This window comes from Parasteatoda tepidariorum, chromosome 2 (genome assembly GCF_043381705.1).
Source record: "Parasteatoda tepidariorum isolate YZ-2023 chromosome 2, CAS_Ptep_4.0, whole genome shotgun sequence".
Taxonomy (NCBI): domain Eukaryota; kingdom Metazoa; phylum Arthropoda; class Arachnida; order Araneae; family Theridiidae; genus Parasteatoda; species Parasteatoda tepidariorum.
In genome coordinates this window covers 14,180,024-14,252,112 of record NC_092205.1, presented here as the reverse complement: position 1 = coordinate 14,252,112, position 72,089 = coordinate 14,180,024, and the positions used below count along the sequence as shown (strand labels likewise).

The 72,089-nt window shown below is 28.1% G+C and overlaps 2 protein-coding genes and 1 long non-coding RNA gene across 13 annotated transcripts in view; 1 reads left to right on the top strand and 2 right to left on the bottom strand.

Moving 5' to 3' along the window:
- Positions 1-8,030: 8,030 nt before the first annotated feature.
- On the top strand, positions 8,031-12,958 carry LOC122271143 (uncharacterized). Its single transcript, XR_006226198.2, has 2 exons — positions 8,031-8,964; positions 12,500-12,958. It is a non-coding gene; the product is annotated as an uncharacterized lncRNA (long non-coding RNA).
- A 3,632-nt stretch (positions 12,959-16,590) lies between these two features.
- On the bottom strand, positions 16,591-45,140 carry LOC107448828 (protein tyrosine phosphatase type IVA 2). Of its 11 annotated transcripts, none has more exons than XM_043051343.2 (6): positions 44,809-45,140; positions 25,337-25,703; positions 22,789-22,881; positions 21,641-21,771; positions 19,311-19,385; positions 16,591-17,516 (listed from the first exon to the last, which is right to left on the bottom strand). In XM_043051343.2, exons 2-6 carry the CDS (start codon positions 25,448-25,450, stop codon positions 17,408-17,410), a joined length of 522 nt encoding a protein of 173 aa, XP_042907277.1. In that variant the 5' UTR covers positions 25,451-25,703; positions 44,809-45,140; the 3' UTR covers positions 16,591-17,407. The 11 variants fall into 11 exon arrangements, with proteins under 11 accessions (XP_042907277.1, XP_071033291.1, XP_042907311.1 ...); XM_071177190.1 differs by lacking the exon at positions 44,809-45,140 and adding an exon at positions 44,335-44,797; XM_043051377.2 differs by lacking the exon at positions 44,809-45,140 and adding an exon at positions 37,859-38,027.
- Positions 45,141-51,100: 5,960 nt separating this feature from the next.
- The window catches only part of LOC107448826 (ubiquilin-1), a 29,076-nt gene continuing 8,087 nt past the window's right edge, over positions 51,101-72,089 (bottom strand). The window contains exons 5-13 of the mRNA XM_016064176.3: positions 69,004-69,129; positions 66,419-66,526; positions 62,188-62,239; positions 61,168-61,385; positions 59,097-59,180; positions 58,726-58,841; positions 56,785-56,944; positions 56,122-56,209; positions 51,101-52,080 (exon numbers count right to left, since the gene is read on the bottom strand). Coding sequence (XP_015919662.1) covers positions 52,016-52,080; positions 56,122-56,209; positions 56,785-56,944; positions 58,726-58,841; positions 59,097-59,180; positions 61,168-61,385; positions 62,188-62,239; positions 66,419-66,526; positions 69,004-69,129 — 1,017 coding nt within the window. The 3' untranslated portion in view covers positions 51,101-52,015. The remainder of the gene's footprint in view (positions 52,081-56,121; positions 56,210-56,784; positions 56,945-58,725; positions 58,842-59,096; positions 59,181-61,167; positions 61,386-62,187; positions 62,240-66,418; positions 66,527-69,003; positions 69,130-72,089) is intronic.

The following is a 72,089-nucleotide window of genomic DNA, read 5'->3' as shown; positions in this document are numbered from 1 at the left end:
GATCTCATATAAAATTAACAATTTAATTTTTACCTTCTATAAAAATAAAACATATGTTGCAGTGTAACTAATTCATATCCTTATCTAAATATAAACACTTAAAATGCCAAATACTTGTTGATCACAATAAATTAAATCAAGGATTTACAAAACACAATAATTCATAAAAAATAGAATTTAAAAAAATAAATAAATAAAATACTTTAATCACACATTCATTGAAAAGCCACAGAAAAGCTAACAAACCGTTACAACCAAATATAACTTTCACGAAGAACTTTAATGTTCAGCTCTTCTTAATAAACACGTAATATGTATTAAGGAAATCAATAAATAATTAATTACGTCAAATAAGAATTTACTTCCGGAAAATAGCCGTAGCCATATTAATAAAAATGACATCCTTCAATCAAATATAAACACAGATTGCAAAGTCACAGTTACATGATGTAACGAGAAAATTAAAACAATTTTAAAGGCTTCGCCTAAGGAAGTGTTTTACTAATACGACTAAGTAACCTAAAAGAAGGATTCTTCCACATTTGGGCAGCCGAATTTGCACCACGCAATCCCATCTTCTCTTGACGTGCGATTGCATGTGTAAAAATATACAGTGAGAATGCTCCATAACTTAGGCTAAACTCATGAAAACAACTATGTCAATAGTAAATAAATTAAGTGCCATTCATGGAACAGAAGCAAAACTTTATTAAAAGCTAGAAATGTATGTCATCATTGAAATGCCTTAAATGGAATTATGCTTACAATAAATTTTAAGTTTAATGCTTGCATTGCATAGATAGGCTAAGGGAAGGTAGGGCAGGACGTATTCTATGAACGTATAATACTTTCGTTTTCTCAAAAATATATTTTAAAACAAGAGATTAATTATTGTTTTATTATTTAAGAAAAGAAAATTGTATGAAGTACCTGATCCTGCCCTTGGAATTGCGAAGAGCAGGATGATATAGACTTAAAAAAATATAAACTCAGCTAGCAAAGATAATACTTAGTAGATAAGATATTATCAACGCGTAGAAAGTAGTAGTACAGTGCGCAAAATGAAAAACGGACTACCCTGAATATCTTTTTATCTAATGATCGGATCTTCACGTTCTAGAACTCAATCTTAAAGGTTCAAGGGGGTGACCTCAAATATGCTAATTAATTAGTGCAGACGATATTTTAAGTTACGATCTCAGACAGAAAAACATACTTTATCTAAATTAATGTAATTTTTTTTCAACTTATTGGAATTTTTGAACCTGTAAAATAAAAGGAGTACCTGCAGTCTGGGAAATAAGATCCCAATATTTTAGTCAGAAAAGCGGTCTTCTGAATTTCGATGGTCTTATAAATTTCGAGACGTCACAGATTGAAATATTAATTGTAACAATAAATCGTTTCTAACGTATGAACGAAAATTTGTGGCTGACCTAATAAACTAATAAAACTGAATAAATTTCTATTCCATTGTCCTATATTATAAAACTTCAATGAAACGGTTTGGGGTTTTTTTTTTAACATTAATTTACATTTAGTTTTTATTTCACATCGTATTATGTAGTTTATAAAACTATTAAATCTGACAATAAATTTGGTTGCCTTTTCATGACCTCGTTGGTGAGTGGTAAATAAAATGTAATGCATTAATAGTTCAACTATGTATAGTTAGCAGGAACTGAAAGCAGTTATATTATGCCAAATACAAACGCTGTTTTGTTATTTGAGAGATTTAGCACATTAACGAAGCGTCCCACTCGTTTCACGTACTTATGTTCTGACAAGAGAAGTTGCTAAAAAAAATTTGTTCAGAGTTTGCTCAATGCATACGTATGTGAAGGTGTGGGAGGCTACTTTAATGTGTTAAATGTTCTGTAACTAAACCAAGTGGCTTTCCACCCTTCCGGCGATTTGTCTATCTCAAACGAAATTAGCATCAACAAATCAAATAAAAATGCACAACTGAAATATTTTCAAATGGTGTCAGGGCAGACGAAAGAGGCGAGCTGTCACCTGGTGCGCCAGGTAAGGGGGGTGCAAAATGATCCAGATTTGATGTTCTGTAAATTATTTATTTCCTCTTTTTGTAAAGTATTGTTTGCTTTAAAGATATATTTATAGGTTATTTTTTATTATATTCTTAGGTTAACTTTTTTATGAAGTTCTCCCAGTAAAAGCTTTACTAAAGATGGAATGCAGCAGAAAACCACTTGTTTGACATCGAATAGAATGAGTGTCGTATTTTCTAGCGAGGATCTTTTCTGTAGAGATTTATGATTCAGGAAACCATCCAACAAATACGTCAGTATTTTCAAAAAATGAATGCAAGAGAAAAACAGAGAGAGGAGTGACCTTGGAGAATGAACATCAGCTGAAATTTTATGTCAATTAAGCCTGCGTGTCAAACGTACGCCTAATATTATGTGAATTTGCTGATACAAATCTGCTGAATATTTTATGTTGAAAATACTTCTACTTCGTCTCAAAATGTAATTTAAATTTAAGTTTTTCATCCAAATCTCGGTGGATTTTCTTAAAGTATCAACGTTTATTTAGAAACAAGACCAAAAGTTTCATTTCCAAGATGATTAGATAGTTACCAAAATCTTAGTAAATTTTAAGTTAACAACAAGAAACTTATACACTTTTACAATATTTAACATATTTTGTTCTTTGTATTTAAAATAATTATTAAGAGATTTTTCTGGAACTACGAAAGTAAGACTTTTTTCCTCTAAAAATAGTTGCTGTGTAGCGGACTCGATAACTTTTTTATTTATTCGATTTAAGCGTTTATTATTGTTGTATTTAGCGTTGCACGTAGGTTTTTATTTATTTATTTATTTTTATATATAGTATTATTTACCAATATTAATTTGAGTTGAGAATATCTAATCTTTCCCAAAAGTTATTTGATAGGAATAATCATTTAATATTATTATGACGGCTGTCCGTTCTTTTAATAATGTGTTTTATACGATTACTAATAATGATTTTAATAATGATTTGTACTTTAGCGGCTATATTTAAGATATATTTCATAAACAATTTATTACGTTTGTCGCTCAGTTATGAAAACAGTCATCATGAACAATTTTAGATACAGCGAGTGAATAAAGTAAAAATGAGAAATGAAAGAATACCAATCAATGAATCAGTTAATAGGTGAATTAATACAAGCCAGCGATAAATATCAGTGAATTTCTTTGTGGACTAATCATTAAAGGACATTCTAGTGCAGTGTTTCCCAAACTTATGACTTTTGTGTACCCTTTCTAAATTTTTCGTAACGCTGTGTACCACTAATAAACAAATGTATTTTTCACAAAAAAAAAGAAAAATTGCACAAAAGTTAAAAATCACAACTGGCCGTTGACACCACTAATTATTAACTGTTAACTTTGCAAAAAATAACCAATAGAAAAATACGTAATCGTAAATTTTCATGGATAGCTCTGTTTCAGAATAAAAATTTTTTAAATTTTCGCTTATTGCAAGATATTTCACATAAGAACGCGTACCCCCGCTAAACTGATCCAGTACCACTGGGGGTACGCGTACCACACTTTGGGAAACACTGTTCTGGTGAATAGTCGGATTGAATAAATGAGTTTTTAAATGTATAAATATATTTATAATTCTATGAATTGTTTTACAGCAATCGACAACAAAATTTTTCATTTTTAAAATAAATTTTAACAAAATAACGACACATTGAATGCAAATTGCAACAATAATGTGTATCGAAAATCGCAAAAACAACTGGTTTTGAAGAGTCAGTAAAATCGTTAGCGACTGCTAAAACACAAAAAAAAAAAACACAAAAAAAAAAAAGAAAGTAGATTTTAATATTTATGCCTATAAATTGGAAGGTAATGAACGATAATGCTCATTTATAAATATTACCGATATTAAATATTAATTCTAGAATACTTGAGGTGATATTATCATTAGTTAAACTAACAGTTTTCTTTTTTAACCTTGAATACATTCATTGAAATTTATCTTGTTCGCATGTTTCCCAAATCAATAATTAAATTGATATAGATTTCATAATTCTCTGATAGAAACAATGTATATTAAAATAAAAATAAAAAAGCATTTCTCTACAGCGTTATGATTACACTAGCTAGACAATTCAAGGATTTGAAAAAAAAAAAAAAAATCCTATAGTCCGAAATTGAGCTGTTTTCAGTATCGCCCGGGGCGTGTTAACGTCTTCCGCTGGCACTGATGATGTATTCAATGATATCATACTCAATTCTTAATCTTACCTCTCATCCCCCACTGGACAATAAGAAAATCTGCAACAGACAGGCCCCTCTTCCCAACTGGGCACGTGCCCAGGGCCCCGCGATCGAATGGGGCCCCCTAGTTCCTGCCAGATTACCAAATGATAACCGATACATTATTACCGAAAAACATTAATTTTGAAAAATCTGATGATAATNTGGTATCTTGATGAGGCATATCGGAGGATCTCATAGCGCTGATTGTCATCACTTCCACAGCAGATCTGGCATCTTCGATTGCATGCAGGAATCGTTTTTACGTCGTTTTAGACTGTGCAATATCGTTAGCTTTTGTCAAAATTAAACAAATAAATCCTTTTTCTGTCAGCAAATGTGTAGTACCTTTTGCAGTTCTTTTTTTAGTGTGACATGACGTTTTTCGAACTTTTCACCTTCAACTTAACGTTCTCTGTTCATTCTCTTGACGGCTTTTATATCACTCCTCTGAATTTGTCAAAAATTTTTTAGAACATCCTGTATAATGCCAATGTTTTGAAGAAAAAGAAAACTTTGATTTTCAAAGTTTGTTGATGAAAGTAATTAGCAAAATGATGCTACTTCCATAAACTAATATTTGGATAATCCAATTACTTCGGATAATCGAGGTGTCATACGGAACTTGGAAAAATTATCTCATAAAATTCGTCCTTGAAAACATAATACTAAATTTAATCTTTCACCAAAAAGGTAATGAAATAAAATGAGTATATTGAAATATTTAAAAAAAAAAATATTTTTATGAACTCTACCAGTTTATTTAAATTCGATTCGATCGAAATCTCGATTGCCTACAATATGTTTAATTCAAGAATCAATTGTTTTACCAAGTACGGGTGAGAAGCATTTGATACGGGACTTTACAAATTCTGCAACAAATATAATTCTACGGATATATAATTCTACAAATATATAATTCTGCAACAATAAATTCAATAATAAATTCTACTTGACTTTGAAATGACAGAAAACGATTGAAATGTTAATTTTCATCAGACTATAGATATATGTCAGCAGGCCCGGCATCAGGGATACTAATATGAAATGTGATTGGGTAGAAAGTGGCTGGTAAAAAAATAAAAAATATATTGAATTATATAAAAACCTTTAACTGGAGTCAAGGATTTTATAATACAATGACATTATTTTGCTTATGGCATTTTTTGTTACTAAGTAGTTTGTTACTAAATTTAAAAAACTTTCTGAGGGGAACTAAAAGAAAGTTTAAAGATTTTTTATTGATTGCTGTTCGCAATATGAATAGAATATTTGTTTGTGGTGCTGGAAAACGAAAATTAGATCAGGAAAATAAGAAAAAATAAATAAATAAGTAAATAAAATTAACTTCCAAAAAATTTGCTTTTTCTTTTTTTGAAATGCAATCACGGAAATAACTCCGATTATTGAAATAATTGCTAGTAAAATTCCCCATAAATAATATCTCGTTATAGGTAAATTACTTTTTTAATATAAGTTATTATTACTGCAATAATTTAAAGCCGATTCAAATAGTTGTAACAAAATATATAAAAAGCAAATCATTCCCGCTACAGCCTCTGCGAGGGAATGCTTTGTCCCTGTGGGAATGCCCTATCCCACAACAATTGTTGTGGGACAGGGGAGTCATGGAGGATAAGGCTCCACAATCTCGTGATCAACGGCATGGTTGCGGCTGTGTGGTCAGCGTAACGCACAGGCCGCCTTTACTTCCCAGACATACTAGTACCAATCGATCTGTAGCTTGCTGGGATTCAAGCTGCAATTGGGGATCGAACTCCAATTCTTCAAAACAATATCTATTAATGAAAGTAATGATATAGTAAAAAAGAATTATTAAAACAAGTAAATCTGAGTCACAGTAATACGGAGACGTATCGAAAACAACGACAGTGGCTGTGAAGTAAAAGAAAACTTGTCTTTCGCATTTGGCTGAGAAAATGAAATCTTTGGCGTTCATAAGAATTTCAGAACATAAGGAATTTCAGAAATAAAAGCAGAATTTTATCCATTTTTAATAGAAAATATTAATAATCAGATAGAGGCAAATGAACCACCTCATGTTTGCCTAAAACAATGTTCGAATAACTTATACTATACTTCCGAATAACTGTATACAGTTTATGAGGAAGAAGGTATTAGATACCATAATTAATAAACTAAAGCAATTAAAACTTTTTTTTAGTTTAAAATTCTTCATCATATTTCTCTCATACAGACAAGTTATTCTATATATAGACCTAAGTTGAAACATTTAATGCAGTCGTTGAAAAACTGTATCATGTTTTATCATAAAGAGGTTGGTGGAAACGCAAAATCAGTTTGGTTCACTTTAATAATTTCATAATGCATGTTCAATTGTAGGGAAATTGGAAAATACATGTTTGAATATAACTTTGTTTATTCTAATGTATGTGTTACTATTAATGACAGAAATAGGTGGTTGTTGACTTCCTCCGGTGAATATTGACAATCACATTGTCGCTTTGGTAAATGTCCGAAATGTATACATTTACCCGGTATGCCCTACATCAATGTTTTTTTAAGGTTCAGTGCCACTGCTCAGTATACATTTGCCCGGTATGCCCAACATCGATGTTTTTTAAGATCAAGTGCTACTGCCCAGAATGTATTTAACCAGTACTCCGAACACTGATGTTTGTCTTAATATATCTTCAACAGATATTAAAATGTCGAATAAATATAATAATATCAACGAATAAATTAATATCAAATCGGATATAACAAATATATCAGACATTCACTAACGCGACTATGTGATTGTTGACATTCACCGGTGAAAGTCGACATTCTCTTGATTTCTGACATTCGCAATAACATATACAGCATTTTTCTTAAGGCATCTTGTGCTACCCATAACATACAATGAATTGGGAAAATCTTTTTTTTCAAAGTTAAATTAAGGACAATGAAAATTTCTCCACTGTTAAGGCATGATTTTTTTTTAATGAATAATTTTTCTCTGTAAAAGTTACTATTTTACTTACTTTAACAAATCGTACGCTTGTTTAAACTCCGACTATATTCATTTGATAAATCACCTTAATATTTATTTTTATTTTTTTTAAGCATTTTGTGCACGGAGGAATTAGCAAGCCCTTAACTGATTTTAAATTAAATTAATTAAATTTTGGTTAAATCTAGTAATGAATTTTTATGATAAATACAGCCCTTCATTACCCATTCCCTCCATTCCCCATGACACCTTAATCCAGCCCTGCTAGCTAGTCAAAAAGTAGTTGAAATATATATTCCAAAAGTCCAACTTAGCCTAGGTGGCTCTGGGGATAGAGCACTCGCCTCCCAATGAGGTGAACCGATTTCGAATCCCAGCAGCGCCGGAATAAGCTCAAGGCCATTAAAATTTTCGGGGCCCTTAGATTAAATTTATTTTCTCGTATATTTTTTATTTATTCAAATCTAAAGGTATTTATATATCTTTTCATTTAAGAAAGCAAATTTATAATAAAAATAAATAATAATTAATTAAATTTTGCTTTTTTTTGTTAAATTAGAACTAAAAAATTTATCGTATTTTATTAATGTATGTTTGAAATTGATTTTTTTAATCAAAGTTTTTCTTAATTTTTTTAAATTTATTTTCAAAAAAATTTTTTTAAGGGGGCTCCTAATCATTGAGGGCCCCAGGCCATGGCCTAGTCTGGCCTAATGATTAATCCCAGATCCCAGCGATGGCCTGAATCCCAGCGATGGCTGGTCGATGCGAATTCGAATTCGGTACCCGGCTTCCACCGAACACAATGTTGACGTAAATCTCTCCAGTGGTAGACGGATAACGGGTAGATATCCCTTGCCATCAAGTTAACCATGGGAAGTTTTCGTGGTTTTCCTCTCCATATAACGCAAAGTGGGTTGGTTCCATAAGAAAAGTAACGAACGTAAATTTCTCCCAATCCAGAAAATCTCTTGTCTCTGGGAAGGTTTCAAAATTACAAGATAACGGAGTTGAACATTGGCAGTAGTGGACTAGAAATTGGGTCGGTTGTTCAACAGCGGTTATAAAATAAAATAAAAAGTCCACCCTCGCGGACACGAAAATGGTAGGAACAAAAATAGAAAACGTTTAACAAGTATTCATTATTAAACGCATGGAGTAAGATCCAGATAGAAACTACTAACATCCGAAAAAGAAATATGTCAAATCTATGAGAATTTGAATAAATTTGGAATTTATATAATGATTTTACGCACGAGGGAAGAAAAGGAAGCCATTAAAGAGCAATTATCTATAAAGTCGTTGGGTAAAAAAATGGTCATAATGCTAAAAATCAACATAAAGGGCAGATCAACTGAGATAATGTCGCCAAGTTTTCAATTGAGCTCCCTTGAAGGAAAAGTGAAGAGAATGTTGACACTTTTTAAACCAAATTTAGAAGATTACAAATGATTAAGTTATGCTTCGTTGATTTGAGTGAAGGTTTAAGCGTTTTAAGAGTATAACTACAACCGGAAGAAGATCTTATGAGCTAGGTGGAGCTTTTCGAAGCTTTTGTCTTAATTTTTCGGAAATATAGTGATGGAAAGGAAGTATTTTTTCATTTCCGATGTCGTTTAGAGTATTTAATATGTGAAAGATCTTAAAATTACATCAGTTGACGTTTAGTTATTGTTGTGTTAGTTGCAAGTTCCCCAGGTATGTAACTTGAAACGAAGTTCTAGAAATATTTAATTTGCATTTTTTATAGTTATGACATATTTTGAGTTCTGTTTTTCAGAAAAAATTCTTTCTTACTTTTCATTAATTGATTTTCTCAAAAAAATTCAAAATTTTGAAAAGTAGAAAGTACGTTTAAATTTCAATAAAAATAATTGTGGCAATTAGTAATACCTTGTTAATGACATAATGGTCCTCCGATTTGATTTTCAGTCAATTTTTTTAATTCAATTTTGCTTCTGTTATTCTCTCTGATAAATATTGGGCAGATTTTTTCTAGGCGATTATATTGTTTGCCTCACCAAATATTGAAGTATTAAATTATATTAAACCCTCATACATGCATAAAAGAGGATAATATTCTTTGGTGAATATAGCCTTCATAGTTTTCCTCGAAATGATAATAGTATCTCCATGTAAAATTATCTGAAATTAAATGAAATTTTTTTAAAAAAATATAATAAAACTATTCATTATTTGAATATATGAATATTTTTTCAGTTTTCTGATGGAAGTTTGTGGAATTTAAAAATATATCAGCTGTTCCTTAACTAAATATTTTTTTCGATCGAAAACAAAATTATTCCATAGTGTCCTCATTTCATTCTATTCTATTCTAAGCAAATGAAATGTATTTCTGAATAAAATAATTTTTCTATCATTTCATAAATATATAGCATTCATAAATATATATAGCAAACCTTTAAAATAAAATAATGACTTTTCTCCGAATCCTTCTCAAAAATGACATTAGAAGGTCGCAAATTTATAATTAAGCAAGAAAATATAAAAATGTTATCGAAATCTAACGAATCATTTGTGAGAAAGGCTCGAATGAAAACAACAAAACCTGTTTTATTACAGGTGGAAACCGGAGTTTATAGGCGATTCTATACCTTCACGTTTATTTAGACAACAAATAATGTTTACAATTATTCCTTCCTCACTGATTCAAGAGATTTCTAAAGCGTTTTTTGTATTTTTTGTTTCTTCTCACTTAAAATTTTATTCGTGAATTTCAACTTTGAAAAGGATTCAAAGAACATATATCAAGGGGGGTGGTTACGAAACTCAATGAATATAAATTGTATCGCATAATACAAATAACAATTGGAATTATGTAACCACAATTGCAGGATATAAGGAGCGTAAACTATAATAAAGAAGCACGAAAAAAAGTGGGTAAAAAAATACAAACTTTCTTTACATATACGACTTTCTTAAAATTCGATTTCTCAGGAATTATTTAACCTATTTCGCTTAAATTTTGTCTTTTGCCATTGAAAATTACATACTTAATTATGTAAAAAATTATATACCTTGCAACTCATAACTTTTTCAACTAATATTAAATAAAATAATTAAAAATAATAAATATTTACTAAAATTTATTTTTTGCATTATCTTAGAATAAACGAATTTTACATTTGTGTACAAAAGTTTTTCAATTCACTTAAAAAGTGCTCAAGATATGGCGAAATACGCTAAGAGTAAAATTAACATTAAGGGGTCTAAACTGTGGATCGCACTCCTGGTCAAACTATGAAGACCATATTTCCCAGATTGCAACTACCCCCTATATATTGGGAGTCAGAAATCCGAATCATTGAAAAAAAAGGGCATGTTTATTCAGTGAAAGTATGTTTTGGGGTCTGATTTCGTAACTTGAATTATCGTCTGCTCTAATTAATTAGCATATTTGGGGTCATTATTCCAAACCATTAAGATAAGTCCCAGAACCTGAAGATCCACTCATTAGGTTAAAAATTATTCAGGGTAGTCAATTTTATTTATTTTTTTGGTGCACTGTACAATTGCGTCCTGGATACATTCTTCACAGATTGCTCGAATTTTTAGATGAAATTTAATATTTTATAACAGGAAAATAATAAGAATTTCCTGAACTCCATCAGTCTCAATTAACTGCACGACGACTTTACATAACTGTCTAATGAAGTAACTAAAGAATTGTAAAGAGAAGGGCAAATTGAAAATAGATTGTTTTAGATCCAAAAGATCTTCAGAAAGCAAAATTTACGAATCCTTCTAAGATTGAAACAGTCAAAATTTGAATATAAGCTTTCGATTAACCCCTTTATGGTCGCATTATTTTGTCATCAAAGTTCTTATTTTGTTTTCTTTTATTCAAGACAATTAAGTATTCATTTTTAATTTTCGGTAAAATTTTCAACTTACATTACTTATAATGGTAAATTTTGACTATTATGAACTGGCCGCGAGTAATAACATCATACCAAATTATGATCAATATGTTAATCTCTATTCTGATAGGATGAATTAAAAGAAACGTGTTTTGCTTAATTTAATAACGCAAAGCCACCGGGAAGGGCAACAAATAATAATAATAATTGCCATTAATTGAAAAAGCTATTTTAAAAAAATGTATTTTCGATAGGTAAATTTAAAGGGAAGCTAGAAGCCTAATTTCAATAAGATTGCTTAGACAGAAAAATGAGTTTAAAATTTAAATCTGACATGCATGTAGCCCCTGATCTAAGTGACGTTTTCAAAAATAATGCGGCATTTAATGCGTATATAATGCCATGGAAAATTCCATTTCAACTACATTAGTAATTTAAAATATAGAAAAATTGGTTCAAATTATTAAGTTTCAAATGCTGACAATTTTTTTCTCTTTAAAATATCAAATTGCATACAAATTATGGTGGCTGCTATGGAGAGGGGAAGTGATTTTACCATAATTTGCTTAATCTTTAGGGAAAAAATTGTCACCATGTGAAGCTTCGTAAATTACTCTCGGTTTTTCTAAATTCATTTTTTTTTTTCGTTTACTTCTTTTAACTTTTACTCTTTATGATCCCTATTTTATAACTAATTTAGCTGATAGAGAATTCGCTATGAATAGCTTCTCAACGGTGTAGTCTTCTCTTAGCCTCTAGAAAACTTAAGCGTAGGTAATACTGAGCATTTTTTGCCCATACATCCCGAATCCCCTTTAATCCGGTTATTATTAATATTTTGTTTTCAATCAAAATTTTTTTTTTTTCATTTGTAAAGATAAAATATCCTTACTTATCAAAATTGAATATTATTGTACTTTTAAAAAGGTTTCCTTTTCATCAAAATTCTCTTTTCTAAACATCGAATTTAATTCAATGATACGAAAATTCAAAAAGTTAGTTTCAAAACACATTTTCACGTTAATTCTTAATGTACTTTATGTATTATTTTAGATTATTTAAAATGCAATAAAAAACAACTTAAGATTAAAAGCGCATTTAACCTAAAAATGTTATAAATATAATTTAAATCACATAAATCTGAATGATTAAAAAACTACATAATTTTTCACTCTTTCATTTCAAATGATGACGATTTATCAAAAAGATAATTCAATGCAACAATAACGGGAAAAAAAGCCTACACAAAGTAAATAAAACGTATGATAATTTTCATTGAATATTTTTTAAAAAGTTTGTGATATTTAAAGGATAAATGATGTTTGAACTGAAATATTCTCTTTTCATTTTAGATCTACAATGAATAACTTAATGAAAATCGTTTGGTTTTCCATTTTTATAATGCTATTATCGTCTGCCATCTTCGTGGAAGGACAACATTTCTCATCTGGAATTTTCGGAGGTGGATTTGGGAGTGGCGGAGGGCATAATAATAACCATGGGTTAGAAGCTTTGCTGGCAGTGGGACTTCTAGCAAAACTGCTTTCTCATCACCATCATGGGCATCATCACCATGGGCATCATCACCATGGGCATCATCATCATGGGTATCATCATCATGGACATCATCACGGTTTAGAACTGAGTTCAGAACAGATTCCATACATACTTGGGTATGAAGGAATAAATCATGGTTTAGAATTTTACTGATAATTTCTGTAGCTCATTTAATTTAATTCATTGTAATATATACTACACTCATTGTGATATAAGCCATTTAATGTAAATAAAGTTAAATCATTTTTAGTTTCAATAGTCCTCAGTTGTGTTTGTCAATTCAGTTAAAAAGAAAAAAAGATTAAAGAAAATATTTCTATGAAACCAAATGAAGAGTCAGGTTAACATTCATTTAATTTTTGCACTTTATTTTGTATTAATTTATCAAACTGACCACTTTTAATATTACATTAAGAATTTTTCTATAAAATGTATGGAAAAAAAATGTTCATAGGGAGTTATAAAAATAAATGGTTTTTAAGCAATGATCAATAACACTGTACAATACATCTGTATGTTTATTGTACAGTGTTATTCTCTCTCCTTTAAAAGAAACTATGATTCTGCATAAACAAAAAATATGTTCGATTTGATTCATATATCAAAATCAAAATGATACATCTAGAGCCGTTTTTGTAGCAGAAAAGTCGCCAAGTTTCTCGTGAATTCTCGGATATCTCGTTTCTTAATGTATCTTCTGGAAGGTTGATAAAGCTTTTGTCACCAGTACACCAAAATGGTCGTCAAGTCAACGATAGTTCTACTGTTAATTAGAAGCATTAATCCTTAGGTATTAAGTTATTGTGCGTTGTTAAAATATATAAAGTCGCCAAGCTAAAATGTGGCAGAATTTCGTTATTTTCAACCAAAAATAAACAAGAAATAAATTTTCATCAAAAGAACATTTATCACGATTTACAGCGTAATCATTGAGGTAGATGGTGTTAAAATCTTAAAAAACCAATTTATTTGTCTACTAAGACTGGAATGCATTTGCTTTTAAGGGTTTTCATATTAGGCATTCCCAGCCAGTTGCGGAAAATAGTTCCGCTTTAATAAAGGATGGAGGTAAATAAAGGACTCGTTAAAGGCGGCGTGATTTTATATTATTCAAACATGGCTTTAAAATACATTTAAGACTTACAGGGTGCGAAGCCAAATTATTCAGCAAAAAATAAGCACTTTTCAAGCACTCAAAAAATATTTTTAAGCACTTTAAAAAAATATCATAATTAGGCAGGGTTGGAAAACTTTAGACAATTGTCGGATTATCTTGTTTTTAGTCATCTCAAAAAAAAAATTTCATTGTTTTTGACAATTGTCAAAAATCATGAAATTTTGAATCATGTAAAACGAATGGCATTCTCATACACTACGGACTGACAATACGCCGAAATAGATTGGGGTTGAATTAATTGTGAAAACGTTGAATAGAACAATGTGAACTGTGTCTTTTTGCATAATTCGTAACGAAAATCAACATGGTGAAGGAAAAACCTCATTTTGAAAAAGGGAAAATTATGCACTTTTTAAAAACATTCAATGAAAAAAGCACCGTTAAGGGCTTTTAAAAAACAAAAATCGAAAATAAGCACCTTTAAGCACTTTTTAAAAACGCTAAGCACCCTGTCTTATGTTTACTCTGTACTCTTATTTCAGAGATAAGGCTTTTGTTGCAAAAAGTCGCCTAGTTTGCGATTGTCCCAATGTCAACAAGAACGCTTTTTTTTCTTTTTGAAAAAAAGAAAGAAAAGCGTAAGTTGCTATTGCGTGCTGTTAAAATATTTTAAGTCGCCTATCTTAAGTGTGGTCTTTTGGGAAAATGGTACGTGGTATACAAAAAATAATTAAATTCTTTATTACCAGCTACGCATTTTCATCTAAAGGGTAGTTTTCATGTCCCAATGAGTGTGACCTGCAGGTAATGTAGTGTGGATATCTCGATCCTGATTGGCTGTTGAAACGTGGCATTTGTTTAAGTCAGCAACTGTTCTTTCCATTCTATTTCGAGTAAGCCAAGCCCGTCAAGTGTTAATTTTCTCAAGTGACACATTCTTTTTAAACAAAGATTCTTTCACGTGAATTTCAATTCTTTCTCTATATACTTACAAAGAGACATAACACAAAGACAGGCACGACGCCACATAGAACATAAACAAGCCAATTATGCATCGAAGTTGCCAGGTACACAAAACAAAAATATATCACGGTTACAATAAAATACATAAACAAATAATAAACCTCAGTTAAGTAAAAGAAGTAGACGAGAAAGAACTATATTTCCACTAATTCGATGTGCGATACGGCTCTGTATTAAATTTAAGTTCTAATGAACTTATGTAGAGAAACTTAGCTCAACTTTAATACGCCATGGGTTACGTATGAGTGGTCTTCTTGAAGTGCAAGTACCCGATTCGGGTGTTTTTTAAGACAGCTACTGGGTTTCAGTATTTGGGGGGAACACCATTGAATGTTCATCTACTTAAATTTAGTTCTTCAAAAAATTTGCGACAAATATAATGAACTCTTCTAAATAATATTCTTGATTAATAAAATTCTCTTTATCTATAAGCTGCTTATTTTTTTTAGAAATGGCAGTCGAAATAAATTTTAGATTAGAAGAAAAGTAGCCTAATTTGGAATCTATATAAATTTGATGAAAAAAAAAAGAAGACCACAGAATTTTTAAATGACTATTCAGTACTTGTGTCAAGTATTAGGCCTAATCGACACTTAAATATTTTTAATAAAATTTGCATAGAAGAGTTTTTTTTTCAATAAAAATTTTAACCTAGTGACACACTTATAAATAGTACATATTGCACTTTGCTTATAAGATGTTGCTTTTTCTAAAAAGAGCAGTCAGAATTATGTGATCACTTGACTCATAATGTAATTGATACAATGGAGAATTAAAAACTTAATGCTGAATTTCCAACTCTTTGCAATAAATAATTTGCATTTGTTTCATAATTTAAAATAATACTTTGCTTATGACATTTTGATATTTCTTAAAATAAAAAATCAAAAACAATGGACAGTTAAAAAATATTAAAAAAAATATGTTGCATAAATTTAAATTTTTTAAAATAAATAATTTGTACTGGTGTTTTATTATAAATTGATTTATTTCAATTTGCTTTCGAATCAACAATTTCACTAAAAATGACAATTAAAAATATGTCTCTGCTTTGGTGAGAAATAGGCCTATCAATGATGATACAATGGACAATTAAAATTTTTATTAAAAACAATTAGAATACAATTAACGATTCGGAACATTTAATTTTTTGGAATTAATATTTTGCACTTGACATACTCAAAAATACCTTCCGATTTCTAACAAGTTCTTCATTTTTTTAAAAAATGTCAGTCAGAAATATGTGATAGTTCGTATGAGAATTCGCATATTATATAATGATGCTATTGACACTTAAAAAGAAATTTAAGCCAGAAGAACTTTAATTATTTGACGTAGATAGTTTGTTTGTGTGCCATTTTTAAAATGATACATTACACTTTTCTTTTGAAATAAAATCTTGATTGAATGAAGCTTTTTCTCTTGATTTATATATATTTGAATAAAGTTTCTTGACTTTTTCTTTTCCCTCTAGAATTTTCTGCCCTATAGTTGTATGTTATTTTAGTTTTTTTAAATTTTTTTTTAAAAATTTAAGTTTAATTTAAAAATATGCTAATAAATTTTCTTTAAAAAAAAAAACGATTGTAAAGAAGTTAAAAATGTATGTTAAAACGTACTAATGACTTTAGAAGCTTAGCTAAAATAGGTGTCACAAAATGTAACATGCAGTCACTGGATTCTAAAACTACCATTGCCTTTCTTAACTTGCAATAGATTTTTCTTTCTTGTAATAAAAAACTAAACAATTTTTCATATCACATTTATTTTTCCAAATATTACAGCAGAAAAGTAGTCAATATCCTTGAAACAGAATTTCAAAGTTCACAAAAATTGCGTTAAAATCAATAGAAATAACGAAGATCTACATATCTCCATTTATTATTTGTACTTTATTCATAAAAATATATCTCACCAATTTAAAATTTTTTTAAAATATATGAAAAATATACATGGCTGATTTATAAGTCGGTGGAAAAAACTACAGTATTGAATTATAGCAATATAAAATTTAAGTTCTAGTCATATTATTGCTTGCAATAGGTAAAAATATCATTAAGATAATAAATTTTAACAGCTATACAAAATTTTATTTTTAACTAAACAAAAAACATAAATTCTGAGCATCATTATGAGCATAAACAATTCTAAGCATCTGAAAGCTTGAAATTCATTGACATATTTAAATTAAACAGGCAAGTCAAGTTACACAAACTTTTGGGGCAGAACAACCAATATTCAGAAAATTTAGCAAGATCAAAAATATTTCTAATTATCATTTTTATTCGAAAATAAAAATTTATAAAATTCATTGGAATGATAAGTAGCAAAATATTTGGTAATTTAAAAAAAAATTGATAAACAAGAGAACTTCTGCGTGTAATGTGTGAGTACATTTTAAACAATGATGAATGAGTAAATAAATGACATGAACAAAAATGTGAATTCCATCATATACAAATCTATTTTAAAGTGCTGCTAAGTAATGAAAAACTTTAAAATGAATAAGACAATAAGGCAACTTAAATTATTGCCATAGACAAAAAGGAAAAATAATTCCTGTTCACTGAATGCAGCACTGCTTCAAACCATTTTGGGATTTCAGACGGGACTTAGGACGGTATTTTTCCAGAAAAGCAAGTTGTTTAGCATTGATAGCACCCCTTCGTTTCCTGAAAATATTAAAAGCTTTATATTAAACATATTTCAATTAAGTTTTATGCATCTACATCAAAGCTTCTTTTTAATTTAAATATATGTTTAATAAAAGAAAAATATCCGCATAGTGTGCATGCATTTAATAGGCCTGATAAATAAGATTAAAATTACATTTAGTGATTTTTTCATCATATAGAAATTTGACTTCTGCCATTAGAGATGGTTCTTATATTGGTCAATTCCAAATTATAAGAACATTATTTTTCCTTTTAAATTTTATTTAATCTTTAAGAGAAGCCAAAATACTTTTGAAGGATTTCTGTTTATTTGTTTTTTATTCAATGTGATCTGTTACTTAGAAAAATGGTTTTCAGTCAAATCAAATGAAAAGTTCAAACAAAGCCTTAAAATTGCTGACTTACTTATAATGATTTTAAACTCCACAAACAGCCAAAGCACAGACATTTTAGCTCTTTATTTATTATCATTATTTTTGAAGCACTTTTGGACTATAACCATTTAACAAAAATTTTTTTAACACAAAACACTAGTTTTTTATGCAGGCACAACATCTCAAACAGGTCAAAATATTATCAAAAATGATTTGATTCATGGTGATTAATAACAACATTCATTTCATTTGGCATCTGAACTATCACACTTAATGTCAAAATCTGAATTTAAATGCTACTTTTAAGAGCTACTTTTGAATGAAAAATATTATTTAAAATAAGTAAACATCTTATAAAACATAACAAGAAAGTTGTCTTAAATTGAAAATCATAAAGGCATGCATTTGAAATAAAAAATTAATGCACACAAGAGAAAGTATTAAGCTTTAAAGCATAAATTAGTTGAAAAACAGGCATTATAAAATAAATTTGAAGTCACTAATTTTCAGACACTGATATTTTGATGCACTTGTGAAAACGTCAAATAGAACAATGTGAACTGTGTCTTTTTGCATAATTCGAAGCGAAAATCAACATAATAAAGGAAAAATCTCATTTTGAAAAAGGAAAAATAAAGCACTTTTTAAAAAAACCAATGAAAAAAGCTCCTTTAAGGGCTTTTAAAAAACGAAAATCGAAAATAAGCACTTTTCAAAAAAGCTCCGCACCCTGTTCTATATTTCTGCTTTTTAAATGAAAAATCATACTTCTTTTAAGTTACACTAATTAGTTTTAAAGAAACAATGGAAATATAAAAAGATAATTGTTTTCAATTTGTGGTTCGTTAGTCCAATGATGAGTTACAGATTAACACTAATTTTAGTTATCTAAGGTTAAAAAGAAAAAAATCTCAAACCAAAGCAATATTTTTTTTTAAATAAGAAAATTTTTACTTTTTTTATTTTTGTTTACGAGTAGAATAATTATTAGATAGTATTAGATGTTCAAAACAAATCCATCCAAAGATAATCTCTAGTTTTAACAGACATAAATGATTTAACTAAACATTGACACAAATTTTTCTTTTGAGTTTCTCACACATATTTTTTTCGATTTACTCACATACCCACAAGAGCTATGTGAATGCAATATTTCTCGAAAAAAATTAAACATCATATGGAATAACTAATTTAACCAACAATAAATTTAAAAAAAGAAAGAGTAAAACAATTAAAGATGCATTAATTTATATTTATGAAGGAAAAGCAAGGAAGAACAAAAACTTAATAGGCAAAGCATAAGAAAATATAACTTCACTAAAGCAAACTTTTAAAAAGAAGCAGCATACAAAACATAAAAATTACAATCTATAAAAATACATTTTTCTTCTCTCAAGGAAAAAAGAAAAAAACTTACTGCCTTATTAATTCAACAGCATCTTCATATTTCATTCCCAATTCAATCAAGGCAATTGCTACTAGAACAGGTGCCCTATTTATAAAAAAAAAAGGTTTCTTAACAAAATGGAACACACACTGTATGCAATAACTAGACAAGAATGCAAGATTACAACAAGGTAAAACTACAGTTGTAATTTTAACATTTTTACTTCCTTTACATATTAATTTTTTCTGAATTTAGAAGGACACATAAAAAAAAACAATGATTTTTTGCATGAATTTTTGGAAAGTTTAAAAATATGTTAATAGCTATTTTTTTTAATTTTTTAATACTGAGCTAATATTTTGATTTTATACAATAGAGGTACAATAAATTCCAAAAGTTCAAAATTATACTAATTAAAAATTGTGTATTGAATTCAAAATATATTGTATGTTTAAAATTACAACATAATACAAATTGTAAAATTCCACGAAAAAATACATTTTAATGAGATTTTACATTACTTTCCACACTCAACAATGAAAAAATTTCTTTATAAATTATACACATTTTTTATTTAGAAATACATAATGCTTGTTTTAAAACTATTAATTCTTAAATGTCAATATGCATTGCAAAAAATAATAAAAAATAAATTCTTTCACACAAATCAACTTAAAAGAAAATTTCTGACTAAAATATAACTTCAATAATTATAGTAAAAAACCTCAAAAGATGTAATGAAAATTTTAAATTGTAAAAAATTTAAATAAATGTTAAGAACTAAAGTTTAAAATATAAAAGGATCTTTAATTAAGAAAAAAAAAATGAAATCAATCCTGTAATGAAAATCTACAAGTACAAACTTAATAATTTCTTTTGGTGATAACAGCCCTACCTTTCAAAAAAATTATGAACCAAACATAATTTATAACCATTTCACAGGATGCGCAGCCAAATTATTCAACAAAAAATAAGCACTTTTCAAACACTCAAATGATATTTTTAAGACCTTTAAAAAAAATATCATAATTAGGTAAGGTTGGAAAGCTTTTGACAATTGACGGTTTTATTTGGTTTTAACCGTCATGTCAAAAAAAAAAAAGCTTTGGAATTGTTTTTGACAATTGTTAAAATTTTTGAATCATGTAAATCGAATGGCGTTTTCATACGTTACGGACTGACGATGTGCCGAAACAGATTGGGGTTAAATTAATTGTGAAAATGTTGAATAGAACAATGTGAACAGTGTCTTTCTGCATAATTCATAGCAAAAATCAACATGGTAAAGGAAAAACCTCAATTTGGAAAAGCGAAAATTAAGCACTTTTTAAAAACATCCAATGAAAAAAGCACCTTTAGGTCAACATTAATAAAACACTTGTAAAAATTCAGGAAGTATTTAGTTTCTCTTAGAAAGTAATTTTGACAGCATATGGCATAACCAAATGTTTTGCTCAAGTAAAATGATAAAAAATATTAAATGTAAGTAAATCTAAACAAATTGATAATCAAGAGTAAGAATAATGCACAATTACCGTAAAATATTTAGAGGGATACAAAAGAAAGTTAACTTTGATTGTTATTCAGAAAATGAAATTGCAAAATTGAATTCAAATTGCCAATGCTTTAAAAAAAAAAAAGATGAAAAGGCTCAGTTGTCAGTTGGTATGGGTTGTCAATTTCAGGGGTCTGTCTAGGATTTTCTGAAAGGTACCTATTTTGTGAAAAATTAGGCATAATTTGTGAAAAATTAAAAATTGTATTAAAAAATCAATACAAAAACATTGTAAAAATATAGATTTATCGTTTCTTAAGGGACACAAAAGTAAAGTTTTAAGAAAAAGTATTTTGTGAAACTACCGTTTTTCCTAAAGTTGAATTTGTGAAACTACCGCTTTACCTAAAAGTGAATTTGTGAAGGTACCGCTAAACGGTAGTAAATTCGGTCTGGACAGATCCCTGAATTTTGAAATGATATGTTAGAATGATCTATGTTTTTGTCATTTTATTTGCGTAAAATAGTAATACAGTTCACTACGAACACTGAATCCATTGCCACAATCAAAAGTTGAAACAACAAAACTGTTACCTTTTGATACTCTGAGAAAATCTGTAAACTAGATCAGTAGCTTATTGTTACAAAGCATGGCTGAAAAAAAAGGTCCTTACATTTTTTTCCCCTTCATACTTTTATTGATATTTTAGACAGTTTAAGGGCCAAATAAAAAGTTTGGTGCGCCACTTTTGTGTTATAGGTCATAGGTTGTGGATCTCTGGCTTTAATCAACATTTTGTATAAGCAAATGTGGTTTTATGTGTCCCAAAAATTATAAGTTGGATCAATAAGTGAGGCTATTTACCTGCCCAGACCAGCAACACAATGGACAGCAACACAACAGTCTGTTTTTTCTTTAAACCTTTTCCTTAGAAGATCAAACCAATCATTCATGATTTTAACTGGTGGAGGAGATCCATCGTCAAACTGCCAATCCTGCAAGAGACAGTAAAAAAAAATTTCAATATACTTAATACCATCTCGATAATAGCACACACTTTCTTATCTTATATATTTAATAACAAATGCAAATGAGACACATACTAGCTGTCCCAAATATGATTGATTATTTTAAATACATATAAAAGACAGAAAAAGATAAAATTTGTACAGTTTACTGTGTTTGTTGGAAACAAGATTTCATTATTAAAAAGTTTCAAAATTTGTTACCAAGTTTGTCAATAGATGGTGCTGCTATGAATAACTATAAAATTTTGTTTGGTGGCAAATGTTATAAAATTTTACCTATAATGCTATATTTCTCCTTTCCTTTTTCTTTAAATGATTTCTTTCATACATTGTCGTGTTTATTTACACGATACATTATCATGTTCTAAATAATAGTGGCAGAGATACACAGGTTATCCCAACAAGAGAAGAAAATTTTAATATTGTTCAAACACAATTTTTTTCCTTAAGAAAACTTTAAAAAAAAAATTTTGTTTTGTTTATTTGTATTTTTAATTAGTTGTAAAATATTGGTTGGAGGTAATTTTTTTCTAAGAAAGTAATTATTTAAATTAGAGACATGTCTTTATTTACTGATACTGTCGCTTTAGCATTTAAAAATAACTTTGTTAATAAGATTCTTTAATGAAAATAAAAATAATAAAAACTAATAATAATGCAATTATTAATTATACAATTTTATAGGTGTAAAGATTATTTTTAAAATAAAGAATAACAAAGCAATTAGCAATTTTCAACATAAACAAGTAAAAACAGATAAAAATTAATAAAATAAAACTTTACACAATTTTTAATGGTGAACAAAAGATATTACTTGCATTGAAATGCAAGTTTATCTTTGTATTGAAATAAAACTGACAGATGGTAAAAACTAGGTACAGTTGATTCTAAAATCATGAACAACAGAAAAACTTATGTTTCCATCCCTTCTTTTACATAAAATAATAAATAAAAATGAATAAATAACTGATTTTAAAAACTTACCAATACTTTTATTCCATGCATCTCCAAAGCTTCTTTTTGATAAGTGGGTTCACATACTCTTACAACTTCTGTTACATTTTTGCTTTTAAGCTCCTAATAAAAAGGAATAACTTACGTATAGTTAATCTTGTTAAAAGTTCATAAATAATAAAAGAATTTCTTTTAATACTAGTAATATGGATTTTAAATCACTTCAAATGTATGCATTATAAATTATTAGCATTTATTTTACATTTTAGTAATGATTATATATAGTAATTAAAAACATAGCTTTTTGGACCTAATTACTTTAATGTGCTTTTAGGGATATTTCAGAAATTTTGGATAAATATTGTAGCATTGTTAATAATAATGGCACCTTATTATTTTAAATAATCAAGAGCTGAGTTACTACTGATTCAGAGCTACGAAAAACAGCTAATACTAAAATTTATAAATAAAAGTAAATTTTTCATATAAGAAATTAATTAAAAAGTTACTAATACTAACAGTAGCACAAAAGGAAAGAGTTCTGTACAAACATAGATTTCTATTATGTAAATTGGAGAATTTGTTTACATATTTTTATTTTAAACACTTGGGCTAATATTAACTGCATTCCGTTGCAATTTTAAGTTTAAACATAAAAACATGTTTAGGTTTTTCCAGTTATATTATCTTTTAAAAAGCAGGTTATTTGAAGGTTGTAAAAATTCCTAGTTGGGAAAAAAAAAGATTTTGATTTTTTAACAATATGTCAAAAATATTTAAGCAATTGAAATTAACTAAACTATTTCAAAGTATTTAATTATTAATTAATATTTTCAATAACAATTAAAAAAGAACCACTTTTGTTCTTTAAGTATGCTAATATAATTATAGACTAAGAAAAATAACTGAATGTTTTAAATATGCTGTAATATTACTTTTCAACTTCACTTAAAATGCAAATAAATATGTAACATATATTCATGAATATATATATTCATATAATCATTAACATATATTATTTTCATAATCTATGTTAATGATAAATTTCTCCCCTTGCTTGTCTGTACAATAAAAATGCTGTACTTCAGTATTATCTATTTAATATCTTGTTTAGCTGTATACAATTTATAATATTAGTATAAATTAAGTTTTATAAAATATGCATTTGTTTTTAATCCATTGAATCAATACAAATTTTAATATATTCAAGGCAATATATAGTATATATTTTATATTAAAGATAATTAGTAAAAAAAAAAAAACTAACAAAATAATGGAATGATGAAAAGGAAAAATGGGTTGCAATACTAAATTTCAGTAAAAGTACAGTATGAAGTTTCAGTACTATTGTTTAAATAAGAATAATAGAGAGTAAAATATCTCCCCCCCCCCTTTATTTTAACATAATAATGCTTAAGTTTAATAATATTAGAGTTTGCAGTTCTTCTGAAACTTCTGATTTTCTGGATAAAAAATATTGTATCATTATTTGTTCTGTATTTTTAGCTTTTTATCCCAATATTTCTGATTTCTGTGCATACAGAATAACCTATTTCCTAGGATTACTAATGTAGTTTTCAAAATAATTGGTTTGAATAATCGAAAAATTTAAATTTTTGATCCAATGTTTCTTACTTGAATTAATAGTTCACCCAGAAAATTATTTTTGAACACAAATGCTAAAACATATATATATTCACTGTGAAATTTTGGTAACACCTGTAATCTTGGTGCCTTTATTTATTTATTATTATTTTTTTTTTTTTTCATTTAATNATTATTTTTTGTAGAAATGATATTTGAAGTAAAATTGATCAGACTGTTATTTAATTATAGCTGCTAACATAGATAAGGAAAAATCCTGGAGTTTTACGAAATAATATAAATTTCTTGATACTTGTTACAAAAAGTACGAAATATTTTACACATAGGGAATTTTATGGATTTTTAGTTATCAAAATAAAAAACTGAAATATTTTCCAACTATGATTAACATTAAATGAACTTGAAACGTTATGTATTATGTTTACTCTTAATTTTAATGAGTAATAGGTATTTAATTCATCAAAGATAGTTAACTGATTTTTATAAATAAGGCTCGTTTCTTTATGCATTAGTAAAACTTGTTTAAATATTAAAGCAAGCAATAATCTGCTCAAAAATTAAATTTCAATAGAGATTTTAAGGGAATTTTCTTAATTGTAGGGAATTTTATAAAATGTACAAAAACCAGGAGAATATTTATTAAACCAGTTGACCAGGAGAAACTGGCAAAATCCAGTAGGCTACTGCAAAATCCAGTACCTAGAGTTGGCAGCTATGTTTAATGAATCAAATTAAAGAGAAAATACACATGAATTTCAACTAATACCACAGATAATGTGAATTTATAATATAACAAATTTAATGATTTCAGCATAAAAGGTTTTAAAAAAATACTTCTAAAAGGAAAGGAAAATTTGAGAGAAGCACTTAAAACATTTACACAAGCTGCAAAAACTTACTGTCATCGCTTAGGAGTTGGTTAAATATTATAATAAGGTTTTAATTAAAAATGAGCCTTAAATTCATTCATTACCTCTATAAATGCATTGATGGTAGCATCCGTTGGCCTGTCCATTATCAAAAACCTCATGTTCTTGTAAACAATTTCGGATGGGCCGGGTCTCATCAACTTATGCTTCATAGTCATGCCTTGGTGGAGAATGCCCCAGTTAAATGAAAATAAGTTTTTCTTAGTGGATGATTTCAAAATAAAGATAATCTGATGTGCTTCACAAACTGAAATGATGCAGCAATATCTGCTTCTTAAGTAATCTTCGCGCAAAAAAATAAATTCTCACAAATAAATCCAACAATACACTTTATTTGTGTTGTGCTGGGCAGAATTCACCTCTGTGGATGACCAAGAACTCCATTAAGTATGAGAAGACAACAGATGAGATCTAAAAAATCAAAAACATACAATTATAAGAAACAGAAATTTATAACACAAAATTTATATTTCTGAAATATTAAAAATCTTCAACTCAATAATTTTAATTTTCCAAGGGTCTTCAACATGTTATCAGACAAGATGAAGGATTTACATTATCTATTAAAGAGCTAAATTATTTGAATATCCTATTTTGCCTTTGAGTATTATTTTAAGTAGTGTTAAATCAGGACTTTTAGAGCCTTGTGTTCATTCTGTTTTGATAATCTATTTCAGGAAAAAAAAATGAAATGTTTTTTCTTTTTCTAAGGGGATTACCCTGCAGTTGCTGTTCTTATATTTCTAATCTTGTTAAGTGAACTATAAAAAGGGAGGTAAAAATAATTCTTAATATTATGCAAACGATAGACAATGAAATAATTTGAACTTATTTATGAAGAAATTTTTTTATGGGCAAAATATCATTTTTAATAGAAAGAAAACTGGCTTAAAAATAAATTTATAACACAGTTATATATATTATCTCTTAAATTTTAATAGACGATGAAATAATTTGAACTTATTTATGAAGAAATTTTGTTGTGGGCAAAATATCATTTTTAATAGAAAGAAAACTGGGTTATAAATAATATATTATCTCTTAAATTTTAATACTAGAAGCAAAATTAATAACAACATTTAACAATTATGAGTTCTCAAACATAGCTATCTAAAGCTTTCACAAAGGAAAAAAAAAAAAAAAAACGCAGTGAAAGAAAAGGTATATGCTTTCTAAGGGATTTAAACAGGAAAATATAACATAGTATCTTTATTACAAGCAATAAATTATTGACATTTACATTTAATGTTCGAATTAATCAAAGATATCTGCAACTTTTTCATTCGCTTTGAAAAATATTTTGTACGTAGAATTATAGATAGGTATTTGCAAACATTTATATTATTATTAACATATAATCAATAAAAAAGCATAAACCCTTTAGAACTTTAAATAAAATATTCGAACATGTTTATATGGTAAAAAACTAGGAATATATCAAGGCTATAGGATCTTTATCTTCGGGTTAAGTTTTTAATTCCATTAGTCTGAGGCTGAAACGAAATAAAAAATTTTACTACGAAGATGCATCGATATTATTTTGTTACCGGAGGGGAATTTATTTTAGAAAATTGTAGAAAATATAAAGAAAAATGTTCTTTTCTAGCAATAGTTCAAAGATTCATAGAGGCATCAAAAGCATCAATAGTTAAATTTTATCATCTCGCAATAATTTCGACGATAAAAATCGCAGTAGCAATAAATTTAATAATCAAACTGCCTGGAGACATCATTTTAAAGACAGTCGAAAATTCCTCTGAATCAGCCGGAAATCAACAAGTGTATTAATTGCTTTACTATTACACCTTATTAAACGATTGTAAAAAACAATCGATTGCTGATATTTTCATCCTGCAACAATTTCGAAGATAAAAATCGCAGTAGTAATAAATTTAAAAATCCAACAGTCTGGAGACATCGTTTTGAAAACAGATGAAAATTCCTCTGAATCAGCCGGAAATCAACACGCGTAATAATTGCTTTACTATAACACCTTATTAAACGATCGTAAAAAGCANTCCAACAATAGATCGAAGATTCATAGAGGCATCAAAAACATCGATAGTTAAATTTTATCATCTCGAAACAAATTTGACGTTAAAAATCGCAGTAGAAATAAATTTAAAAATGAAACTGACTGGAGACATCGTTTTAAAGACAGTCGAAAATTCCTCTGAATCAGCCGGAAATCAACAAGTGTATTAACTGCTTTACTATTACACCTTATTAAACGATCGTAAAAAGCAATCGATTGCTGATATTTTCATCTTGTAATAATTTTGCGGGAAAAATCTTAGTAGTGATAAATTTAAAAATCCAGCAGACTGGAAGACATCGTTTTGAAAACAGACGAAAATTCTTCTGAATCAGCCGGAAATCAACAAGTGTATTAATTGCTTTACTATTACACCTTATTAAACGATTGTAAAAAACAATCGATTGCTGATATTTTCATCCTGCAACAATTTCGAAGATAAAAATCGCAGTAGTAATAAATTTAAAAATCCAACAGTCTGGAGACATCGTTTTGAAAACAGATGAAAATTCCTCTGAATCAGCCGGAAATCAACACGCGTAATAATTGCTTTACTATAACACCTTATTAAACGATCGTAAAAAGCAATCAATTGACGCACCCCCTGATATTTGTCAGTACTATTTAAGACGAAAAAATGCTGATTCTAAAAGAGTATGGGCGAATCATGTATGGGTTCAGCTAAAAATTTTCCTTCAACTGTTGAAAAAAAATTAAAATATTGAAGAGCAAGATATAAAGACAAAGTAAAATGTAGCGCACAAACCTCACCGCAACTGTAGGAATACGTATTAAATTTCCATTTTTTCAAATCGCATTCCCATGCATGGAGCTTCAAGCGATTAAAAAACTCTAGGAAAAAAGCAGCAAGACAAAAAAAAATCCAACAAATTTAGAATAATTGTTTTATAAAAAAATAAGAATAGGATGCGATAAATGCTGGATGTTGTTACTTAAGTTATATCTGTCATAATCTATTAGAGAAAAGAGCTTACACTTTCACAAAAGCAAATTAGCGTTTAATAAATGCAACAGAAGTGCGCCGTAGTGGGTTTGCATTCCCAAAATGTGGATGTTTGGCAGAGAGCCCTTGGCAATTCTGAATGCCAAGGACGGAAGCAAGCTAACACAGGAAGCCTTTCTAACCTATTCAACATTCCTAGTAAACAAGTTTCTCATATCATACCTTTATCAGTTACATAGGAAAGACGCACCAACAAGCGCAGATGCACTGATAAAAATTGTCTCAGAACAGTAAAGGGCGCCAATACCGTAACATTCGAAAACAAACATAAATAGTTTAAATACGAGAAACCAACTAACTACTTCTATTTTATATTTATAATGTTAAAAAAATACTCAAATGATGCTTCTTTGTCGATTATTAAATAAAAGTTTACTTTTATTACCTCTTCACTTTCAACATCTTGTTTTCTTTCCTTATTACTACTAAAGAATTAATATTACATAAATAGTAAAATCTAAGCTAAAAAGAAAATTTACTTCTCGCGAACCTCTTATCTTAAATTTGTGTTCAATCATCCAATACAACCATTTAAACAAGTCTCTATTATGCAAAGGTAAAGCTTCCACATTATTATCAAAAGTAAGCTGTTAAGATTACATTTGACCCTGAAGCAATTTCCAGTTGTTCTATTCAGACAAATCTAACTCCTATTTTAAATTCAAACTTCTTTGTAAACATGGCAGGATGAACACAAATAGGATCACACAAAAAAAAAAAAAAAAAANAAAAAAAAAAAAATCCCACCACACAAAATGATTTTAATTATTATTATTATTTTATTTATATATATACATAATATACTTAGCGACAATTATTTAAGTTTGATTCTGAAGCTATTCCGATAATTAACGTCTGATATTTAGAAAGAAAAAAAAAATCTTTTTATACAATACGAGCTGAACACCCGTTCTTCGTAAGAAAAGAAGAAAAAAATCAAAATCGGTATTGAACAACGATACAATATCATGCACAATACTAAAAACAAATACCGACACAATAAAAAAAAAAGTTATTTCAATGACTTCTTGATTTATTATTACTAGAGCCCGGATTTTGATGACCTAAAAAATCTCAATTAATGCCCTTAAAAAGTGCAAAAAATGCCCTTACAAACTGCAAAAAATGCCCTAAAAAATGCAAAAAATGCCCTTAAAAGTGCAAAAAATGCCCTTAAAATGCGAAAATTGCGCTAAAAATGCCTTATGACATGACTTAAATAGAAGTAAAAAAATTGAACTAAAACAATGTTTTACTCTTTAACATTATTATGAGTCGTTTCATTAAAGTTTGACAAATATGTTTTATATCCAAAAATAACAAAAAAAAGGAAAATATATTGTCTCCAAAACATTTTTATTTTGTATAGAAACTTAAATGAATATAACAACTTCCATCTCATAATATTACTAAATATCAGAATTACAGTGGATTATNTTTTAATTATTATTATTATTTTATTTATATATATACATAATATACTTAGCGACAATTATTTAAGTTTGATTCTGAAGCTATTCCGATGCTGCTCTGAAAATTAACGTCTGATATTTAGAAGGAAAAAAAAAAATCTTTTTATACAATACGAGCTGAACACACGTTCTTCGTAACAAAAGAAAAAAAAAATCAAAATAGGTATTGAACAACGATACAATATCATGCACAATACTAAAAAACAAATACCGACACAATAAAAAAAAAGTCATTTCAATGACTTCTTGATTTATTATTACTCATTGCCCTTCCTTTGAGCCCCGTGACTTTACGGTAATAGACACAGAAAAACAAGTTCAAGGCCCATCCCATCAAAAATGCCATCCCATCATCGTGGTCAACTCCTAATATTTTAAATTTACCAAAATCAAGCAATTTTTTCCTCAATTTATACCTATTACGTAAGGAACTTATTTCCACAGTATCTATAAAAAAAATTGCGCAGTATAGGTGCAGTTTAAATAGGCGCCAAATTTGCTCATAAAATACTTTGAACCAACACTATATACCAGTCAATTACTATAATACCAGTAATGTTTATATTACCAAGAATAATTAAGTATCATTGACGCCAACAATAGTTTTATACGTTTCTCCTAAACAAATAATTACCGTTTCTCTATCAAATAGCACTCACTAAAGTATTTATTTGAGCATCATAGGTGTCAAAAGTGGTATGACGGTTTTCCATTTTTCTCCTAAATTAATTAATACCATTGCTTCAATATTAATTTTATTTTAGAGTGCAAAGCTTATTTTTAATTACAATTAGTGCCTATTACCAAAATTAATTTAACATCATTGGCATCAAAAATGTTACGGCGATCTTAAACTTTTATCTTCTCTTAAACGAATTCGTACCATTTCTTATTTTTTAGTACAAAGTTTTTTTTTTTATAAATAGTTAGTAATGGGTCGGATAGCCTGGTTGGCAGGACACTGAGCTCATGTCCAAGGTAGGCTCGATCCCCGGCGACCGAAGACTCACCGTGTAGTAATTGGTGACTGGTGCACGTTAAACTTGTCGAGTCACAAAGTCCTCCATGTTCCCATAACAAAACATACCTCTGGGGGTACTGATCCAGGAGTTTCCTTATCTTCCGGATTGGTTCAAAATTACAAGGCTACGGAGCTGGATATTAGTAGTCGTAAACCCAAAATCTGGGTCGGCTGTTCAACGACGGTTATAAAATAAAATTGTTAGTAATGAGCCGTGATGGCTCAGGGGATAGAGCGCTAGCGTTTCAATGATGTGAATCGGTTTCGAATCCCAGCGAAGGCTGGTCGATACGAATTCCGCAATAGGCACGCATCGACCACAGTGTTGACGTAAAAATGTCCTTAGTGGTAGACGGATCATGGGTTGGAGTCCCCTTGTACACAGGCTAACCATGGGAGGTTTTCATAGATTTCCCCTCCGTGTAACGCAAATGCGGACTAGTTCCATCAAGACCTCCACGAAGGCACAATTTCTCCCAATACTCGATCCTAGAGTTCCCTTGTCTTCTGGATTCGGTTCAAAATTACACGGCTACGGAGTTCAGTAGTAGTCGTATATCAAAAAAATTGTGTCGGCTGTTCAACGACTGTTATAAAATAAAATAGTTAGTAATAATAGTTTAGCGATTTTCTACGCCTCTCTTAAATGGATTAGTACATTTCTACATTAAATTGGTTTTCAGAGCAATATCTTACTTTTTATTTCATCCAGTATCTATTAACAAAATTAATAATTTGAGTCAAAAATGGTTTGGCGAAATTTTACCGTGATAAACGAATTAGTGCCATTTCTCCATTAATTTTTTACCCTTTAAGACATAGCTTTTTTTTTTAATTTCAAGTATTTCGTATTTTCAATATTAATCATGCATCAATTTCGTCAGTAATTATATGGTTAATTCTTACGCTTCTCTTAAACGAATTAGTGTTCCTTCTCCATTAATTTTGCTTTTCAGTATGTATAGTAAACTCAATTATCGTTGATTTTAAATTTATAGTTTTAAAAAAACAGGTTTTAAAAGCATAAATATAAACAAAATTAGCACGTGGATAGCTTCAGAAGTACTAATTTAGTAACGTATTTTGCTTATGCTAGTATGTTTATGTAGATATCATTAAGTTTATCTGACATAATGGATAAAAAATAAATAACTAAAAAAGTACAATTAATTTCTTTTTTGCTTAATCAGAGCCATAATCTAGCAGACATCGCCGATGTTATCTTTAAAATCGTCTACAGTTTTAGTTATATCAATAGCGATAGCTCTAAGCCAATGAGTTAATTCTATTTTTCAAATGTTTCTCCTGAACGATATAATTAAAAATATTGAGTGTTTTTTTAGGATCGAGGGATGGAATTGTCCCTTGTAACCACGGTCCAAATTTCAGGACAATAGAATAGACGGTTCTGGAGTTATCTGAGGGACGAACAAACACACACTCTTCATTTTCGTCATCATCATCATAGTTGGCCAGACAGCCCAGTGTGGGCCAATGCCTTCCTCTAAAGATTTCTCCATAACGACTTTCGATTTATCTTAGATCTCCAATTTTTTTTCATTAATTGCAAGAAAATCAGATTCCACCAAATCAGCCCACCTCAACTGCGGCCCTCCCCGCTTTCTTGTTCCAGTGGGTCTAAAAAGCAATTGTCTGCATTATTGCATTGTCTTTACTCATTCGAATCATGTGGGCTATCCAATTCTTTCTATTTATTTTTATGTATTTACAGGGATGAGAGTAGTCAGAAAGTAAAAAAGAGGAAATCCAAGAATACATATATAAACAAAAATTTGACAAAAAAGAGCGATTTTTAAACTTGTAAACCATGTGATTATAAATCCCGATATGAGGCTTTTAAATCACNTTATTTTTATGTATTTAATAATATCAGGTTGTTTATAAATCTTGTACAAAGTTAAATCTCCTTCTTCAGTTAATGTTTTCATTTACACCACCAAGAATACTCCGTAAAATCTTTCTCTCAAATATTATGAAACAATTTTCTTCCTGTGTCATTGTCCAAGCTTCAGAAGCATATGTCAAGACCGGCATGAGAAGAGTTTTGTAAATTAAGAGCTTTGTTTTTCTAGAAAGAAATCTAGATTCAATAAATCTTCTCAGCCCATAGACACAGCCCTATTTGCCAGATAGAGTCTGTTTTTTTTTTTTGTTGTTTTTTTTCTTTTCTTCCAGGAGACATTCTGTAATCAATAGTAATAATTGATCCAAAGTAAGTAAAACTCCATACTGTTTCAAATCTATAAGAATCCATTTCAAGATAGGGGTCTGGGACTCGGTTTTTTGAGAACAACAAGTATTTTGTTTTCCCTACATTCATGACTAAGCTTAATTTTATTATTACAGATTTCAAGTATTATTTATAAAAAAATTTTTTTTTACAAATTTCGGAACAGTTTTCAAAATATAGAGGAAATGGAACATATCGTCTTCTTAATCTACTCAGCATTCAAACATTTTTTTTTTTTGCACCAAAAATATACATTTTATTAAATTTGGATGGAATGGCAGTTTATGATATTTTTAATTTGAGCTTCGATTTTTATTTCGAACAATATTCTTGGAACATATCATAATTTCCAGTTCATTCTAAATTATTAAGCTTCAAACAAATATTTGAAGAGAAAATGAGAAGGAAAAAAAAATGTCATTTTCCGTATAATAACCAGAGCCAAAAAAAGTATTTTATTCCAAAAATAACTGTCACTTTCAAAAAGCCCTTGAAAAAACACATGTCGAGTTAGGTTGTATCATAAACACTGTTTATTAATATTTTGTCAGCTGTTTAAACTAATTGTAACGAAATTAAACGGTTATCAGCATTATTGTGTTGTTAAATGAATACAATATGCAAAGCATAATATATAACAGAACAGGCAAAATGTGCCAAGTAAAATCGACATAATATTGCGTGCATGTATTTCATAGCTTTCTTTTACAATGATCATAATAAAATTTTTATTTTATCCCTTTTGTACTAGTGCGCCAAATCTGTAACCACTATATGTCACCATTACCATGATACCCTAAAAATAGAGACGGCATATTATTAGAAGCACTTAAAATAACGCTTATGCACTTTTATAACGGATGGAACGATAGAAAAAGCTAAAAATAAAGAAAAAGGCTTCGGTTTTAACGCTTAAGATCATTTTAAATGGTTAAAATAGACATATGGGCGGCAGTTTGGAACTTAAAGCTATTTATAATACAAACATTAGCGTTATCGATTATTATAGAATTAGCGTTATCGATTATTATAGAAGTCCCCGCTTCCTTAACATTTCATTTCGCAAAATATTTTATTCTGTAATTGTTTGAAAGGAAATCGCATGCCACTAAGAGATGAGATATAGTAAACAATAACCATTCGAATGAGTAGAAATCATACGAGAAAAATCGTTTCATTAAATATAATTGTATTAGGCATAAATGGCTAACTAAAATAAATATATATTTTTTAACTTAATACAATTGTTCAAACATTTAAATTCAATTTAACAAAATCTTCAACTCACCAAACAATAACCTCATCTTGTTAAGATGAATTATCCAATAAGAAAAACTAAAATTTTGTAACAGAAAAAATCCAAGAATATCACATAAGAAACGTACCTCACTAAGTCTTTAAAATAAAACCTTAATTTTAAAAGCCACTCATATCCACAGGTGACTTTGGAATATTAAAATTCATAAATGCAAGAAGCACTCACAAATCATCCCGTCAAAATAACCGGAGGCTTTAAACTCAGTATAAATCCACTACTGCAGTGAGAACAATTAAAAAAAATTTATGATTACATAAACACTCGGCAATATTTCCTCTTGAATAAGCAAGCGACCACAGAACGCAACAAATAACTCAAAAAAATGAAAACAAGTTAACACAAATTATGCAAGCAGGTCCAAAGACAAGATCGTAAAATGAGGCAACAACAAACAGAGGGACACTCGCAACTTAATTACGGTAAAGAGTTTGCGTCCTCAAGGTTACAAATATTGGAAAGACATAAACATTGGTGGGCGACTGCCAAGTTCGACGCGCATCTTCAAGTTTAAAGTTACGTAACAGCCAGGATGCTATCTTTAAAAAAATGCCGCCTTTTTCTTTTCCCTTTAATGTTCCGTCTTCAAACAATGTATTACGAAACGGAACGTGGTTGAAAGAACTCGATAATTGATCAAGATGTTCCACTTCCCAGAAAATGCGTGATTAGAAGACATGCCTGGGCCTCTTAATAATCAGATTAAAGTGATGCCCTTTAGCAGAGTTTTTTAGAAGATAGTTGGAAGTGATTTAGTAAAACAGGTATTGCTAAAAATATCTTACATGGTGTCAATGTCGAGTTTACGAAATAACACAGAGTATTACAATCTGAAGAAAAAAAATTTTTTTTTACAAGAATAAATATAACTACAGTATACTCTCGAAAACTCGAACTTCGATAACTCGAAAACCTTGTTATATCAACAAATTATTTTTCCACTTGGCACTATATATATCCACCTAATGTTAATTTGAATTCCTATATCGCAGGGTTTTTTCTCAAAACCTTGCTATATCAAATTTTTTTCTAAATAGAAAATTTATTTTTTCGGAAAAACCACCATGTAAGTTCATTGGCAAGCACAATTCTTTTCTATTTAATGCATAATGTTCCAGTCTTACTTTTAAAAATAAAATTATCATTCTTGTATTTAGACTTACAGTCAACTATCATTATATGCATATTTGACAGTAGTTATTCTTGTGTTTCATGGCTCTACTTTTTAAAGTAATATTTTAGAATATATTTTTTTTACTTTTTAGAACATATTTTGTTCTGAACTTGTCATCTCGAAATTTATTTAGTTCCCTTTAACTTTGAGCTATCGAAAGTATACTGTATTCAAAAATATTATTATTGCATATAATATAATTAATTAGTATTAAATTTTACAGAATACATAAATCCAATAATAACTAACACTGCCACTTTTCTTAATTCCAATTTCAGCGAACTCTGCAAATCTGGTCATATAAGAGGTCACTCAAGGAGAAATTTGGGTTTCTAAACGGATCTACAGAAAAAAAATGCAGGTAAATTGGACTCTGCACAAAATATTTTACCGCAAAAAAGGAACACGAAAATTATTTTATCTAAAAAACGAAATCTTCCCTTTAAAACAAAACCCTTCAAACCCTTAACGTTTCCTACCATAATAAGTAAACGAAAAAAAAAAAAATTATTTTTTTGCAAAAAGGTGTCGATGAAATTAATATTATTTGTCAACTAATTCATCACTGTAATTGGCAAAAAAGAAGAAAAAAAATCATGTTGGAAAATATACAGAATATAAGTATTTTTGATGCTTAGTTTAAAAATATGAATAATACTGGAATTAGTAAAGGGGTTACAAAAATACAGTGAAACTTGTAGGGAGTGACCCATCTCCGATCCACAGTAAAATGGTCGTTAATGAAGGTGGGTCGTTCTTAGATGTTACCTACAATGACTTCAAAATTGTTATCCAAGGTACAAGATTTTCAGCAAACGATTTTATTTTTAGTCAGTGTCATTTTCTTGGACTTCTGTTGGAGTCATGAAAAGATAGATCTATGAATTAAATTAAGCGTCTATAAAAATGATCCCTACTGAACTTTTTTTATTAATTTAACTTTCAGCTCTAAAAGTAAATCGTTGATAGCATCGTCTTTAGTGCACCCTAACTACAACATGAGGTTGCATCGTTAAAAAAAAATTTAAATAAGAATCTTAAACAAATATTTAAAATATATTTTAATCTACTTATTTGCTTTGTTAAAATTTTTGGTTTTGATATTTTTTGTGTTTCCTTATTTGATCTTTTCGGCATTTGGTGCAAATGTTTGCCCGGTCTCTGGGAAAGATTTTTATGGTCTCTCCTTAAAGGTTTTCTTCAATACAAGGTCTATAGAAAAAATTCCGTGCCTCCCAAAAGTGGTCCTAAATAGAGATGGTCGCTACATAAAATATCAACATAAATTACTTTTAAAAACTTAAATCGAAAATAAGCACCATTAAGTACTTTTTTAAAAACGCTACGCATCCTGGCGGTTCAAATTTTATTTAAGTACAGGGGTCTGTCCAGACATTTTGTGAAAGGTCCGGTTTTCGGGAAATTGTGAAAAAATTACTTACATTCTTTCAACCAGGGTCCGCTTTTATGAATTTGTGCAAATAGGGACCGGTTATAGCAAAAAACTTTTTCAAGCAGTTTTTAAATTGTAAATAGATACAAGATTATGCTCGGCACTGTAAAATTAATAATTAAAAAAAATTAAATTTTCAAAAATAAACAGCAAATGCTGCTTCTAAATTAGAGTTGCAACAGACAAATATTTGGTATTCAGCCTGAATGCAGAATATTTGCTGAATGCAGAATATTCATTTCTGACGAATAATGGAAGAATCGTCTGCCGAAGACATAACTTAAATCGTTTACATCCATCTTTCATATTTTCTGCCCTGGGAAGGGTTTATTCAATTAACAATAATGAAGATGAACAAATTTGTGAAGGGTCCGATTAAAAGAAAAACCATTTTGTGGAAGGTCCGTTTTTAAGTTAAAACATTTTGTCACGGGTGCGTTTTTATGAGAAGATATTTTGTGAAGGGTCCGTTAACGGACCCAAATTTCTTCTGATCAGACCCCTGGTAGGTCATTAAAATCAATTTCTCTTATTTTCGGAGTTTCTTGGAAAGCAAAATGAAAACGTAACAAAAAAATTACATATGGACAAATTTCAAATAGGCATGAAAGTTGAAATCGGGGAGAGAAAATCTTTTCTCATATGAAATGAAAACCAAACGCATATTTCTTATGATAGATAAATAGTGGAAAGGTCAATAAGATGTTGAAAAAGAAAATAAATAAATAAAAAGATAAGATAGGAAATACAAATAACGGGAGGCAATCGATTAAAAACAAACTCACCATAATATTAGTTTTGAGAAAAATAACAAGACCTACCGATATTAAAGTCATCGAAAAAGAATTTTCAATTGGTAAAATTGGGCTCTTTACAAGGTAGCTGGAACACTATCTAATCTCAAAAATGGTATATAACCTCCACCATCACTTAATAGAAAAGTGTTGATTAAAGATAAAACACATGTTGACGGAACAATTGTAACTAAGAAATTTGTCTGATAATAAAAGGACAGATTTATAAAGATCATATTTTATTAAAAGTCACGTCCTTATGATTTCACCTGCCGTAGAAAATAACAATTTTGTTAATTTCCAAGTCGACGAAAAATATCAGCCATATTTCGTAATGGTTTCTAGAACAGACTGGAAAGGATTTGTAGAAAATTTACAAAAGGTCAAAAGATACACCTGATTCTGTCCACTAACTCAACTCCGGAAATTATGAAACAGTATTTTTAAATAACGCAAACAAGCGACATCTAATTAATAAACTCAGCCCCTATCTGCACGTAAATACATTATTTTTCCACCAGTTAAATAAATACACTTTTTCTACTTAACATGAGTATAAAACTGAAAATTTAGCAAGATTTTACAGCACAGAATAATGTGCGCATAGGGATTTTTTTTTAAAGGAACAATTTAATTGCTAATTATCTAAATTATTAAGCACCAGCAATGTAAAAGTTAAAATAACTAATCTTAAATTTGTAACTAAATTTTTGCAGACGACAATTTTAGTAACGAAATCAGACACACAAAGCTTGGTTTCTAAGAATAAACCTCTTTTTCTTTTTTTCCCAACAGATTCGGACTTTTTTAAAATAATCGCCTTGTTATTTCGAACCTAATTCACAAGACAAGGAAACTCCTGGATTAAGTGTAACGAAAGACTTTTTCATGGAATTTTATTTTATTTTATAACCGTCGTTGAACAGCCGACCCAATTTCATGGGTTTACGACTACTTACGTTCAACTCCGTAGCCTTGTAATTTTGAACCAATCCAGAAGACAAGGAAACTCCTGGATCAGTACCCCCAGAGGTATTGATTTGTTGTGGGAACATGGAGGACTTTGAGACTCGACAGATTTAACGTGCATCAGTCACCATTTACTACACGGGGAGTCTTCGGCCGGCGAGGATCGAACCCACGACCTCTTGGATATGGGCCCAGCGCCCTACCGACCAGGCTATCCCGGCCCAAACAGTTTCATGGAATTTAACCGCATTTGCGTTACATGAAGAAAAAAATCACGAAAACCTTCCACGGTTAGGCTGACGGCAAGGGGACTCTAAACCATGATCCGCCTACCACTGAGGATATTTTACGTCACCACTGTGGTTGGTGCGAGCCAGGTGCAGAATTCGAATCAATCAGCCATCGAACCGGGTCAACTCATCGGAAGGAGAACGCTCTATCTCCTGAGCCACCACAGCTAGGGTGATAGAGCGTAAACAATTAGTCAGTGTTAAACAATTTAAGATATGGAGGGGAAAAAAAATTAGACCATATTTTACATTATCTCTTTCTTTTGAGTCTGGTTTTCTACTTTAAAATGTTACCAGCTCAAATTAATTAGTTTACCTAAGGCTGAACATTGAGCTCCGGTTTTTCTTTGTGTAGTGTACACTTATTTGCATATAGCGATTCCACTATGGGTATGAAATATTAGAATTTTAATTGTTCAAAAAATACAAAAAGTCAATTCGAAAGTGATTGCATTTGCTTCTTAGAAGAAAAAAAACAGCACTGAACAGAGCAGGCGAAAACACATTTGTTTAAAAGAAAAAAAAAGTCTTTTTTTTTTTACATTGATCAATCAATACCATCATAAAACGCATTGATAATGCTTAATTTTTATCTGAAAACAGTATTCAAACTAAAATGTTTAATATTTCGAACTAAAATAGTTGAAATTAATATTTTATTGCAACAAACTAATCACTGAATGAACATAGTTATTTTAATCCAAGCTCAACAGCCTCATGAATTTATAAAGACAAAGGCCCGATTTGTCAGTTGTATTTCAAATGGAGAATAAATTAATTTAGATCAGGAAATATAAAAAGAAACATGAAATCAATAATTCTAAATTACTCTCAGCAGAAAAAGTCCTTCTTTATTATTTATAAATGTATACAACCTTCCAAATACGTTTTCAAAAGTAGCTGAATTTAACATGAAACTAAATAGATATAATTAAAATATGCAGGTATAATTTTGCATCTAAAACCAATTGAAAATTTTAAAGTTTCAGTCAGTTTTGATTCTTTTTTTTCTCCGTCATTGTTTTGATTTACCATCACTATTTTGGACATTTGGTCTTTTGGTCAATGTAAGACAAAAGCCATGCAAAATCTCTATATAAAATCTTTAATATTTCAAAAAATAAAAAAAAAACAAAAAAAAACTAATATTTCAAAATTTTTAAAGAACTTTTCTAATACGCGCATAAGCAGATTGTTTTACTAATTAACCAGGAAAGAGATTTAATTCAACAATGAATTTTTCAACAATAGTCAGTTAACTTTTTAAATCAGTCAAAAAGTCAATAGTAAGTTATGTCTTTAATTGGATTAAATAGCAAAGCATTTGTTTGACTGTGATTGATTATAAAAGTTAACGCAATTTCTTTAGTAGACATTGAAGGAATTAAAAGCTAAAACTGTCAAATTGAGTTGATTTTTATTTACAAAAATTATAAAATGCACTTATTCCAACTTCTTTAAAATAGACAGAAGTAAAAATAAAAGCGTAATAATTAATAAATTTTAAATTTACAGAGTTTATGGAGCAGCATAAAAAAGTTTTATGAAATTTAAAACAAGCGAAATATTGATTCAGTAGTTAACCTTGTCTTGGAGGTACATTAATGAGTTATTATCGACAGGAATTAATAATGAGAATTAAATATAAATCCCAGGCCACTGAAGAAATTAGAAAATGCATTTTTTATTAAATTAAAATTATAAAATACATTAAAAAAAACTTCGTGCAGCTCTATTTTTAAAAAAAAATTGAATATTAAAAAACTATATAAAACACTTAAATTTTAATAAAAACACCGGAACATTACAAACCTTACTTTTATTCAAATAAGGAAATGATTAAATAAATAATTATTAGAATGTTTATAAAATCCATTTTCTATTATAAAAAATGTCGTTTTTAAAGCAACTTTACAACTATAGAGTCTGCATCAGATCTTTCGTTCTTCTAGTATTTTACATTTGAAGTATCTTTAAATAACGATAAGTTTTTCCCCTAATACATTTTCTTCTCAAAATAAGTTAAATTATATAAGCAAGCAATATTTCAGATTGATCTTAAAACAGTATATACAATATGCTACTTAAAATGTGATAAGTCATGGGTTTAAATTAATGTGAATAATTGGATTCAATCTCATAGGTTTTCAACAATATTAATTTATCTCCGATTAAAATCGTCAAAAACTTGTCAACTGCACATAATGTATGCATGCTGATAAGGGAAGAAAGTTCGGAGTCAAACACATAAAGAGAGAGAGAGAAAAAAAAGAAAACAACTTTAAGTACTAAAAAAAAAACAACTTAAGTGGGTGATGGTTTCGTCCTCTATTTCTCGCTCCTTTGATATTTCTGATATTTCCCGACTGGAGTGTTCAGTACATGGAGCTAGAAGTACTCCTAGCTCCATGGTTCAGTAGTAACGCGCCAATAAGAATAAAACTAATTTATTTATTTTGCCCGGAAAATATTTTATTTCTCATTTTACACACCAGATGGCAGTACCAGGATATTTTTAAGGTTATTGTAGATAGTTAGTTTATTCTAAACTAGATGTCAGCACTAATCAGGGATAAAAAAATGCACTTTTATGACCGTTTTCTTGGAAATTAACCGATCGTTAAGGGGCTAATAATTGTGTTCCATAAAGGCAAAAGATTCGCACAATTTACTATTAATATATTTTTAACACATTATTCTATGCCATGATTAGGTTGAGGGTGATTTCTTAGAGTGATGAATTAAGATTTCAAAATCTTTTTCTTTGGGGGTAGGATTTTTATTTAAAAGGGTGGGATCATTATTATCATATAAGTTTATTAAATCTTCAATTCAAAATTTACATAACTAAAACATTAATTTTATAATTAATATTTTTTTGAGAGGAAGGGGTTACTTTTTAATATCTTTTTATAGGGTTTATCATCTTTATCAGACACCCCCCCCCCCAAAAAAAAGATGTCTGAGTTCTCCAAGATAACAAATCCTTAGTTCTTGTGACTGCAGTATTAACAAGTCATTTTTAAAAGAAGATGGCATTGATGCATTTTGTGTACATTGTGGTTTAAACTCTTCCATTTCCTTAGAAGAATTAAATTTCTTAGTACAAATTTACAAAGAATTAGAAAGCAAGGTTCAAGGTATTCATTAATTGGGTAAAAGAAAAAGATTTTCCCGAACATAATGAAGAGGGAGATTCATAAGTAAAACAGAAAGATCTGGATTTTGAAAAGTTTTATGTAACCTTTTCACTTAATCAACTAATTCTCTTGTTTCCTGGGGGGTTGGAGATTTTATCAACTGTGGGGCTGCAAACTTTCAATGCTTTTTGTAATTATTTATTCTACAGGTAACTATGTTTATGCTTTAATGCATTTTTTATTACTTAAACATTATTACATTAATCATTATGCATTATTTAAACTTATTTTACACACCACTATACATAAATGATTCAAAAGTAAATATACGTTATCGCTTTGTTCCAGCTCTTTCGTGGCAAGGCTCTTAAAAAGTTGGTAAAATAACAAAAAATTCTGAAAGCTTAATGGTTTTTAAATATCTAACACTTATTAAACTTATAAAAACTTTCTTTCTGATGCTTGAGAATTCCTATTCTCAAACATAAACAGAAAAAGCACAGGCAAAACATAATATCATGACCCACAATTGAGCCTAAATTAATAAAACATTTAAAATTAATTACTATATCATAATGTAATATTATATTCATATAAAAATAATTCTGCTTAAATAATTTATTAAAAAAAACTGCATATTATAATAAAATATATTTTTTTTTTAATATTTTCAATAAATGCCTGAGAGAACATTGCTAATTGATGCATAATATATGATTGTGATAACATATAAATTGAAAAAATCTATAAAATTTTGAAAATTTCTTTCTGCACTCTTTAAATTATTTCTATATAAATTAATTTTTGTTTAAAAAAATACCTACTTGCATTTGAATAGATGCTTAGTAACAATACATTTCTGTTTAAATCTGAATCAAATTGGTCGTTAAATTGATATAATTTTCAAAGAGAACAACACCAATTTCTGCATTTGTTTTGCATTGCAATCATTCTCAACAGAAAAATAACATTTTCTAAATTTTCCTAACAGCGATCAGAATCTAATCAAGTCAGATCAGATATAGTTAAAAAATTAAATTTGCATGCATTTTTATTGCTTGTAAAAATGGGGAAGGGGTGTTTTTTCCATTAGCCAAAAAGGGAATGAGCACCCCTGTCTATTGCCACTCATTAGAAAGAAGAAGAAAAATTAAAATATGATTCTTCAATTTATGAAAGTTCTGTGAAGTCAAAATCTTGTCAACTCAACTCTAAGGCTTTATTACTTTAAAAAAAAAAAAAAAGTAGTGAGCTGTGAATATATTTATGATACTAAAATAAAAATACCAGGTCATTAGAAAATCCTTGAATGTCTCCAGCACAATTTTTTGAAAGGTGTGATATTAAAATACACACCTAAAATAGTTCTTAAAATTTCACATGTAAAGGAAGAAAAAAACCTTAAAAAAGTTCTTAAATCTGCTAAATATCTGCAAAGTGATTTTAATTTTTAAATTAAATCTTGTTTTTAACTCAATTGAACATAAATTTATGATGATTCAAGGACTTCTTTCAATGCATTATCTGGCACTGTATTCCTAAAATATAAATATTTGGTTACAAAAAAAATTTGAATATAGAATAGGAACAAACATAATGAATAAAGCAATGATATTAAGTTTTGACATATTACTCTCACCAACCTATGAAACATTTTCACTTTAAATTTATCACTAAATAATGTGTTTACATTTACCAGGATAGAAAACTACTACTTTTACTATTTGTGTATTTGACACTAAATAGTGTTTTGAAGTAAAATATAAAATGAGTTAGTCTAAAGAATATCAAAACTAACAACTTTGTAACCAGGTTAAAACAATTTTGACTCTATAAAACTTAAAATTGCAATCAACTATGGATAGTTATTTTGAGCAAAAATAAAACAAACTTTTAAATATAAAAGCATTGAAGCAAACTATGATGTTCTAGATATTAAATAAACAGTAAAACTAAACAATAAAGCACAAAAAATATTCGCACAAATTTTTTTGAAAAAAAAATAGGCAAATAAAATATAATGGTAAACAAAGTTGAGGGGGGGGGCAAAAGATGTTAATAACGAAGAAAAAAAAGACCAGATTGTAACAAATAAATTCAGTACCATATTTTCACATATTCATCAGTCACTGTTTATTTCCTTTGCATATAAGAAGCATTATGTAAACAACACAACTATGTTTAAAAACTTAATAAATACAAAGTTTTTTAAGAACCCTTAATAAACACAAAGTTTAAATTTTCATAAAAATCAATGATTCTTTGATAAGTTAACAAAAGAGATGAATGAGAATTTTAGGATATTTTACAGCTGACATACATTGTGTTGTGTAACTACATAATGATGACGACAATTGTATTTATAAACAATGACAAATAAAAGCGATTAGAATAAAAATAATATTCAGTGTACAGTTTAATAAAAAGCGGTGCTTTTAAAAATATTAAAACAATCGATATTCATTAAAGTTAACACTCTAAGACCATCTGGAATTGAAAAACAAGTGTAATAATAATTTTGAGATCCTTAAACATACACAGCAGGGAAAATTTTGCTTAAATTTTTTTTCTTACTTACTTTGTAAGCAACGTACATCGAAACAAAACTGGATATACTAATCTCTTTCTATAGAAATGTCAAGCCTGTTTTCACAATTTGCAATATGATGCACGTCCTAACGTGTCAAGCAATGGGAAATTCCAAGTAACAACAAAAGGTGACACACTCCAGCATTCTAGAAAATACATATGTTACATTTTCTATAATTAATGTACGTATCTGGTATAAGAAGTTTAAACTCATTATCGTTCTTAAAAGGTGAGAAATCCAACTCAGAATCACACAGACTAAACTTAAAAGTTGAAAAAGTTTAGCGCGTACCACTAGCATTACTTTATCATAAGCATTGAGCGATGAAGCATGAATTTATTTTATTTTCCCTATCTAACTAATTTCCCTACGTTTTCCCCTTTACCTATTTTACGACAAACGTGATACTCATAATGAATTTAATGAATGTGACCCTATCATTGGAAAGGAGACGTCAGGTGTGATTTATTTTCATTTAAGCTGAAACTGTTTAAAACCGGATTAGGAGGGGGCCCAATATTTAAGCGATGCAATTTTTATTACATTTTAAAATAATCAAGGAAATTTTGAAAAAAAATTCATATAATTGCATTTTGTATTTCGATAATTAATTTTGAAAAATAGGAAATAAATTAGGTTTGGTTATTGAATAATTAGGTTTGGTTATAAATTAGGTTGGAATAAATTAGGTTTGGTTATTCAATGCTCAACAATGCAAGGATGTTTATGTAAACAATATTAAAATTTTTGGGGATTGCAACAATGTATATGAAATTAAATAAAAAGTAAAGATTACTAATTTTTTTATTTCTAGCTTTCATTTTTTCCCCTATGAAAATGAAATATATATGTCTTGCAAAAAAAATCTATTTTTAAATTATAAATCGCAACAAATCTAAAAAATTATATATAAAAGTGTATATTTCTTTTAATTTTTTTTAAAAATACAATTTATTTAGCATGAGTTGTAAAAAAAAATGGCATGCTTGTTTTTTGTGAGATGTTATCATTAGCAACGGTAATAATATGATTAACTGTTTGTAACTTGCTTAAAGATATTAAAATTGCTCAAACAACTTATCTAGATCATTTAGAAAGATATATATATNTTAAATTATAAATCGCAACAAATCTAAAAAATTATATATAAAAGTGTATATTTCTTTTAATTTTTTGTAAAAATACAATTTATTTAACATGAGTTGTAAAATTTATGGACAATTTTAGTAAGTACTATAGTCAATTTTCATTGTGCTTCAGAAAAAAAAAATGGCATACTTGTTTTTTGTGAGATGTTATCATTAGCAACGGTAATAATATGATTAACTGTTTATAACTTGCTTAAAGATATTAAAATTGTTCAAACAACTTATCTAGATTATATATATATATATATATATATAAATAATATAGATAAATAACGCATTAGATAGTTCAGAAAGTAATTTCGTTTCCCCCCTCCCCCAGCATTGCCTTTTTTCACAGCCAACTTTACTCTGTGAAGCTGAATATTTATTTTGACAGCTAATATAGCAAAACTTGTTTTAAAACCATCGTTGAACAGCTGACCCAATTGTGGGTTTACGACTACTAATGTTCTTAGCTCCGTAGCTTTGTAATTTTGAACCCAATCCAGAAGATAAAGGAACTCCTGGATTAAGTAGTGGGAGAAATTTGCCTTCGAAGAGGACTCTTTGATGGAACTAACTTGCATTTGCATTACATGGAGAGGAAAACCACGAAAACCTCCCACGGTTAGTCTGACGACAAGGAGACTCTAAACTTAGCCACCGATAAATATGGCCGTTGAGATCACCAAGGTCTTTAAGTGACGTCACAAACTGTAGTATTCAACTGGGTAACTGCCAATTTTTAATATTTGTAATTGAACAATGAACAATAGTTTCGTTTTTCCGTTTGTTGTACTTGTCTTTATATCTATTATAATACAAATTTTAAGCATGCCATATAAAATTATAGTACCGAAATTCAAAGACAATTATAAAATTGGTCCTTAAGTTCTAGTTTACTAATTCCCCATGATACGATCTTTGATTTTTACGGAAAAGGGTAACGCGACATTTCTCAAGTAGCACAGCTAATAGCTGGGTTAGTTTTGTGTTATTTAGTTTAGTTATTTATCTTTTATTTTTCAATATTCGTTTTTAGAGATTTTATTATAAGCTTTTTAATTACATAATAAAAGAAGTCTTATTTAAGAATTACTACGTTTCGTTTCGGGTACTGTTTGTTAGCGGATATTATTTATAAAATTAGCAAAACATTGATACTTTTGTAAAACTTTTGGTAGGGAAATAAAACAAATTTAAACATCATTTGTTTTGTTTAAATATTCATGAATTCAGACAAATATAAAACTATCCTTGAAAATAAATTTCAGATGTCATTAAAGAGCTGAAACTTATATTATTTAAAATAATGTAAAACAAACACTTCAGTTTTATTTATAAAAGAAAGAAAAAATTTATTACAATGTTGATTGGCACTTGAAGCTTATTTATTTTTGATGATAGTATACTATTATCTGATTCAAATTTCATAAATATTTTATTTGAATGCAGAAAAATTCATGTGCATTTAATGATAATAATAAAAAATAGGAATTAAAGTTATTGTTAGTCATTTAAATTGTTTAGGATAATTTTTGGTTTTATTTGTTTTGGAAACTGTTGTTCATGCTTTATATAGCATGATTCCTTATTACACAAATAAATTGCTTGAGTGTATCTTGTGAGGAAGGTGTAAATAATTTTTTATGACATTAAAATTAATTAAATTTCATAATTTAATTTTAAGGCGTCATATTAACCAAATATAGGCATAAGTACTGAAAAATAATTTATTACTTATTTTAAATTATTCTAAACACACTGAAAAAAATTCATTTCTCTATCTGCATTATTCATAAAGTTTTGTGCGTTTTTTGGAAAAAAGGCACTGATTTTTCTTACAAAAACGAAAGTTTTTCTCATGCGTGTTTTTTTTTTTGTTGTTGATGTTTACATGTTATTTGAATTCCTAGAGATTTTTTTTCTGTTGAAGATAAAACTTTAAAGGTAATTTCTTTCACAATCAACCTAAAATAAAATTGTGCATTGAATAAGCATTTGGAAAATTATTAAACTTTTTAAAGCACGTTATTTACATCTGTGCATTCGATATATATTTTTTTCTTTTTCAATTTAACATTTACTGCAAAAACATAATGCTGTTTTTTTTTCTTCTTGCAAAAAATATAGCAGATACTCACAGCTTTAAAGAATTAAAAAAGTTTATACATTTTTAAAAAAATCTGAGGCAATAAAGTGTTTACGTCATATGTTCTGATAATACTTTGACCCCTTAATCATTGAGGAGTTAAAATTAAATTTGCATTATTTTAGATTTGGATGAGTTCTCAAATTTTATGATAAAGATTTTTTTTTCTGTTATTAAATGCAAATAATATTGTACTTTTATTATAATGACTCAAATGAAATTAGGTAGCCAATATTTGAACAATAGAATAAATAAGTTTTATAGTTCAAAATGTTTTGCAAGTGTAATGGAAATCTTTAGATAAAAAAAAAAAAACTTCGAAATAGTAAAACAATATTAATGGAATATTACTTAGTAACATATGTTACGTTGTTGTTAACATAATATTTATAATTAAATGACATTATGTAAGCTTATTACCCCAATCCTTAGTTAAATCAATGTTTGATTTTTGAGTAATCATAAAATCTGACATACTAATTTTTATTAATAATTTTTTCCCCATTATTTTATATTTCGACAGTGTGCATATCTGTTAACTTTGCATTAATATGCATATGTGTGGGAAAAAACTCTACAAAATTTATGTAACATTTTATTATAAAACATTTCTCATACCTGGCAGAATGTCAACTTTTTATCCAATTAAAACTATACACCATTCTAGGTTTCCATTCTAAGGGAAGGGGATCAAGATTTTTAACATTATGATGAAGTTAATAACACTTCGCTTTTAAAAGAACATAACAGTTAATGAAATGTTTATAAATACATTTTTTAAATACAATAATTTTGGAGCAAAACATTGTTATTTGTATAATTTTTAGAAAAAAAGTTTTCATGAGTATATTTAATAAGATGTTTAGCATAAAAAAATAAGTTAAATTAATTTTGCACAAAATGAATTTATTTTACTCATTGATTATTTTCTATCTGATAATGTTAAAATTTAGTGACTCATTAAAATTTAGTGTTAAACTTAATTTTTTTAATGTTGAAATTAGTACATTGTAAACGATAGGTTCTTTAAAATTAGTTATAACTCATTTTACTTCTTTACCTACTTGATTCAAAACAAATTAATACAATTTTAATTTACTACTATCAAAGTTTGTAAAGCAAATCATATACACAAGACAACTTCCAACTAAAAAAATTAAATAACTTAAATTTTTAAATAGATATAACTTTTTCAGAAACTTTATAAAAAATATGTATAATGTGAAAGCATTTTTCTACAAAAATTTCTCAATTTTTTTTTATTAGCAGTTGATAAAATAAATTTTATAGCTCATTTGCAAAGTTCTTTAACTTTTTGAATAATTAAGAAAATATTGTAATAAGGTTAACCTTTTAACTGTTGAATCAATGGGCTAAGTTTCAAAATGAATATTAAGCATTAGAATGACATATAATAGGTCAATTAAAAAGCCCCAATTTAATCATATTCCAATTTATTAAACAATTTTTGTTGAAAATTGGTTGATTTAATGTTAAAAAACCTGTATAAAACTGTAATTGGATTTTACAAGAATATTTTCACAGGATTTTGGAAAACTATTTTAACGTAGCTGTAAAGAAAGTATCTGACTATTCAGAGAAATTTTAAAAAAATCTCCATTTGTTTAAATTGTTGAAAAATTGTATGCAGATCAGCCTTACGGAATTATGGGAGGTTCCTAAACTAATTTTTTAGGAATCACACAAATAAAGTATAGGGCTATAATTAGACTATCTATGAACAGAAGATTGTGGTATTTTTAATGATTAACAGCAAATGCAGATATGCAAACCATTGAATAGATTTTTCTTCTACACATTAGCTTGTCTCAACGTATCTACCCAATTCTTTATGAATATCTGACATGACATGTCTGATCTGCTCTTCAGTTTTTATGTTACATTTATTTTATGAACAAAAATTTTTGATAATGGTTAATAACATTAAACAATTATAGAGGAAATGCAAAAAGAAAAAACTCTTACTTCATTTTTGTCTACAGTGTAATTAAAAACACTAAAATTTATTTTTTATTATTTTCTAAATTATTTATAACCTACTATACATTATTTACTATATAGTAGGGCACTACAAGTAGTGAAACTACTGTAGTCTCTACTTTTTTTCATAGTTTGTAGAGCAGTGTGCCTTTTTTTTAAAAAAAAAAAGTAGTGTAGAGAGTAGTGCAATACAAAAAAAACTGTAGTTTGTAGTGATTCCCAGCAACTACTTTTAGCGTTAGTTTAGAAAAGAAAAGCGGTTCTAACGCAACTAATTTTTCAAATTTGATGGGTGCAAATCTTTGTGGGTTCGTCAATGGATGTAATGAAAATGACCCTGTGGCTGCAACTGAGCTTTAACAGAAATTAAGTATTTAAATCAAGTTTAACTAATATTTGAACTAACCATTACATAAAATAGATAATTAATCACTTTGGTCACACTTTCACATGCGAATGCAGACTCGTGAAACATTGATGTTATTTAAAAGAAAGGGAACATATTTTTGATGAACTCAATTTCTCAAAGGAAATAAAAGAGCATAAAACAATTAAAAAATTGCAAGTATTTGATCATTTTGCATTTCTGAAATGAAATATTTGCTTGTTGTAAAAGGCATGAAAAGTTGAAAGTTAAGTGAACAAATTTGAAAAATATGTTTTGGAATGTTCTTGTAAACATGAATAATTTCTTAATTATTACCTCATATTTAATGTAGTTAAGCCCATTGTTTTTTAAAACCATTTTGAACATATTCATAAATTAAGTTCTTCAGGGAAGTTCGTCACCTTAAAGTAGTGAAGTAGTTACTACAATTCCAAAGTAGGTTGTAGTCACTATATCTAAAGCAAAGTAGTTGTAGTTAACTACATTTGTAACTAAGTAGTCATAGTCGTAGTTAACTACAAAAATAATGTAGTTTTTCTGACAACTTTTCTATCTGAAGTCAAATTTTAGTTGTTGCTTAGAAACCACATTGAACAAAGTCCAGGAAAATTATTAAGTAATAAATACGAATTTATTGATAATAATAAACATATAATAAAGGTACAGAAATAGAAACACAATTCCATAATGTGCAATGACATAATATAGAAATGATATTGAAAAATTATTAGAATCAGATATATAGTTCTTTCATTAAAAAAAAATAATCCATGCAGTTTAAACAATTTAATGTACATTTTTTTCCAGTCAAAATTTAAAGTGTTCATTATTAAATGCTATGAATAATTTGTTTCTAAGTAATGAATGTGCTATAATTATGAGAAATTATTATTAAATTTGAAAGTGTATTACTCAAATTTCTTTACAGTTTTATCTATGTATAATGGAAATCCTAATTAAATTTTACAAGAGATATAATTAATTGAAATTTTTTATTAGAATATGTCGTAATATTTAACAGAAAAACCTCAGAAATATTGCACTAACTTAAAAAAAAAAAAAATTCATTGCTTTCAAATCTAAGGAATTACTTCCACAAATTCATAAACTTAATATATATTTTAACTATTTAAATCAAAAACAGATAGTAAAGCTTATTGTTAAAACTTTAAGCCTACACTTTTAAATCAGTAATGAGTACAAGATACAAAGGTAATAAATACATCTTATTACTGGACTTATCCGTGCTAAAAAAAAAGTCCAAAAATATGCACTAAAATGAGTTTTTGTATCTTGTATAAAAATAAAGTTTGCAATAATGATCTATTCATGTCACCATCAAATGCGTGAGAAATAAAAATGAGAAGATGACATTCTAAAAGAGAGATTGCAGCTAGATTTGATCATAGCTCTAAATTGTAAACCTTATGTAGCCTAATTATTACTTAGACTAAAATATTTAAGAATATGCAAGTCACAAATGAAATCAAAGGAATCAGCTTAAACTATCACAGTCCATATATTGCTTTAAACATTGTGGGAGAGTATTTTTTCAACGGCAGAATTGACATCTCCAAATGTGGCGATTAAAGCTGAAAGAAATAAAAAATTAACTATGCTTTTTTTTTAATACTGAAAAGCAAGAAAATTTCCACAAATAAGTATAAAACTAAAATTTAATAATATAAAATTAAGCATTCAGTGAAATAATAGTTAATTTTACAAATGAAGATACATAGGGTTCACACCGGTAATAAAAATTTAGTGGTCTAAAAGGATCATTTAGGTATTTGTTTAGTGGTCCAAAATCTTACTATGGCAGTCAAACTTGAGATAAAAATCGATCTTTACAACAACGTAATTCCTGTTATGGTTGGTACACATCAAAAACTATTAATTACCATTTACAACACATTAAACTAATTAGGTTCAATACCCTATAATGATTGAAGATTAGTATTTGTAAAAATTAAGTGAAAAGAAAGAACAATAAAACTTGTACAACAGTTTTTATTTAAATGCATGGAATTCGATGCAAGAAAAGCAAACTATTTTTGTTCCAATTTGTAAATTCCAAACATATTTTAAGGTGACAAATTTTTAGCCCATTTGTATGATTTTAGAGACATTTGTTGAGCATTTGGCGACAATTGTCACCATACTAGCGTGAACCCTAATGATGCATGACATTTTAATTATAAATTGCTAGCTTTAATGGCTAATTATAAGGGTAAAAACGTGAATTATATAAAACAAATACTTTTTTAAAAAGCTTTTTATCACATTACTTATCGATAAATTTTGTTTTACAAAGCTTTAACTGGACGTTTTAACACATTGAATTGCAGTTATTAAATACATGCATATTTGAGCACCTGATCATAATCAAATTTGGCTCTACAAAATCTGTTGCATGGGGGTAAAATGCAGTATTTGACAGGATAGATAATGTGTAGCTAACGCTAAATTTCTAACTATTCTCACTTTCGTTCTCTAAACAATGATTTAAAATGCAAAACAACATAACTTCTATAAAAATATATTATAAAGAAACATTTTCTAAACACTTTTGAATGAAATCTTACAAAGCAGCTAAAGTATGGCACCGAAATTGTAGGTGCAATTGAATATTTGATTGAATATTGAAATTGAATTGAATATTGAAATTTTGAATATTGAAATTGTAGGTGCAATTGAATATTTGAAGGCTTAACAAAATAAATAAATAATTCTTCAAAATATTTTTTAAACAAATGTCAGTTTAAGGATCTACTTAAAAATAAAACTCAAAACTTTACTTAAAAATAAAATTCCAAGAATTATTCAAAAATTAAAGATGTTAGCAATTAATATAGAGAAAAAAATATATAAATATTTGTTTATTAAATTTTCTATCGGCACGCACAAGCTTTTTTTTAATTTTAATTTTGGAACTATTATAAATAATTTGGAAATTTTATTTACAATAAAAATAACACGTAACTTGATACAAAGAACATTGTCACAGAACTAAGGGTTTTTAAATAATAAATTTCATAATGCACTTAAGAAAATTTTTTGTCTACCTTAGTGCATAATTGATTTTACATAACTCAACAGATTTTACATCACTCAATACAACGATAAACTAACATTACTCTTTTCACCCCAAGGAAAATTTCTTGATTATTTTAATCTAATTTTTAAATTTTTACTATGTTATAGTTGTAGATCTCAAAATTTCTACTGATATTCAAACTTGAAATTCTATGCTACCCTAGTGGGTGCCTTTTATGCTTGTTAAGCTAAGTAACAAAGTAAAACTATAAAAAAAACTCATCAATTACTCTTAAAAAAAATCACAAAATTATTCTAATTTTATATATTGATTATTCTAATAACTATATTTTTTATATATTTTTGAAAAAAAAAATTTCCGCTAATCTACTAAATTGTAAACATTAATACAAAATTTGTTTACAGTTTTCTTTTATTTACACCTTATGTGAAATTAGTACAGCTGCAAAAATTTAGAATTTATACAGAATTGTGTCGTAAATATTTGCAGTGAAGAAACATTTCTAAGCCTTTTAAGTAAATGATGAAAGAAATGACAATTTCAATGCAGAGACCGAAAACTAATGTCAATAAACTGCACAAATAAGAAAACTGTTTCAGAGCCCGCAAGTATGAATTTTTGATTTAATTATTAATCTACAGCAGGGGTTTCCAACTGGCGGCCCGCATCCGGTCCTCAAAGCTTTTTCTTGTGGCCCGCGAACTAAAATATATTAGTTTTCATAGCGGACAATCTTTGTAAAAAATCTATAAGGGCTTAAAATACTTTTCTCGTTAAAAAAAAAGCTAATTTTTTCGTCATCTGTGAAATTTAACATACCAACGCAACGGTGCAAAAAAAAAATTTATTTCTCAGGTTTTGCATCCAAGAAAATATTTATTCAAATACAAAAATAATTGTGTACGTTGCTCTCTTTTTTTCTTTTTAATTTTGTGAATATAATTTAGCATGTGCGTATCAAAGATTCTCCAATTTAGCTTTTTGAAACCACTCATTTTGGACAAAATTATTTACATTTGAAAATTTTAAAGTTCATAAAAGAGGGAATGAATATCATGTTTTATCTAAATTCCTTGAATTGAATATCGCATGAGCGGAAAAGAAAAAAAAATTAATTTCAGATGCTCGCGAATTTTTTAGTTGTTGCTATAATTCCTAATAAGTCGAAAAAATGTTAATTTATCACAGAATTAAATTTGAAAGTAAAAAAAAATCTTGTCACTAAGTTTCAGATTAAGAGAAGATTCAAAATGATATGTAACAAGCATTATTTGTAATGCTTGTTATTTTGTCTTTTTTTTTAATATTAGAAAAACTTTTATAAAAATCTAACAGCAATATTTAATGTTCCTTCAAACATAAAAGAGTCCTATATAAAATTTTGATAAAGTTGTGGCCCGCCATTTGACTGGTGTTTTTAATTGCGGCTCCCGACCTCATGTAAGTTGGAAACCCAGAATCTACAGCAACTGCAATGTTAAAAAAAAGGAAATAATTTCAATGAAAGCATTCATGAAATGAACAATGCAAAATAACTCCATTGTCACTATTAAGTTATATTATTATGCTAACATAAATGAACAACTTTTTAAGTACCAATAATGACACAACACTACTTTAAATAAAAGTTTTGACATAGTTTACCTTGAAGATTCTCCTGTTTGTTTTCAAAACCCATAACTTGCATTTGTNCGGACAATTTTCGTAAAAAATCTATAAGGGCTTAAAATACTTTTCTCGTTAAAAAAAAACTAATTTTTTTTGTCATCTGTGAAATTTAACATACCAACGCAATGGTGCAAAAAAAATTTATTTCTCAGGTTTTGCATCCAAGAAAATATTTATTCAAATACAAAAATAATTGTGTACGTTGCTCTCTCTTTTTCTCAATTTTGTGAATATAATTTAGCATTTTGAAACCACTCATTTTGGACGAAATTATTTAAATTTGAAAATTTTAAAGTGCATAAAAGAAGGAATGAATATCATGTTTTATCTAAATTTCTTGAATTGAATATCGCATGAGCGGAAAAGAAAAAAAAATTAATTTCAGATGCTCGAGAATTTTTTAGTTGTTTCTATAATTCCTAATAAGTTGAAAAAATGTTAATTTATAACAGAATTAAATTTGAAAGTAAAAAAAATCTTGTCACTAAGTTTCAGATTAAGAGAAGATTCAAAATGATATGTAACAAGCATTATTTGTAATGCTTGTTATTTTGTCTTTTTTTTTAATATTAGAAAAACTTTTATAAAAATCTAACAGCAATATTTAATGTTCCTTCAAACATAAAAGAGTCCTATATAAAATTTTGATAAAGTTGTGGCCCGCCATTTGACTGGTGTTTTTAATTGCGGCTCCCGACCTCATGTAAGTTGGAAACCCAGAATCTACAGCAACTGCAATGTTAAAAAAAAGGAAATAATTTCAATGAAAGCATTCATGAAATGAACAATGCAAAATAACTCCATTGTCACTATTAAGTTATATTATTATGCTAACATAAATGAACAACTTTTTAAGTACCAATAATGACACAACACTACTTTAAATAAAAGTTTTGACATAGTTTACCTTGAAGATTCTCCTGTTTGTTTTCAAAACCCATAACTTGCATTTGTTCAAGTTGACTTTGGTACCTTTCTTCAGGGGGGCTGTCAACCTAAAGTAAAATATTTATACTTTAGGTTAGGGTTAAAATATCAATAAACAAGGCTAACAAATACAGGGTGCGTAGCCAGTTTTTCAATAAAAAAAAACACCTTTTAAGTACTTTTCAAGCACTCAAAAAATATTTTTAATCACCTTCCAAAAAATAATCATAATTAGGATCTGTGCAGTAATAAAAATGATTTTTTCTATCGCTTAAAGTATTTAATTTATAAACATAAAATTCAATAACATTTTCAAAAACTTGACATAATCATGTTGATATAACTAGTTTCTGATAAATATTGCAGAGAAAATTGGGAAAATAATGAATTTTTTGTAATTTTGAACAACAATCGCAAAGAAAAAATCTCTTTTTAAAAAATAGAAAATTAGCACTTTTTACAAACACCGAATAAAAAAAACACCTTTAAGGGCTTTTAAAAAGCGTGAATCAAAAATAAGCACTTTTTAAAACTGCTACGCACCCTGAAATATAATTCTGTAATGATAGAATTTATTTATTTTTTATTTGATAACTAGGGAAAAATAAAGTTTTTCATTAAAACAATCTATAGATTAACTTACGTTGACTCCTTGAGACACAGCATTCACCATATTTCTCATAAAGTAACTAAATGCATCAGGAGCATTGTTTTCCTTACCCTCATTGTTATCAACATTTGGGGATGGAACATTCATCGCACTTTGAGTGAACCAGGATGGGTAAGGTGGTTGCCCAGGAAACCTTTAAACAAAACAGAAAAGATAATTTGCTTACAAAAAAAATTAACAATAATTATTTTAATTATAAGAACAATCTTAAAGTGGCCAATGATTTAAATAGATTAGGATTAAAAAAATTCCAGATATTTTTGTAAAAAAGACGTAATACAAGAGATTTAACCAAACATGAATGGAGTTGAATATGATTTTTTGACTAACGAGTATGATTTATTTTAATTTGTAGTAGGTAGCAGAAAACCATATTGTTTTCCTAACTCTACTTATAATTTTCTTAAAAATGTGTTACAAAAAATTGGAAACTATTACTTATCAGCAAATTTTCTGCATGCATTGTTTTAAATATATATATTTTCTGTTTATCAAGAATTTTATAAATGCTGACTCAATTTGAGTCTTAATTTTGATTTTTATATTTGTAATTATAAAGACCAAGTCTGAGGAAGGATATATTGAGCTGCACACCCTCCTCTAGTAGTTATGCTTTTTTTGTAATTTTTTCAACATGTTGTTATGCTATAGATGTATCATGCTAATGATTTATGATTTAAAAAAATACATAATTTATTGTTGATAGCTAGACAAATTTATAACATATTTTTACACTTTTTCTGTTAGGTAACTGAGGATTAAATTTCGACCCAGAATAAAACTGCCCTAATCAATGATCAAAAAATGCAAGAATTCAAAATTACATAATACCAAAGTAGCAAAACATTGCGATGTATCGAAATATTGCAATGTTAGACTGATGATACATAGTCATGTGAAAATTTTAACGTCGCCCAGTCTTAACGTGACTTTAAAATATGCTCAGTAAAAGGCATTTTAAAATAAATGGTATAAATAGGTAGTATTTTTAAAACAATCTTAACAAATTGGAAATGTGATATTGGCTAGAAAAAACTAAGGAAAATTGGGTACATAAAAACATAACTATTTACAAATAAAACATACAAGTTCTAAATAAACTCAAAGGAAATATTAATTGCAGTTTCATGCAATAGAGTAGAAGCAGACACATTCGCCCACGTAAATATAATCGTCTCATAATATAATTAGGGTTGATCCAAGTAATTATATATATAAAAAAAACTTCTGGACAATTTAAGATTTATTGATATATGCTGAGGGATATTCACCAGTATGAATGCAGTACCAATTTTTCCCCCTCCAATGCCAAGAAACCTACTATATATATATATACATACATATTAAAAACTTAAATTAGTCTGAGGATAAGAACTTTTCAATGAATGGACAAATCAATTCCCAAATAAAAAGTTTTAAAACCTTTCACTTGTGATACTTTGTCAGCTTGAGGATAAGAACTTTACAGAGAATGAGAAGTTATATTGTAAATATACAAAGTTTTTTAAACCTTTCACTTGTGGTAAAAAATTCAGAAATCATATTTCATAAATAGACAAATTTCCTTCATCAAGATCATGCCTGGCAGCTTTCAAATTTTTTAAATACATCTTTAAAAAAATATTCTTTTACAATTAATTCAAATAGTCACATTACAGGTTTTTAACTTAATGTCACTCACTAGGTCAATCAAATGTTTTTCATACATTGTTACTTGAAAACTGAACAGTAAAGATTGCATAGTTAAAAGAAATTAAGTGAACAAAATAAATACATAAATGAACAAATAATAAAATTAATAAATAGTATAATAAATAAATAAAAAAATAAACAAATACTAAAGTAATAGCTACATATAATGATGCACATTTTATATTTATGCAAGCAAGACAATCAAAAGAATAGTTTAATTACATGTTAAAAGCATTTGGGGCAATTTGTTGCAGCTGATCTATTCCCTGATGGATATTCATCATAGCATTCAAAGCTTGAGGATTTGTCAAAAACTTCTGCATGTCTGGATTCTGCATCTAATCATATTTATAAAAATAAATGTCATATTATGTTTTTCAAGAAAGAGTCGTAGTTCTAAAAATTTTGTCACAAATCATTAATATTAAATGAAGAAGTGACTTTAGTGAGAGAGTTACTTAAAACATAAATAAAATTACTTTAAAAATAACTAATTTAAATATTAAAGAACATTTTTTGCACGAGTGCATTTTAAATAACCTACAAAAATTGAGAAGTAAATTTTAAGAATGGTTAAAATAAAATATACTAACTTGCTTGATTAATACTGGTAATGAATTTTTCATCTGTTGCTGAACCGTTGGGTTATTTCCAAATATTGGGTTATTTACCAAAACCTAAGATAAAAATTAAAGAACATCCTTATTAAAAAAAAAAAAAAACGTAGTCTTAAAAATACATTTATAATTTTATTACTAGCCACCCAATAAATAAAATTCCTCTCAATTGTACTAAACCTTCATTCTTGTTATAAAAAAACTGAATTTTGTACAATAAATAAATAATTATTGATACTTTATGTTAAAATAAAGCAATCTTTTTAACAAAAATTGTAAGAAATACCAAGAAAACTTTCAGAAACAGACACTAATGGATATTAAATTTAGTCATACTTGATTATTTCAAAACATCTAATAAAATTTTAAACATCTAATATTACGCAGTGAATAACCAGCATAAAGTGAACAAAAAAAAGATAGAACTATAGATTCGTTTAAAATTTTAATATAAAGTTCTCTAAAATTTTATTTCTTAACACAGTTTACCTTCTTTAATATTAAGATAGGTAGATTATAAAAAAACAGGGCACGAGAAGATTATAAAAATTTTTCCTTATATTATTAGCTAAGTTAACAGCATTAAATTAGCTAATATAAGAAATTTAAGCTAATTTAGGAGTTATTACTAAATTAAGTATTATTATAAGTGTAAGTTTAGCTAATTTAAGTATTCATAAAGCATGTGAGATATCTATGGTTAACTGCATTGTTTTTAAGCAATATTTTTCACTAAAAAAGTGAAAATAAACTTTAAAAATTTGACCTGCATTCTTTTGCAATCAGATAAAAGAATATTCTTTTAAATAGGCTGCTTTGCAATGCTGCCAGAGGGTTAATATATAGCAGTTTTTTCTCATTACATGACCTCTAAACCTCAGAGCTAAAGCAATGAATTTAGTCACAAATAAATAAAATAAGAGAAGAAATATTTGCAAAGCAATTCTAACATTTTTAAAATTAATGTTTCCCAATTAGATTTCAAGTCCTTAAAAAGCAAACAGATCAAAAATTAAAAAATATATTGTGAATCAATTGTATGAAGATATGGTATTTCGTTCAAAAATAAAATTGATAGAATTTAAATATTCTATTTAAGCATTTCTTTGCATACATTCAAAAGCAGACAGAAAAAATACATCATAAGGGACATTAACATAAATGATACATTATAATAATTTTGAACAAATAACTTATTTTAGTTAACTCTAAATTTATATAGGTCCATGTATTCATACATAGTTTTCAAGTCCCTATGAGAAAAGCAAATAAAAAATTTCGAATTAATTTAAATTTAATATTAAAGCAGCAAAATTAGCGCAATAAATAATTAAAATTAGTAATAAAGTTCAAGATTTCTTTAATAATATATTAAATGTTGATTGGAATTAATTTTGAAATTAGATGAAAGAGATGAACCAATAATTGTAAAACTTCAAAAGCCTACTCTATATAATTTTTTACTGCATTTGCATAATACTGCATTATGCAAATGAATCTGCATAATAAGTATATGACCCTTGTAGTCATTATCATAAAAAAGTAATATGAAATTATTAAATGAGTTTCTTTTTCACAGAATGACTGAATTTCCAGAAAGGTTTAAAACAATTCCCCAAATGGAAAATTCTTGCAGGTAAGGCTATTTGTCTGAACGATGTAGGTAAATAAGTTCTGGTGAAAATTAGAACTGCCGATGTTATTTCAACTATTATTAATTAAAATAAAAAGATGTTGGGACAAAAATCCTAACTTTTTGATTCTTCAAGTCTAATTTTTAAAAATCTGCATTTGTACTCTTAAAAAAAATGATATATTCTGAACACACACAAAAATCAAAAATATCAGAACCAAAAGCTAAAAATCAGGAGAAAATATTTTTTATCAGGTAAATTAAAAACCCTGAATAGTTGTTTTGATTGCATAATTTATATAATTTTAATACAGAATGTTTAATATAATGTTTGGAAAATATAATAAAATCTATCTATTCTCTGACATGATAGTCGTATTTGATTATAAAAAAATATATATATAATTTACTAACTTGGCTAGCTTGCTCTGGATTCGCTGCTAATGCTTCCATCATGGAATTCATGTAAGGAGCATTAAACATTTCTTGAACAAGGTGTGGATTTTGCGATAATTGCTGCATAATTGACTGTAAACCAGCTGATGTAAAAGCATTCATAGCTGAAGAGGCTTCTTGGTTTGGTGAGTTTGTAGATTCAGGTTTGCTAGCACTAGCTGCTTCAGATGATTTTTCTATGAAATTAGATGAAAAAAATAAAAATAATATATTGTCATCAGTAATTCTGACTTTTAATTAAATTTCATATAAATCTATTAGAAAGTAGTAATAACAACACCCTAAAATTATTACTATAATTTAGATTACCTTCTCTATTAATTTGATGAAAAATGGATATTATAAGAATATAAAATTTAGTTTTTACGAAAAATTTAATAAAATAAATTTAGTTTACACAAAGAAGAACACTAATTCTTCCCCTGTTAAGAAACTGATATAATCCAAATGCAAACAATATAATACGTTTTCATTAACTAAATTTGCAGACATTCTAACATTTGAAAATTTCATATATTATATTTTATTACTTATTTATAAAATTTTATACAGATATTTTGTTTTTAATTATGAGCAGAGCTTAAAATTAATAGTGATCCATTTTTCTGGAACCACAAAATTCTAAATTATACGAACACAAAATAATTATGAGTGGTTCCTTGAAGTATTAACTAAATATACAGCATTTAATAAGTTTATAAAAACATAGTGATAAATTCCAATTTATATAAAGCTTTAATTGCAATTCTCATTAGTTAATGTAAGTTTAAACAATATATATATTAAATTTATTTAAATTTTTTTTAAAAAAAAAATCTAATAGAGGCATGAGGCAATAAAAATGTGGAAGAACTAGAACTCTTTCTAAATTTTCGTAAAAGCACCTTGATACCTTTTGATTTTTTCTCCTTAATACGCATTTTAAAATTTCAGTTCAGAATATTTTTTATTTCAAGTAATAAAATTGCATTTGCATACCATTAGAGGTATTTTCTTGAGAAGGTTGATTTGAAGACACATTTGTTTCCCCCTGAAATTTAATGCCATATGATTTATTTTCAAATAAAATAAATATTAATAAAATGAATTTAAAAAAATAATGATATACAAGCTTTAATTCCTTAATTATACACATTTGGAATAAAATCTTAATGTGAAAATAAAAGTATTAAAATGAAATTAAAATTAAAAATTATAGAAAGAAAAATTAAAAAAAAAATTAAAAGAAAAATTAAATAGAAAGAAAAATTAAATGAGTAATGCTTTTCTAAAATGTTCCGTGCCACTTAAACATTTTCAGTACAAGAAGACCTGAATGAATTTATAAATTGCATAATAAAGCTCAGAATAGTTTTATCACAAAGAAATCAAATGACAAATGAATATATGAGTAATTGAATTTCACAATACACTTGCAATCTGCAAACGGAATGAAATAAACACTATTACAAAGATAACCTTCTATAAGGGTCCTCCCCTGAAATCCACTTTTTTTGTTTGTTTTTAGTTTTCTTAATACAAATTTATAATAATTTTTTTTAATAAATATTCCCTTCTAACAAAAGGTCATCTAGAATGGATCATTGTTTTGAAAAATTTATCTTTTAAAGAAGATTTTTTTTTCCTTAAGGCATGATCTGCTATTTGTTAGGCTTATATTCCTTATTCCAGTATCTTCAGAACATTTTTTATCTTTCAATCAAAGACAGTGTATTCATTACAGAAAAAAAAATGGGAGAGAATTTCTCACCCTTTCCTGTTTTTGAACAGGATGAGATTTCAAAAAGTTAAGTGAGATTTCTAAAAATTAAAAAAACATGAATAGACTTGGAAAAAAATTATTTCTTTAATTATAATACATTTTTCACATCTTCTAATTTAATATTTTTGCTGCATCATCAGATGGAAAATATTCTATATCTACTTTTTCATCGGCTATTATATTTATTTGGCTGAAAAATATCCGTATTTGTTTCGTTTTGACCGTTTCTACCGACATTTGTTTCATTTGTCCGTTATGGAGTAGAAGATGTCGTCTTAAGGTATTTGTCCATCTTACATTCATGCACAAAAAATTTAAACGTCTTACATGAAGAAACCTTACCCTACAGTGAACACATGGTTGCAGAGAAATGTGTTTTGAAAGGAGTTCCGTGGTTCGGGGGGGGGGTGCTCTGCTGTTCGCACCGGCTCTGAACAATACTGATAAATAGGGAAATTAGATTACAAGGACCGATGTTCAAAATAATGAAAGATCAAGGAAGAAAAGTGTAACGGATTTTATTCAAAATGGCAAAAGACAAAAGCTTTTCCAAAATTCGTGCATTTTGAAATTGATTAATAGAGTGCGCAAACTTCTCGCATTAATCGTTTTTTATTGCAAGAAAAGAAAAAAATAGGCGAGATTCTTGCACTGTAGTGAAAACACTGAAAGAGTTTAATTAAAATAATTGACAATATATTTTATGGAGCTGTTGTGGTTCAGGGGATAGAGTTCTCGCCTCCTAATGAGGTAAGCTGGGTTCGAATCCCAGCGATGGCTGGGTGATTGGAATTCCGCCTCCTCACACCAACCGCAGTGCTGACTTAAAATATCCTCAGTGGTAGTTGGATCAAGAGTTACAGCCCTCATGCTGTCAGGCTCACCGTGGGATGTTTTCCTCTCGATGTAACACAAATGAGGGTTAGTTCCATAAAAAAGTCCTCCACAAAGGCAAATTTCTCCCGATACTTGATCCAGGAGTTTCTTTGTCTTCTGAATTGGGTTCAAAATTACAAGGATACAGAGTTGAACATTCGTAGCAGTAAACTGAAAATTCGGTTGGCGTGTTTGGTAATAAAAATTCGGGCAATGACAATAAAATAATATAAAATATATTTTATGAAATGAAAGTCACAAGTTATGAATAAAAAAATTCAACAAACACACACACAACACACTTAAAAATGTGTAATCTTTTTTTCATTTCCCATCAAAACAGTCAAACAGAATAAGCATCAAAACATAATTGAAACAAAATAATGCAATTTAATCATGATACAACTATGATTATTCTGCTAACCTCAATAAAAAGGTCACCTAAAAGACATTTTCATTTAGAAGGGAAAATGGCTATGTAGAAAGAAGGAATGAAAATGTGGAGATGAAAAATTTTTTTAATTTGGAAACCTATAAACTCAAGTAATATAGAAAGAAAAAAAATAGAAAATTATGTACTAAAAATCAAAGGTTATGAATAAGAAGGTCTGGAATAACATTATTCAGCAAGCCAAGGTCCACAATGAGCTTTTTTCTTTATGGGCAATATATTAAAAATAGAGAAGGGATAAATTTTTATGTAAATAATGATAGAATAAAAAAAGTAGTTCCAAGCCAAACATTTCTTTATGGCTTTTGACTTATGAGTGATTGTACTGTTGTAAATTCCTTAATCATTGTAGTATGCATTGCAAAAATACATTTATGCCAAATGTCACACAAGATTCGCCACAACCTTTGGCATACTTATCATAACATCACTGACTAACTTCTGTTAGATAAATTAAACTTTTATTAGATCTTTTTTCCTTGATAGTTTAACATAATATGTAGTATAATAATTATGTTACTCGATATATATTGCATTACATTTTAATCATTAGGAATGCTGGGTGGCCACTCAAATGAGATTTCAAATTTCCCTGATTTTTCCAGATAAAAATCTTAAAATTTCCAGGTTTTCGTTTCTTATTTCTTATAAAGTATAGGATGTGTACAAGAAAAGTTTCTATATAATAAAATATTTTATTCAAAATGTTATTTTTTTAACAAATCTTGAAAAAAATAATTTATTTTGACAATTTGGCAAGATTTTTTATTTATTTTTCAAATGTTTTGGTACAAAATTTTGAATCAAAAATCATAAATTGATCAACAAAAGAGTAAAATGAAATATTAATATATAGTTGGCTCTTAAAAAAAAACATTTTTTTAAAATATGTTATAAAAGGTTAAAATGAAATAGAAAAAATTAGCAGTAATGCAACAATTGTAACGATTTATCGACAAACATTGTTGTTAGCGATTGTAAAAACATTTGCGATTGGTTGGTTTGCTGAGAAAAAATAATTCACAGATTTCTTTGAATGGGAGTAGAAAAGCTTTCAGAAAAAGAGTGCAATATAAAATCTATTATTATTAAATTATAACCAACAATATTTGGAGAATTTTATAAAGTTAAAAATACAAAAAAATTTTGTCAAAATAGAAAAGAAAAATTATCACTAAAGTATCGGAACAAACCATAAATGGATTCAGCCCAAGGACAGAATTTAAAAACAGAAGCTAATATCCTAATCCCTTTTTCCATCTCCACCAGAATATTTCCTAAATTGCACAGTCCCATAGCGGTCAAAGGTTTCTGCATTCGTTTAGCAAACGTGGGAGAATTTTATGTGGCATTCTAGTTTGACAGAGCTGTAATGGAGCAAACTTTGATGCAAGCAAAGTATTGCTAAGTTGACGATATTTCAACTGTTTGGCGATACATTTCCGTTTAAAAAAAGTGGGTATAATGGATGAAATAATTTAAATTAAGAAAATTAGTAAATAATTTAAATTAAAAAAATTATCAAAGAAAAAATTTCCAGCTTTTCTTTAAAATTCCCTGATTTTTTCAGGTTTTTATCCAAATTTCCCTGATATTTCCAGGTTTTTTCCAGTATAAAAAAAAATTCCCTGATAATTCCAGGTTTTCAAGGTTTTTCAGGTGGGTGGCCACCCTGGAATGTATTAAATTTTAAATGTATATTAATTTAGTTTCGTTTTTTTAAATGTTTTTTTATTTAACCAGAAAATGAATTTAAATGAAATATTTTGCAGCATTATATTTTTCAATTAGAACAATAAGATTAGATGAGTTGCCCTATTCCCAATCTTAAGGGGGGCAATTTTTTCAGTTTCAACATTTTACTGTAATTGCAATACTTTTCTGCACTCAGAATTTTATTTAAGACAAATTCATAAGTTCTCATAAATTACGAATTTGGTAAGTTATTAACAATTGCAATAAAAATTTAAAATCATTATAGCCCTTGAAAGCTGCAGAAAATTTCTTGAGTGCCTGTTCCGAAAAAAGACATGCACCTTTAAAAATAATTAAATTAGATATATGTATGCAAAATAATAAAGAACTATGTACTTAAATAATCACAGTACTTAAGTACTTACTTCTCTAGATCTCACTAATTCTTGAAGCATACCAGGACTCCTAGCTATTTCTAGAGTATTGCGAAGAACATCTGGATTGCTTAACATATAACTCAAGTCAGGGTTTGTCTGTAAAGTACGTATATTCATTGATTATTAAAGTTAAATGAAAACAACACAGATAAATGAATATAATATCATTAAATTAAATGAGGATTTAGATATCTGTTAAAATGAATACTTTTTTTTTAAAAAAAAAAGCATATGCGACAGTAATATTATAAGAAAATAAAAATAATTTTAACTAATGAATTTTAATATAAGTTGTTCATAAATTTTATAATATAAAAAAGTAATTCATTCAAAGGATATTTTAGATAATTAAACTAATTTTCAACTTAGTTCAAAACACTATCTCAAATGGTATATATTTCATTTAAATATTGCTTCTAAAAAAGTTTGATGCAATAAATGGTCTTTTTACAATTAGCTAGTTGCCACTGGCTACCATGTGGTTTGTCATTTTATATAAATAGAATTTGGAGAAAATCATATCAACAAAAATCAAGACAATATAATAAACTCATATTGCTCAACCAAGAGAAAAATTTGGTATTAAAATGCTTAGTATAACATATGTATATATTAATTATTTTAATGACACCTTTGATAGATAATAAATCAAATTAGCAACATTGTCAAAATCAAACTGTGCATTTATTTGTTATTATTATCTATGCGAGCTAATTAATTTTAATTATATGGATTTTGTAAGGATTTCAATTTTAAGGATGCAACAAAATTTAACTATCATAACTTCTGCTAATTGTGAACTTTTTTAAGTTAAAAGAATACACTGATCTAAAACAGTAAACAATACATTTTAAAGCAAAAAAGAAACTAATAATTTATATTTAAAGGCGCTGGAAGAGAACAAAACAAAAGCACAACTAAATAAATAAGTATTTATGTAAAATGATTAAAATCAGTCTTTACATTTCCTTGACACAATTAATTGGTAATTAAAATGGACTTAAGCTTGTAAACCATTATTATGGAGCATTTTTAAGCATAGACTGAAGAATGTTTGCTTTTAAAAACTTTCTTCCCTTAATATAGAGACCCAGAATTTGAGACTTAACTGGTCTTAGTCTTGAATGCGAATACTCAAATATATAATTTCTGTACATTTGGGGCGACAATTTGCTGTTTTCAACCAAACTATTATCTTCTACTTATCGATTATAAAGACCATGTGTTGGCAACTGCTTTTTCAAGCTGTCAAAGTACAAACTTTAACATTATGATGCATTGTCAAAAATATGTCCCAATACTTAACTAATTAATATAATTTTTACATTGGTATCAACATTTTTTTTTACCCCAATAAAATGCAGCAACATTTACAATAATATTGTATTCGATAATTACAGCTTTGTATAATATTGGTGATATTGCCATATTCGATGCACATATGGGTATTATCAGTAGCTGGTGACACAATATGCAATAGAAATTTGTTGTTTGTTGTAGTTTTAATCACTTTTCAAAGTATTTAATTTGACTGTTTTTTGCTTGAATTTATTTTTTTGTTTTGTTGTGACGTTCGCTGGTGCTCCGCATGGGAGTAAAGAGGTCAGAGAAGGACTCTTCCGCATTGCCCGCACAAGTTTAAAAAAGGTGGTGGAGCGGAGCCGAGACAGGTGGAAGTATGACGGAGGCTCTGCTGGATTAACTAAGCCAGAGAGGACAGGAGATTGCTTTAGATAGAGCCGCTGTGTGGTGGAGCCAGACCCGGAATCTCTGATCGATGAGTTTACTAGTGAGAGGAGTTGGACCGGAGCTACGGAGTTAGGTTCTTTCATGGTACAGAGTTCTTCCCACTCCCGGAAACAAGCTGGTCCTCGAATACAATCTATCTGAGTACATCCGATCTATCCGAGTTTCTGAATACTATCTATCCGAGTCTGAGTAATTAACTTGCCCTGAGGGATTCAGAAGCAGCATCTGTGGAGGTCTCAAGAAGTTTGTTTTTTTAACTTGGATTTACAATTAACTTTAATAGTATTAAAAACTTTAAGTTCAATTTTGGAAAGCTGGATTTTAAACTGATATTTTACTTTTAATTCTAGTTTTTAACCAATTTTAAGAGAAGTGTATATTGTACTTTCTACAGTTTTACTGGTTTTATAGAATTGTTTTTAGAAATCGTTAGGATAAGCTTTATTGTACTTTTTATAGTTTTACTGGTATTACAGAATTGCTTTTAGTAAATTGCAAGAAGTGTTGATTTTACTTTGTATAAATTAGCTGGTTGTTTAGCATTTGGAAATTGATTGAGCTTGTTATATATACAGAATTTAGGTTTCAATAAATTTTTGCAAATGATAACTGTTTTCAATATATTTCTAAATTTTATTTCGAAACTGGGTGACACTGTTACTGAGTTCGCGTTATTGATCACAGGGTAAATGGAAATTTAATTAGAAAGGTAACAGCACAAATAAAAATATAACAAAACCGTAACATAATCAAAAATATTAACGACACAGCAAAGAAACATAAATATTATGACTCAGGAATGAATTTTAAATTTGATATTATACCTCTAACATGTCCTTCATTTGAGAATTACTCAGAATCATTTGTTGCATATATTCAGGGTTTTCCAACATTGATTGTACAAATGGATTATTCATCACTTGCTGCAATAGATCAGGATTTTGCAAAAGCTGAAAAAAATATGAAATATGATATTCATATTAGATTTAAACCAGAACTTTTAAAACAACTTTCTTTAAATTGAAATTGGTGTAACCTAATATTGAACATGATATTGAATTCCATAATAAAGAATTTTAAAAACTAGAGAAATCGCTTTGCAATAACAAAAATCTGTTATACCAATAGTACAAATTTTAATAATTGGAATTAATAAAAATTTTGTCACATTGAAATTTAAAAGATAGAGATTAAATAGTAATACTAACTTGAAGTTGGGTACATTCAGAATCGTAAGGTTATAAGTAATGAGAATATAAATAAATGAATTTGTGAAAAATGTCTTACAAAAATTTACATGAACTCTACAGTTTCTTCTCGAATGAGTCCGCTAATGACAGGAACATAAGTGGGAATATCTTGGAACCGTGTGAAAACATCTGCACTCACATTTTGAAACTCGGTAAGACTTATTTTTTCCAAGATTAAGTTTGAAGTCCCAATTTTGCGCAACGTTTTAAAAAAGTAGATATTCTGTATTTTATGGCAACATCATTCTTTTACTATTCTATAGCACTTCCATGATTAAAGATTTAAATTACATTTTCTCATTTTGAAGAAATAAATTAATATACAGTTTTTTGTACAGTCAATAAATTTGGATTGATCCATTAAATTATATTTGAAATTAATTGTTTCTTTTCAATGTAAATTCATTTTTATCAGAAAGGAAAATATTTCAATTCTAAGTTATAATAATAATGACTTTTTTCTTGAAAATGTAATACTAAATGAAAGTCGTGTTAACTTTCAATGATTGCTTAAAAAATTTGTTTGCCTAAAGGCCTGGTTTCTTAGGACAAGCGCTTTCTCTGGGCGTCGGCGTTAAGTTGATGTTACCCTGATGCCAACAAAATACTGGTTTGTTAGCTCAGCGTGAGCAGTCGCTCCAACGCAGACATTATCTTGCATTGCGCATGTGTTAACGACATAAACAAATGTTTATTTGATTTTGCAGCTCGATTCTATAACTTTATGTGTTATTGTTGACCAAAAAAATGACCTTGTCCAAGAAAAAATATATTATAGCTTTGTTGAATGACGAAGAGGAGGAAGAAGTTATGTTTAATGCCTTCTTTAAAAATGAAGAAGTCTATGAAATCTTCACAAATAGAGCTATTGAAGGTACTTATGCTATACTGATTAAGAGATTTATTTTTCAATGCAGAAAAATTTCGTCAGTACTTCTGTTTTACGCCAGAGCTTTTCAAAGAATTGTACGACATTGTTGAATGCAATATATCAAGTCGTGCATATAACCGAAGACAGCCGATCTCAAAGGAAGAGAAACTATGTCTAACACTTAAGTAAGAATTAATTTATTTTTATTTGTCATTGTTTCATGGCAAAAAATATGCATAATATCATTAGCTTGTTACTTATACAATATTTTATATCATTTATGAATTTTACTGTTTTAATAACACTTTAATAGTTTATGAAGCAAAATATTTCTTATTTAAATTTCACAAAAAAATCGAAAAAAAACAACATATTTTAGGGATATTTCCATATTTTGATCTGTCCCGCCAACTGCAATCACCAAGGTGCCAAATAGATTTTAAGCTTTAAAACAAAAATATGTAGATGTTTGCCCAGGGGTGGCTTTGAGTTATACCTTTCATGTTGGTCCCTTTTTGTGATTTCTTTATTTTAGTTTCTTGCGGGCCGCTACCGGAAGTTGCAAAGACTTGGTGATTATTCTGCCACAGATCACAATATGGAAATCTCTTCCATATTTCAAATTTTTGTTTTTAAAATTCTGTATTTGGTAGATTTTTTATGCTAAAAATAAGTAAAAATGTTTATTACTGAGGTCATACCTGGATTAGCCATATTATTGAAGAAGTTTTATAAAGCATAATAAAGAACGCCATGCCCTTATATATGCCACAACCAACAGAAGAAATATTTAAGAGCAGTGAAAAAGAATTTTCTAGATTGTGGAATTATCCTAATTGCTGTGGTGCTATTGATGGAAAACATATTAAGATTCTGTGTCCGAAAAAAAGTGGCAGGGTGTATTTTTGTTACAAGGATTATTTTTCTACTGTTTTGCTGGCATTAGTAGATGCTCATTATTGTTTCATTTCAGTAGATGTGGGATCATATGGTAAAAAAGATGACATTACTATCTTTCAAAACTCTAATTTAAAGAAGAATGTAGAGTTAGGAGTCATTAAACTTCCTGAACCGAAATGTCTCCCACATACCAAAGTTCTAAGTTCGCATATGTTCGTAGGTGACGCGGCATTCGCTTAACCGGCAATATGATGAAGCCCTAGTCTGAATATCAAGCCCTCTGCGATGAAGAGAAATCGGCATTGCAGGGCAAGGAGGACATCAGAAAATGCTTTCGGTATTTCATGTCAATATTTTCGAGTTTTTTTACGACAATTGCATGCAAAATTACTATGGTAAACAAGCTAATTTTAGTGAGTTGTATCCTACACAATATGCTTCGTCGTAGAAATGTAGCTTGGCCGAAGGAACAGGGGAAAGAAAAAAGTTTGCAGCTGCCCAAAAAGAACTCAATGAAACTCGCCGCTTCAAACAACAATCATGCTTCTTTTAAAGCTGAACCCACAAGAGAAAATATTGCAAAATATTTCAGTAGTAAAGATGGTTCCTTAAAATGGTAAGCAGGGAAAGTCAAGCGAACATAATAGGAATTTTACAATTTTCGTTTAAAAAAATAATTGAATGGTTCTGCAAATTAATTATAAAAACTGTACATAATCAATTTAACGTCTGCAATCAATTTATGCTATTCTATGCAAAAAATATACCCACTTGCCATTTGCTGCATTTTCAATATTTTTCAAAATAAATCTTAATTAAAAAATTGTTTATTTTTAAAAAAGTGTCTATTGTATTATATAATTCTCAATTAAATGTACACAATTTTCAC

Coding starts and splice junctions, on each gene's coding strand:
- LOC107448828 (XM_043051343.2), bottom strand. CDS start 25,450: ATGACTATGAAGCATAAGTTGATGAGACCCGGCCCATCCGAAATTGTT. Junction 22,882..25,336: donor CCATCAATGCATTTATAGAG/GTAATGAATGAA, acceptor CCTTTTTATTAG/GAGCTTAAAAGCAAAAATGT. Junction 21,772..22,788: donor TGCATGGAATAAAAGTATTG/GTAAGTTTTTAA, acceptor TGTCTCTTGCAG/GATTGGCAGTTTGACGATGG.